General features: G+C 47.1%; 1 protein-coding gene and 1 pseudogene across 2 annotated transcripts; both read left to right on the plus strand.

Moving 5' to 3' along the window:
• Positions 1-3,919: 3,919 nt before the first annotated feature.
• Slc25a37 (solute carrier family 25 member 37) lies at positions 3,920-46,048 on the plus strand. Of its 2 annotated transcripts, XM_057786070.1 has the most exons (4): positions 3,920-4,218; positions 38,353-38,581; positions 40,288-40,344; positions 42,505-46,048. In XM_057786070.1, exons 1-4 carry the CDS (start codon positions 4,009-4,011, stop codon positions 43,023-43,025), a joined length of 1,017 nt encoding a protein of 338 aa, XP_057642053.1. In that variant the 5' UTR covers positions 3,920-4,008; the 3' UTR covers positions 43,026-46,048. The 2 variants fall into 2 exon arrangements, with proteins under 2 accessions (XP_057642053.1, XP_057642054.1); XM_057786071.1 differs by lacking the exons at positions 3,920-4,218; positions 38,353-38,581 and adding an exon at positions 38,610-39,117.
• Positions 27,613-28,069, plus strand: LOC130885192 (40S ribosomal protein S23-like; annotated as a pseudogene).
• Positions 46,049-71,082: the final 25,034 nt, after the last annotated feature.

The raw sequence follows: 71,082 nt of genomic DNA on the forward strand, positions 1-71,082 counted from the left end.
TATTCTGCCTTGCCATGGGCCCAAGCAGCTTTCTTCATCAACCAATAAAAGCAACACATATACAGAAGGACACCCACATCATGCATCCTTCTCAGGGAGCAGGAAACAGCAAGCAGCAGAAGATGGCTCTGGCTGCACCTCTGCCTTCCAGATCTCTCCAGTTCATCTAGTGGTGGACCAGCTCATCTAGACCCCTGGCTGCAAGGGCATTTTAGAAATGTGGCTGCTGCAATGCAGTGAGTGTGAGATACACAAGGGTACACAGTCCATCACACAGAGAAGTAGAAAAAAAAATGAGCACTTACAGTAAATCCTTCACAGATTTGCGCTCTTTTCATATTTTGATTTTTAACATTTGTTTGTGTAAATTTGATATATAAGTACTATATACAATTTCCCCTCCAACTCCTCCAACTTTTCTCATGCCCCCACACCCCTTCTCAAATTCATGGCCTCTTATTCTTTTTTTAAAAAAGATTTAAGACTGGGTGGTGGTGGCACATGCCTTTAAACCCAGCACTCAGGAGGCAGAGGCAGGTGGATCTCTGTGAGTTCGAGGCCAGCCTGGTCTACAAGAGCTAGTTCTAGGACAGGCTCCAAAGCTACAGAGAAACCCTGTCTCGAAAAACCAAAAAAACCAAAAGTATGTATATGGGTGCTTTGTCTTCATGCACATCCACACACTGGAAGAGGGTTTCATATCCCATTATAGGCAGTTGTGAGCTGCCATATGAGTACTGGGAATTGAATTCAGAGTCTCTGGAAGAACAACCAGTGTCCCTAATAGTTGAGCCATCGCTCCAGCCCCAGCTTCTTATTCTTTATTATTGTTACCTATATACATATACATTTATAAATACAACCTGCTGAGTTCATTTAGTGTGGCTCATATGTATTTAGGGCTAACCTCTTTGGGACTGAATAGCCTGTCCGGGGCTCATCCCTGGAGAAGCCTGTGTCTCCCTCTCTTAGCAACCATTAATTGCTTGAAGTTCTTCATCTGGGGGTGGAGTCTTGGGAGAATTCCCACACCTATGTTGTCATGTCAATAGGTGGTGTCATTTTTCAGGTCTTGTTTAAGCAAACATATTGTTACAGTTTCCTTGGTGTTGCTTCCCTGTCTTATAGAAGACACTGTTGAAGGGAGGTGGTGGTGCACACCTTTACTCCCAGAATTTGGGAGGCAGAGGAAGAGGCAGGAACTCCGAGTTCAAGGTCAGCCTGGTCTACAGAGTAAATTCCAGGACAGCCAGAGTTACACAAAAGAAATCCTGTCTTGAAAAACCAAAACCAACCAACCAACCCAACCAAACCAAACCAAAACAAAAAAGAAAACTGTAGTGCCCATGCCACTACAGAACAGCATGTGAGCCAGGAAGTAGGCTGGAGACTTAAAAGTACAAGCACACAGAGACAGACAAAGAGACACGGACACGGGTCATCCTTGATACTAGAATGCCAACTTTATTGTGCTTAGGGGCAGCTAGGACTCTGGCCATGCCCCAGCTCTTGTGAATTTTCAGTTGCAGGCCCACCAGAGACCATTCTCCTACCATCAAAGTCTCATGCTCAGAGCAGGGGAAAACAAGTTATTTACAAGAAATTCAGGGTTTGGGGGTCCACAATCCCCAACAGAAAACCACTCTTCCCAGCAGATGTCCTGGTTTCCTGGTTCTTAGAATCTTTCTGTCTGCTCCACCTTCATGTTCTGTGGAGCATGATCTACCTCCATGTTTTGTGAGTCTTACATATAGGGGATGTGTTGTATATGTATTAGTTGGGGTTGGGCACTTCATGATCAGTTATTCTTTGAAATTTGGCAAACTCTAGCTTTTTGTAATGGTATCTACCTGGTTCAAAGAAAAACTTCTTTGATGAGAGGTGGGAATGAATTTTTTAAAAAAAATTTAAAAATCTTCTGACTCTGAAGATTATAGTCACATCCACATTTGCAGGAATCTCTTTTAATTAAAAAAAAAAGTCCCCAAGAATATTCTTAGTCACTGGTAAGTTGAATTCCTTCCACCCAGGCTACCATTGCAAATTTCAGTTTCTCATTTCTCATCCATTAGGAGGTGGTATTTTTAAATCACAGAAATAATATATTAACTGAAATCTGAAAAACAGCAGTCACGAGTCAATTCATTTTTATGTCTATGCACAGACATTTTGTGAGTGTAATGGTCACAGAATTGTGCTTTGCCTTTTTTTTTTTTCCCAACAGTACATGAATCATTTCCTTTGTGATTGCCCAACAGAACCACCGTTTTTAGGGGCTGTGTAATATTTCACTAATACACGTCATCAGTTCTTCATGTCTGCTCTTACTGAATATTTAGATAGCTTCTCCAAATAGCACTTTCAAAAGCTTTCTATGCATGTCAGGCCTTCAGAAGTCGTGTGGGGGTTCAAATGTGTTGGCTGAAGAAACCATTTTTGTGTGTGACAGGCTCTAACACTGAACTCAGGCTGGTCTGGGACTCACCATATCAGACAAAGTGACCTCAAACTAGTGGCAATCCCCTTGCCTCACCCTCTTGATTGCTGGGCTACATTCTGTGAGTGTCAACAACTCCTGATCAACAGTTCTTAAACACTACTCTTGTCAAAAGTTGAGCCATGTTTTCCTTCACTTTTGTTAAACAACAATCTGGTATCTACTTTCATAATTTTAGGACTCACGTGGAAGCCACTAGGACAGCTACCCAAGACTAGAAAATGGTTCCCTCGGCTTTGACGCCTTTATTGTTCTCGTTTGATGTGCCCATCACTGAATCTCAGATCCCTGAGAGCTGCTTGCAATGTGCTGACCTGCAGCTTGGCAGGCACAGTATCTACAGGGTCCCCCCAACCCTTGCATATCTCATTGCCCAGGCTTGCTGCTCTTGATAAGTGAGAGAGGCCCAGGTTCTGAAGATCAGCCCTCCGCCTTGGAATATGTCCTAAGGCATGTAAGGAAGGAGCCTTCTATAAGCAGACAGGCCTCTGCTTTTTGATTTCTATGCTTAACCTCAGGCAATATTAAGTTAAAATAAAGCAACCTGGGCTCCAATTCATTGAAGGAACCAGCAGGGATGACTTTAAAAGAACATCTTAAAAGACAGGCAGACTTTGTTGTAAAGTTTTATTCAGTTACTTGCTATAACAGCAGCTAAGGACTTTACAAACCCAAAGCAAATGCCCGGGAAGTTGTTTAGCGAAGGGTTCTGTTCCTGCTACTATTGCCTTGGTCAATCCAGGACAGGGTGGACTTGGATCCTTAAGAGAACAAGGGGAACACACTTAGCCCTTTGTTATTTTCAGAAGAGAAACACTTCCCAATCAATGAGGCTGTCTCCAAGCAAAGCTTACTAGAAGGCGGACCATGAGTGATAACTGTTCACTCCCTGGAATGTGCCCTAGTGAAACACAAAAAGGTACACCTGTTGATATCCGGTGTGCCCTTGATTCTAGAACACACCTCTCCCTCGACTCCAATGTCTGTCCACCCACCATGCTTCCTAATTCACATTCCCAGTAACTGTCTTCCTTTCCCACCCGATCCCCAGTCTTAGGAATGCTAAAGCTGGGTGACCACTGTCTGCAAAACCACCGGTTCTAGGGACAGCTCCTGCTCCTTATTTTGCAGCTCCGCGAGTATCTCTTCTGCGGACTCTCCCCAGGGACCTGAGTCCCTAGCAGATGGTCACCACCCCCTAGGTAGCACAACTTCCCGGGACACCCCAACGTCGGTTCTCGCCCCCATCCGGTTGCTTGGAAATGTGCAGTGGGCTGCGACGTCACACAGGGAGGCGGGTGCCCGCTGCCCGGCGCACCAATAGCGCTGCCGCGGCCAGCCTCTTCTTCTCCAGCCATTGGTGCTTCAGGCCGCTCGGCTCCACCCCAGCTCGCCATGGCGTCAGCCGCCGCAACCCGGGGGAGGAGGTTCCCACTTTAAGAAGTGAAGTTTTCCTCCCCCTCCCCCTTCTGCCCACCTCCTGCCGCCTCCCGCGCCCCGCGGGGCTGCGGATGGAGCTCCACCGCGGTGGCGTGGGGAGCCAGGCTGTGGGCCGGAGGATGGATGGGGACTGCCGAGATGGCGGCTGCGGCAGCAGGGACGCCGGGTCGGAGGACTATGAGAACCTACCGACCAGCGCCTCGGTGTCCACCCACATGACAGCGGGAGCAATGGCCGGGATTCTGGAGCACTCCCTCATGTACCCGTTGGACTCCGTGAAGGTGAGGCGCGCGTAGGACTGTGAGGGAAAGGAGCCGGGGGAGCAGCAGTAGCAGTGCGCGTTTTTTGCATCCCGTGCAGCGCTAGCCCTAGGGCAGCGCCGAGAAGCCACGCTGCTGGTCCCTCGGGGGCGCGGCGACATGCCAGGGGTCTCTCCCGGACTGGGTGTGTGCAGCTCAGCCTCTGGGAAGCGAGCCGAGTTGCTCAGCTCCTTCCAGGATGCCCTGGGGGGAGTGTTCCCAGATCCTGCTTGGGAGCCCCGCACTTTGGTCCCCGCCTCGGTCGCAGGGGATAAAGTGGGGAGCACTCTGCATAGCTGAGGCTGTGGCTTTGAGCCGTCTGACTGTGGCGCAGGTGTAGCACGTGTGCGGCTTCCGAGGGAGCTGGCAGCCGGGAAGCGCTAGCTCGCTGCTCTGCTCGCTGCGCTCTGTGGAGAAACCTAACAGCCCCCCCCCCCCCCCCCCCCCCCCCCCCGGCTGTGCGCCCGCTGGCTCTGGCTTGCCTGCTGCTCTGGCGTGGGTTAGGGGCTGGGGACGAGTCATGAATGCCAGATCCCCAGGCTCGGAATAGCTCCTGGGGGGGGGGGGGTACTGGATCGGTGACATACCCGTGACGCCTCCCTTCCCACTCAATTCTGCTGGGAGGCAGTGGGACCTACTGGGTCATTTGCTGTTTTTCGTTTGTTGTGAGGAGAACCTGCAAACTTGTATACGGGTTGTCTATGGGTTGTGTAATAGGCTTCCAGTTTGACCTGGTCACTTCCCTCCGGGTAGTTTCGCTTGTGCTTCTGTCAAGGGGCGATTTGAACAGGTGAGCTGCCTGTGCTGGACCTGGAGAGGCTCTGCGAGAGTTCCAGGAAGTAATACCTGTACTGACTTTTAGGGGTGGAACTCATCTAACAGGAGTTGGGTGGGGATTAACATATGAATAAACCGAGGTGCCAGGGAGGGGAACACAGGAGCTTGCTCGGAGTCTTAGCCACTTAATTCTGGGCTCACCCTTTACTATGGTTTGGGGAATTTAGTGGCCTCGCTAAGTGGCAATTGTTTTGTAAGTCAGGGGGCCAGGTCTGTACACAACATAACAGTACTTTATTGCTGATGCGGGGTCCACCTGAGCAGTTGTGAATATTGGGGTTTTCTCAGAGCTGGCAGTCAGTGACTGGACAGGCCTAGTCCAGGGAGAACAGACTCTGGGCATACGGCAAGGCCTGTCTTCCAGCTCGCTGCCAGACCTGAGTCATCTTTTCTCTCCCTCCACTGTCCCAGTGGGGAGTCTTGTAGTGCTCCTTGCCTGCCGCTGTTGAGGAATGAGTTGGGGGAAACATCTTAGATTTTTTAATTTACCCCAGAAAGACCTGGGGCATATACTAGATGGCATTAGTATAGAACAGATAAAATCTAATGGCATTTTTACAGTCTAATGTATCTTGGGTTAGAGCCGGGGGAAAGTTAGGAGCTGTTCATTTGAATAGACTTGGGAGATGACACTCCAGCAAAGGAACCTGTGAGGCCTGGTGCCTTTTGTCATGAATTCTGGGTCAGGGATTTAGCTTACTTTGAAGGTTAGTAGCAGTTATTACTATTTCATTTATTTGACAGTCAAGGCGTTTGTCTCCTCTGTGTAAGTCATGTGCTGTGTCTTTCATTCCCCCATACTGTTCCCTGGCGGTTTTGATTCAGACTTCATCTGTGTGCTTGATCTTTTCCAAAAAGTTCCCATCTGTGGAACTTTTTGTGGTGTGTGTGTGTGTGAGTGAGAGAGAGAGAGAGAGAGAGAGAGAGAGAGAGAGAGAGTGTTTGTGAGTTGTGAGCATGTGTGTGCTGTGTGAGTGAACGTGTGTGTGTGTGTAAGAGAGACCATGTGAATGTATATGAGCTGTATGTGTGAGAGAATGTGTTTTGAGTGTGAGTTGTGAGCGTGTGTGTGTGTGTGTGTCTATCTTCACTGTGGCCAGTATTCACCTTAGGGGGCTTGGTTACAAAATGATGTTTTTCTTTGCCAGTCAGCAAGTTCTCCTAGGTCTAGGTCTGCCATTTTGATCCTGGCTGCGGGTAGTGACCCTTGGGATCTACAGTTCTCAGCCTGGGTGTGAAGTTCCTTTTGTTCCCCTGCAACTTTCTTTGGGTAGCAAGGACTATTTTTCCTTTTTCTTTCTTTCTTTCTTTCTTTCTTTCTTTCTTTCTTTCTTTCTTTCTTTCCTTCTTCCTAGTTTTCAGCAAAGACAAAAAAGCACAGAGAAAGGTACGTAACACAGGCTTATGAGCCAGTGTCTACCCACATCTGCACGGTTGTCTGTGCCTAGCCTGAGGGGGCAGGGACACAGCTACAGCCCAGTCCTGAAAATGTTCCACGTGGGGAAGACCACAGCTGCGTCCCTCTTAAATATTTTTGGATGATGAAGACTGAGTAACTGAGTCAGGAGGCGTGGGTTGGGCTGGCAGTGCCCTTGCTCTCTGCCTCAGGCACTGATGTGTGCCTTTGTTTTGCTGTGGGGAAAATGGGTACTCGGTTCACCTTTAACCCACCCCCTTTCTCTGGCACACGTATTGTCCTTTTGTGTTAATTATTACAACAGAAACCAAATGTATGTAAATCATGTCTTGGAAAGAAAAAAATGTTTTGATTTTTTTTGAAAAGACATTTATGATCTGTGTAGTGTTCCCCCCCCCCCCCCCGCGCCCACTTTGAGCTTGTTGTTGTTAAATGTGAGTGTTGAGTCAGTCTGCTTTTTTTTCAGATTTGCTGTCCTAGGATGTGTGAGCTGTGGAACCCAGGGCAGGTTCTTTACCGCTCTGAGCCTGTGGAGCTCCTGGTTTTGTATAGTAAGAGGACTTATGGATGTTTACTGTTCTAATACTGAAGCTGTTTTTTCATGAGGCTCTGTCACCTTCCAATGCCACGTTCATGCCCAGTGTTTTTCAAACTGTGGGTTTTGACCCACTAGTGGGCTGAGCATTGAAAGTCAGGTTGGTGACAGCATGGTATATGAGCAGTTATGGCTTTAGAAGCAAGAGACACTGTCGAAGTTTTGTTTGGGTCATGTTTCCCAGAGACTGAAAAAAACACTTCTGGCCAGGCCAGATAGTGCACACATTGAATCCTAGCACTTGGCAGCTGGGACGGGACAGTGGAGAATTTGAGGTCAGCCTGAAGTCATTAGTGAGTTCAAGGCCAGCCTGAGCTACCACCTAGCAAGACTCCATTTCCAAAGTATGGGCATCTTAGATGGTCCATAATTTCTGATTCCACAGCAGCAATAGCCTTAGGTTGTTTAAGTTCCTATTAGGAAGACTTGCATCAATTTTTCTAACCTCTTTCTTTTCCCCTTAGTCTTCACAGCCTGTGGTAGATACAAATACTTCATTTAAAGAGAGCCTGATTGGTGAGACCTCTGAGTGCCCTTGGTTGTAGCAACCAACAGAGGGAAACCAAGTCAGGGATCTAGGATGCCTGGGTGTCTGCAGGCTCTTGTCCAGCCTTAGTGTCTCTCTAAACTGGGCTTGGCAGGATTTTCCCAGGCGCCTTTAACTGGTGGGCAAGTGATATGGTGGCTTAGACTGGCCTGTGAGGTGGATGCAAGAGCCCATGGTCAGAAGTGCTTAAGACTGTAGGGCGCATGCCAGGTGGGTGGAGGAGGAAATTCCATCCAGATTAGGCAGAGACCAGGCAAGTCAGCGTGGTAAGCACAGGGAAGAAAAGAGACAGGAAAGATTTGAAGTGGGGAACTTCCGCTGATCCTTTCACAGCCCTTCTTGAGTGGCTTTTCAAGAAAGCACTGCTCAGACTCTTCCTGGGTGAGCCCTCTGTCTTCCATGCCCAGAACGGCTCCTCAGGCGGTCCTCATGGGGATGGCCTAGGCATGGTCACAATCCAGCCTGCCTCTGGGACACCCCACAGCCCTTGAGTTTTTCTGGTTGACTGACAGAGAGTGCTAGCAGCTGCCCGAGCGCCCCCCTCACCAGCACTTCCTCATGCTTTAGAACAAAGTGTAGGACAGGTGATACCAGTGCAGCTTAAAGGCCATGGAGTCCCGATTTCCTGGAGCAAAATGATGGTGCTTTCCCTTTCTAACTCTGTGTCTTCTTTTCCCTGCCCTTCACTGAGAAGCATGTTTGGATAGGTGGGTGATAAGCAGAGCACCCCCCTCACCAGCACTTCCTCATGCTTTAGAACAAAGTGTAGGACAGGTGATACCAGTGCAGCTTAAAGGCCATGGAGTCCCGATTTCCTGGAGCAAAATGATGGTGCTTTCCCTTTCTAACTCTGTGTCTTCTTTTCCCTGCCCTTCACTGAGAAGCATGTTTGGATAGGTGGGTGATAAGCAGTCATGGAATCAAAAAAAGGGTTCTTTTCAACCACAGTTCTTTTCCTTCTTTCATGACACCCCAGTGCACGCGGATGACCGTATCTGCTGCCTGCAGCCCACTGCGAAGTTGCTACTTGACCCCTGCTCAGGAATGGAGGGACAGGCTGGGTGGGGCCCAAAGGTTGGAGGATAGTACCCAGAACAATAGTGAGTAGTGGAGGGGACTCAGCATTAGAAAGAAAATAAATTACCTATTTTTAAATTGATTTCTAAAACTGATACGTAAACTTTATTTGTTTATTTATTTAGAGTCTCTATGTAACCCTACCTGGCCTGGGACTCACTGTATAGATCAGGCTGGCCTAAAACCGGCAGAGATCAACCTGACTCTGCCTCCTGAGTGCTGAGATCAAAGGTGTGCATCGGTATGCCCCACCAGGGATGCTGGAAAGATGAGGTGATGGGAATATTTCTCTCGTTAGGGTTACTCTTGCTGTGATTGAACGCCATGACCAAAGAAATCTGGGGAGGAAAGGGTTTATTTGACTTACATTTCCATGGCACTGCTCATCACTGGAGGACGTCAGGACTGGAACTCAAACAGGGTGGGATCCTGGAGGCAGGAGCTGATGCAGAGGCCATGGAGGGGTGCTGCTTACTGGCTTGCTTCCCACGGCTTTCTCAACCTGCTCTCTCATAGAACCTAGGACCACCAGCCCAGGGATGGTACTGCCCACTATGGGCTGGGCCCTCCCCTATCAATCACTAGTTAAGAAAATGCCTTACAGCTGGATCTTAGGAGGCCTTTTCTCAATTGAGGTTTCCTCCCTTCAGATAGCTAGCTTGTGTCAAGCTGACATAAGATTAGCCAGCACACCTGGCCAGCTTTTCAATATGGAGCGGTATTTGAGGTTTAATTATTATTATTATTATTGTGCATGGGTATGATGTGTGATTGGGGGTGTGATCATGATAGGGTGCACATGTGGAGGTCAGGGGACAACTTTGGGAGTCAGTTCTCTCCCTCCACTTTTATGTGGGTTCAGGGAATGGCACTTGCATCATCAAGTACTTTACTGCTGAGTCATCTTGCCTACTGCGTACTTAGAGTTTAATGGTTGTGTGTGTGTGTGTGTGTGTGTGAATTGGCTGTGCTTCTTAAGTTACACAGAGCAAGTGTTCAGGGCTTGGGTGTGTGCTCTCCAAACTTTTTATTGACCAAGTCTTTGCCACATTGATCAACTCCTCTTGGAAGATCCTTTTTGTCTTCTTTTGCAGTGACCTACCTCAGGTCCCTATTTCCACTCACTTTGTTTTGTCTTGGGCTTTAGTATGTGTGTATGTATGTATGTATGTATGTATGTATGTATGTATATAGGTGTTTAAAGATTTTCATAATTATTTGTATATGTGTATTCCTGTGTAGGTATATGCACATGAGTGCAAGAGCCCACTAGGGGTATCAGATCCCCTGGAACTGGAATTACAGGTGGTTGTGGGTCACCTGACATGGGTGCTGGGAACCAAACTCTTGCCCTCTGCAGGTGTCTCCAGACCCCCCCCCCCAGCCTCTTCTTTTGAGGCATGAAACTTACTAGGTAGCCTGGGCTAGTCTCAGACTCATGTCAATCCCACCTTTGAGTGCTGGGATTGCAGGTGGGAGCCAGCAGGCCTACTGGACTTTTGCCTTTTGGTTGCAGATGACTGCCCTTTCCCAATCATTGTCTGAGTTACCTGCTCCAGTCCCTTCCCTCCCCTCCTCGCCCCTCTTTCTCCTTCCCTCTTCTCCCCTCCCTTCACTCTTCTCATTAAGCCACTAGGGGGGCCTCTCTAGAACCCCAGTGTTTCTCTTTTTCCCCATCTCCTTTTGTACTCACTCTTTCTTTTTGGGGGCATTGGTGTTTGTAATCTGGAGCAGTCTGGCCCCATCACTGCTGCCCAGGGACATAGCACTGCAGCCCTGTGGTTTGGCCTTGCTATTTCCTGCTCTATCTTGGTTGAACTCCCAAGGCTTACCTTAAACTGACTTTTTCTGTCCTTGGAGTTCACATCCCAGTGTTTGGCTTACATGATTGAGGCAAAGCCCATAGCTCTCCTGAGTAGTTCCTTATCCCATGTGGGGTTCCCCTCTGTATGCTGTGAATATGTCTTATTACCATTGGTTAATAAAGAAGCTGTTTTGGCCAGTGGCTTAGTAGAATAAAGCCAGGTGGGGAAATTCGAACAGAGATATATAGAGAGAGTAAGCAGAGTCAGGGAGATGCCGTGTAGCTGCCGAAGGAGAAAGACGTCAAAACAACCTTACCCAAAAAACCACAGTCTTGTGGCTATACACAGATTAATAGAAATGGGTTAATTTAAGATGTAAGAGTTAGTTAATAAAGAGCCTGAGCTAATAGACCAAGCAGTGTTGTAATTACTATAGCTTCTGTGTGATTATTTGGGTCTGGGCAGCCAGGAAAGGAAAGAGCAGCCTCAGATTACAGGTGGCGCCCAATGTTGGTTGCCCCAATGTTGCAAATAAGACTTTGGCTGATTGCCCAGGTAGCTAGTTGTCTCTTTCATTTACTGTACAATTTGAAAGTTGCTTCATTGCATATCCTGTTTACTCAAGTCCTATTATTTCCCTTCTCAGGGCCTTGATGGGGTTGAAAACTAGATAGTAATAGTTACTTTCCTCTTATGACTTAGCCAAGCCATTTCTAACATAAGACTTAGACTCCTTAGGATAGGCTTACTATTGAAATATTTAGCATATATTTCTTGCTTGATGTAGTTCATGCCACTTGTAATTCTAACTTTTATACTTGATATTTGTTCTTGTTGTATATAGTTTTGTATTGGGCTTGGAACTCTCTTATTTGGACAAAAGGGAGAGGTGCAGTGGGAATTCCTTCTTTGGGATGCTAGCCCACTTTGGGCGTGGTCTCATGTACTTTATATGCAGATTTAGGGGCATGCGTGAGCCTCTTGGCTGCTGGATTCAATTCCTGTTCCCAGCACATGCAGAGGACTCTGGACCGCTACCAATTCTGTGAATTGATTCCCTTATAAATAAACCTGTATTATACTCCATTCTGGGTTAGTGTGGAAATATTTCTTATTGCAACACTTATGTATAGAGGGAGAACCCTAATTTCCATCTTGCTTTCTCTTTCCTGGCCCCACTTCCCATTGATTGCTTCACCCCTTGTCTTTTCACTGGGCCTATGGAAATGTCTGGTTGACATCTTCCCCTGTCACTGAAAGCTGCTACCTCTTGTTCTCATAGAAGTTCGTCTCTCTTCCTAATGTTGGGGAAGTATGGGGACCTTTTACCTATCTTGCTGGCAGTGGGCCCCGGTTCTCACCTGTGTGATCTTGAAATAGTTTCTTAGCCTCTCTGGGCCTGTTTCCCACTTGTAGAAAGAAGACATTGTTCTCTTGGGTGGTCAGAGAGGGTGAGATCCTTACCATGCTCAGAACAGCAATTGATACGAGGGTGTTCTCCAAGAACGAGCCTGCTTCTTCCTCCTTCCCTCAGGTAAAGTGACTGTAGTCACGGTCCCTCCTCCAAGGATTTGGACCCTTGGCAATCTGCTTCTCTCCAGATCTCTATGGATTGGTGTGGATGAGCCTGACAGTGCAGGCCCCTGGACCTAGTGTGTGTGTGTGTGTGTGTGTGTGTGTGCGTGCCCATGCGCGTGCAGAGTACATGCATGTGCATGCGGTTTTAATTGGCCTGGAACTTGCTGATTCAGCTAGGCCCCAGGGATCTGCCGCCCCTGCCTTTGCAATGCTTGGATTATAAACATACCCCACAGCTAGCTTGTGCTTGTATGTGTTCTCTTTCTTTTCTCTCTCTCTCCTTCTCCTCTATCTGTCTGTCTGTCTGTCTGTCTGTCTGTCTATCTATCTATCTATCTATCATCTATCTATCTATCTATCTATCTATCTATCTATCTATCTATCATCTATCTATCTATCTATCTGTCTGTCTGTCTGTCTAGGCAGGGTCTCAGTATATAGTTCTGGAACTCACATGTAGACCAAGCCAGCCTCTAATTTACAGAGCTCAGCCCACCTCTGCCTCCTGAGTGCGGGATTAAAGGTGTGGGTTCTGGGGATCAAATTCAGGTTTGCAAGGCAAATGCTTTGCCAGCTAAGCTGTCTCCCCATTCCCACTCTCCCATTCTTCACACCCTGGAGATCACTGACGTTCACCTCCATGGGTCCTAGTTCTGACCCAGAACCTCCCTGCCTCATCATCTGTTGCCTTCCTTGGTCCATTACGGCAGCTGCTGCCAGGCCTTCAGTGTCTTCACCTTTGCTTCTTTACACTTAGTTCTGGAACTGAGCCCTTGGATAGTTTGGCACTGCCCCCACTGGCATCCTGTGGGCCCTGAGCTCTGGGTCTGCCCTCCTACACCCCACCAACCCAACTGCCTCTGCTTTCCACACTGCCACAAGATACATCTCTTCCTAGCTTACAGAGAAACCGGGACCCCAGACGGGCCCATCTTCCGGTCCGTGTCCTTCAGGCTCTTTCGTTTTCCAACCCTCACTGTAAGGGAGCAGGTGTCTCCTCTTTCTGCAGGCCAGCAGTTCTCGACCTTCCCAATGCTGCAACCCTTTAATACCGGCCCTCATGTTGTGGTGACCGCCAGCCATAAAATTATTTCGTTACTACTTCATAACTGTAATTTTGCTGGTGTTATGAATCATAATGTAAATATCTGATATGCAGGATATCTGAAATGCGACATTGGGAAAGGGTCTTTCTGTCCCAAAGGGTCGCAGCCCACAGGTTGAGAACCTCTGCTCCAGGGGACATTGACAGTGACAGGGAGGTGTGATGTTCATGATCCACCCAGATACCACAGGACCGAGTCCTGACTTTACACCTAGGGCATGTGACCTAACCTCTATCACCTCAAGTCCCTTCCTTGCAGACTGGGGGACATTACCTTGCAAGGTTACTGAAAGAAAAAAAAATGTGACAATGTCTGCCCCGTCCCCTGTGTGGTGAGGCTCTCAGTAAACGGTGCATGAGATAGTCATCTATTTCGTCTCCCTTGGGTCACCCAGTCCAGGGTCTTCAGCCCCTGCTCCATCCAATGGTTCCTCCAGAGCATTTCTGCAGACCGGGGCCAGCTTTGTTGTCTCAAATAAACAAGTCCATTCTAAACTTTACCGACATTGTGAGAGGACTCTTGTCATGTGATCTCCCCTTCCTCACGTCCCAATTTCCGCACCTGCCTTGTGTTTTGACACAGTGTCTCTTGTCGTCCAGGGTGGCTTTGAACTCACTCTGTAGCTAAGGATGACCGTTGTACTTCTGATTCTCCTGCCTATTCCACCTGAGGGCTGGGATCACCCCTGCATAGCTCCGCAGGCTTCTGCACCCACCACTCTCTGTATTCTGCTAGTGATCTTCTTGGGTTTTGCAGCTGATTCCCTCCTGGTCCTTGGGTACTTGCCCCGCACACTCCCAAGCTCACAGGGAGTGTTCGGGTCTTAGTTTCCATCCGGGCTCATAACTCCGCCATCCCTTTGGATCTCTCCATCTCCAGTCCAGGCGCTCAGGAACAGAAGCACCAGTGGTCTCGAAGACATCGTGTCTCTTTTCGGTGCCCCTCCAGCCACCCCTGGACTCAGCATGTCTGGACAGCATAACCTATTTGTTGGTTTAGGCTTCCCTTTTCCTCACCTCAGTGGTGCCCTTCTGAGAGCGTATTCCCGACTCTTTGGTGTGATGTCTTCAGCTTCTTCCTAATTCCTGCTTGTGTATCTCCGTGTCCAAGGTCTCTTTACCGCGCTTCTCCACCCCGCTGCCATGCTTTAGGGTCTTCGGATTTGCCGATGGGTCTTGGCTTCCGGGACGCCCCCTCTCTCCTCTCTTGATTTTTCTCTACGGTGTCTTTTCCTTCTAACACACATTACCATTTGCTTGTTTATAGTGTTTAGAGTTTATGTGCTGTTACAGCATTCTTTATAATTATTTGTGGGCTTCCTCTCCTCATTAGAATATCCACTTCCGGGAGGCGGGGCTTGTGTTCTGTTAATCTCTGCCTTTCCATGACCTGAAACCGAATAGGTGCCAGGAAGCATTTGGCGAATCAGTTTCTGCTGAGACCATTCTCCATTCTGCAGAGATCGCCCTTCACAGCTGCTCCTGGGCACCTGACCTCAGAGCCCTCTAGGTTGATTCCTCTGAAATCTGAAGTGCGACAGCACCAGTTGCGAGTCACATTTGCTGAGACACCGTGACCAGGATTCTAGGCGCCACAGTTTTCATTAGGGAAGGGCCTGGATTGCCCACAGCATTTATGACAGTCAAACCGAGATCCTGCTGTAAGGGTCATCTAGCTGGCTTGCATGGTGCCAGGCCCTGGGGGAGGGGTTGGGGGGGAGGAACAGCTCTGTCTTCCTGCACTGGACCTCAGGGTCCAGTGACTTGGGCGAGAAGGATGAGGTGGGAGTTGTCGGGGTTCTGGGGTAGCCAGACTGTTGCTTTCTTGAAGGTCTGGAGTTTAGAGCACTGTGGCCTGGCCTCCTTTGGGGACACTGTTGAGTAAAGACAGTGATGGTGGGTCCTGACTGCCCCCACCCTGCCAGGTACCTTTAGTCATTCTACAAGTTGACACTGGCTCACAGAGGCGCCTTTGAAAACATCCCCCTGCTGTGCAGTCTCCCAGACAGCCCAGGATGCTGCAGCTTAGTCACCCAGGGGCCACAGCCTTAAACCCGAGTCTTTTTTTTTCAGAGAAAATAAAATGTGTTGTAATTGGGAGAAATCCCAGCCGGCTTGGGGCAACAGTTGCATAACAGGTTTAGGAAATGTCTGTCCTCTGATAGTCGAGCTTAGCCTGGGTCGCCATGGCACTTCCTGTGTCTGATGAGCTCCTGTGTCCATCAGACATGGCTGGGCAGAGCCTAATTCCAGAACCCGGAGGTTCCGACAGTCCACATAGTAGATAGTGCATTCTGTGGCTGGAGGAAGCCCCTGCTCCTGTATTTCAGTGTGCTGAGAGTTTTTACCCCCCAGGATGGCTGGGAAGGGTACTTCTGAAATGTACCTGTAGGCTGGGGCTCAGAAGAGGTGCACATATGTTCTGTTTATGCTGGCATTGAAGCCATTTTAAGCTAGGGGACAGACAGCCTTCTGTATTTAATTCCTGGTCTTGCCTTTAGGCAGTTTCAGTGTTGAGAAAGTCATCTCTCTGAGCTGTGTTAGAATTCTGTTGTCCACGAGGGCTGTAGGCTTCTCATCTGAAGTTGGAAAGAGTGGCCATGCTTGTCTTGTCTTCCGTTTGCTCCATTTGCATCTTAGAGATGATGCAGCCAGTTTCGTCAGGAGCCCAAAGTGTTTTTTGTTTTTGTTTTGTTTTGTTTTTTGAGGCAGGGTTTTTCTGTAGCTTTGGAGCCTGTCCTGAAAGTAGCTCCTGTAAACCAGGTTGGCCTCGAACTCACAGAGATTCATCTGTCTCTGCCTCCCGAGTGCTGGGATTAAAGGCGTGTACCACCACCCTTCGACCCAAAGTGGCTTTTTTTTTTTTTTTTTTTTTTTTTTTAGTGTTGTTGTTGGTTTGTTTTTTCTTGTTTGAAACGGACTTTTGTTTTGCCATTGTAGCCCATGCTGGCCTCTGACTCCTAATCTTCCAGTTTCAACTTCCCAAAGTGCTGAGATTATGTATTAACCTACATACATAGAACGTAGGTTTTTTTTTTTTTAATTTTGTTTTCTGTTTTTATCTCCCTCCCTCCCTCCCTCCCTCCTCCCTTCTCCCTCCTCCTTCTTTCCATTCCTCCCTCCTCTCCAAGTGTGGGTGTTGGTGTCATGGCATCAGAGGTCAGAGGTCAGCTTTGGGTGCTGACCCTTACCTCTCCTCTTGTTGGGACAGTGTCTCTTGTTCACCACTGCACAGGCCAGGCTAGCTGGCCCGGAAGCTTCCAAAGACTGTCCTGTCTCCACCCCTCATCTTAGGATAGAACAATAAGATTATAGACAGTATTGTGCCTGCATTTATGTAGGATCTGGGGATGAAAACTCCTGTTCTCACTTGTGTGACAAGTGGCTTTTCACTGAGCCACCTCCTGCGCCTGGGATTAAAGCCCTATGCAGGCTGCTCTGCATATTTATTGTTAAACTGGGCTCTTAGGGAAAAGGGTAAATTCATGTAGGATAGTAGGATTCCCTGTGACTGTGGCCTTGGGCTTTGACCTCTTATACCCCGTTGAGCCCTCAGATGCCTGCTGCTGTCTTCACCTGGGACACAAGGGAAGAGGAGGTGACCACTAGAAGGCACAGGGCTGTTGCTTGGGGATCCTCTATGGACTTAGCACTGCACACCTTCATTCTCATTTTGAGGGTCTTGTCCTCTGGAGCACCAGACAAATGGGTCTAGGGATGTCTTGGGGAGGGAGACCCCTGGATCAGCTGGCTCATGAACTGTGTATTGTCCTGGTTTCTGTGCTAGCTGATCTGTGTAGAAACAGGTGTCATTGTCTTGGGGTCCCCTGGCCTCCCTTTCTTCATGGTTTTTTGCTGGTACTTGGCATCAGGAATCAAAGGTAGGGATGAGTGCTGGCTTGTGGGTCACAGGTCTTGCCCTCTGACTCAGCTATGGCCTAAGTGCAGGGTGCTCTCTGTTGGGACATGGCAAAGTGGTTAGGGGTGCCCCCAGGCTCTCTGGTACCTGGATTAAAAGTGCTGGGTAGCTGGTAGGTGATTAGTTTCAAGGAATTGGACCCAAAAGGATGTTTCTGGTGGTGGTGATGGTGGTGGTGATGTGTGTGTGTGTGTGTGTGATCTGCCCTGTGCATGGGTGTGCAAGTGAGCTGCGTGCATCTCAATGAAGAAGTGAGAGGTGGATTTCCATAGTCACCATCTCTGGGTTTGGTTGCTCCTGTAGCCTCCAATCTGTTGCCTCCCTAATTCATGGTAATGTCTGGCTACCCTCAAGCAATGGTACTCATTGTAAGGTGGATGCCTCACCCATGGGGTCTGATACCCAAGAGTGCTTATTACATCAATTCCTTGAAGGGAGATGGACCATTCTCAGGGACTCTGCACATCAGAGGGAAGGAAAGGGTCTATGAGGCCCTGTGCTGGTTCAGTTGTATCTCAGCATGTGTCTAGGCCTGAAGCTATGGGTGTTAGAACAGAGATGAATGCAGCTCATTCTGCTACATCATAGCAGGTCCCCTAGATACCAGCTCATCTTGGGGATCTCCTGATGATCTGCTTTGGACTAGGTCCTGATCCCTGGTGAGAACACTTTGTTGTTTTGGGGTTCCTGAAGCTCAAGCTCAGCATTCTTCCTCAGTTCTCTTTTGGGAACTTCATGGTGGCTTGCAGAGACCAGCCTGTCCTAGGAGTGAGAACATTGACTGTCTGAGCAGGGGAAGGTGGAAGCAAAGGTAGGAAAAGGGAAACACGGCTGGGCCAGAGGTATTGCTTTTCAGAACGGGGCCAGAATTAGTGAAAGCAGGAGTGGCCATGAAGTTTCAGGTTTGCCTAAGTAACCCTTACTGCCCCAGGTAGGGGGAAGGGAGAAACTCTAAAAGTCACAGCAAAGATACAAGGGTGTTTTCCAGAGATGCCAAGGACACCGGAGCTTGTTTTGGAGGTGGAAACTCATAAGTGGTTACTTGTTCCCCGGGAAGGTGAGGGTGTGGCTGGGCATGCTTCCCTTGTTAGCTTTCCTTCGGTTTAGTGCCCATAGCTGCACTGGTGCAGTGCAAGAGGACCCTCTGCTCCTGCTGGCCAGTCCCGGGTGAGAGGGGGCACCTGAAACGTTTCTCCTGGGGGTAAATCCAGCACCACGTGCACGGTCCTCCTGACCATACCACCATGCGACTGTGGTGGTCCCTGGCCCAAGAGGCCTTGGTGACTCAGTTTGTTTTCTGGTCGCTCTGATGGGGGATGGACCCTTTTCTGTGTCTAACCAGTGTTGGGTAGTTACTCAGAAGAAACAATAGAAAAAGAGACTTAGTCTGATTGAAGTCGAGCCCAAGAAAGCACCAAAGTATAAGAAGGGAGTCTCTCTCCCCCTCACCCCTTCTTGTGCATGTATGTGGTATGCATGTGTGCGTACGTACGTATGTATGTGTGTTTTCACCTGTATGGACACATGTGTGGGACAGATCCAAGTGTGTTTTTAGGGAGGCTTGAGCTTGATGCCAGGTGTCTTTCTCCATGTATATGGAGGCAGGGTCTCTCAGTTGACCCCCCCCAGGGGACAGCCGCCTTCACCTCCCATGTGCTGAGGTTATAGGGGAGCCACCGTATCTGTCCAGCATCTACATCAGGTTCTGGGGTCTGCACTCAGGTCCTCGAACTTGTACAGCAAGCAGTTTGCCTGTGGAGCCATTTCCCATGGAGCCTGGAGGGCCCTCCTTAATGAAGTCATACTTCAAACTATTTTTCCCCCTTTAGTCTCATAGCTTTTCCAGAAACATCTGAGTTTCTCAGTACTTGTGCATGCTGGGAAGGGAGAGGGTTCAACGAATTCACTTCCAGAATTATTGAAGATTGACAGGTACGTGTTAGAGGTTTAGGGATGTCACCTCAGAAATGGCCTTTAATTATAAACAGAGCAGCCCTCACAGTCTGCGAGTTGCTTTAGCTCAGCTACTTGTTTACTTCTAACGATTCAAGTTTTGGATTGGAGCTGGAGAAGTTGAAAATGCAATGTGCTGTTATGGGGTGCATAGCGCCATGACTACAGATAGCGGTGGGCTCTGTGAACCCTCAAATGTAGGGTTCCCCTCTCAGGCTTGGGAGCGGGTCCCCATCACTATGGCGACACGTCCCAGACCTTGCTCTTTGTGTTTTATGACAATGACATCCTAAGAAAGTTCCTGAAAGTCCCTTTCAGACCTTGGAAATCCAAAGTGACTGTTGGGCTGTCCCCAGAAGCCTCTGTACAATTGAGAGCAGATGTCTGATCTCAGAGTAGCCAGAGAGAAGGGACCTGGAAGTATAGGGGAGTGATTTTATTTTTTTTTTCATTCCAGAGGTGGGACCTCAAGGAAGAGAGGTTAGGCTCATGTTTACTTGCAGTTCAAGGGGTATATTGACTGCACAGCAAGTGTGACTCAAACTCATGGCCTCTGTTCCTTGGGGCAGTGTGACTTCTAGGTGCTCTATTTAGACTTGGGCATTGATGTAGACTCCCAGCTAGAGCAATTCTGCCTTGAGAAGAACGCTGGGATGGAGGATTGTTTGCAGTGTATTCTGGGAGAAGAGCCAACTGCTCATGTACCATTTTTTTTGTTTTGTTTTGTTTTGACCTGCCTTGTCCCAGAATTCCAAAGTGCCCGTCTCAAAATTATAGTTTATTTTGTTGACTTGAAATCGCCAGCAAGAACACGGGCCCTTCATTCAGGCAGCTCCAGAATGTTGACTGACTCCAGCCCCGCCCTGGAACCTAGGGGAGAACGTCCCAGATGTTTCTGGAGGGCTCTGTTTATAGCACTCTGACTCTTGCCCGCCGGAGACCTTTCCCAAGTTCATCACCAGGAAGCTGAGTCATCCAGGGGTCAGCTGGCATGATCAAAAGTCATCCAGTGCTGCCAGCAGCACAGATAGCGTTGGCTGGGCACTTGGGGGGAGCGGTGTAGGAATGGCTCCTCCTCCCACAGCATCCCCTCTCTCGGGGTGGGGATTGGGGTGGCAGCTGCACATCCTGGGGTAAACAGCAAAGAGCCATCTCCTTCCATTCACTCAGATTCTTTCCTTCTCTGAATCCAAGGCCGAGGTCAGAACCAGACAGAAACACAGTGCAGAGGATAAAATGCCTTCCTTATGTCTCAGGTTTGGGTTCAGCTCCCCGGCTCATCTCCCGACCCTGTCCAGGTTTAGGGGCCAGCAGTCCCCTAAATCACTCATCCACATTCCCGTTCCACAGTCCCACGTGCCCGAGTCCCTTTCTTTTCTTTCCTGTGTGTGTGTGTATGTGTGTGCACGTGTCTGTGTTTATAGAGGCCAAAGGACAATGCTTAGTCATTACTCCTCGGGTACTGTTCACCCTGTGTGTGTGTTTCATACACACCAGCTTCACCTTCTCCAGCCTTGGCATTGTTACTGCTTTGAGTCAGGGTCTCCTATGTAGCCCAGGCTGGCCTAGAACTCACAGAGATCTGCTTGTCTCTACATCACGAGTGCGGGGATTAAAGGCCGGTGCCTAGCATTACCTTGCCTTTGTGAGACAGGCTGTCACTAGGCTAGGCTATTTGGCAAGCTAGCCCCAGGTTTAACCTTTCTTTCCAGGTGCTGGGATTGCAAGAGTGAGCCGATGCGCCTGGCTTTTTTTTAAAATGTGGATTCTGGACGTCTGACTCGTGCTTTTTGCAAGTACTTTACCAATGACTGAGCTATCTCCCAACCACAGGCAACTTTCTCTTTGTCCTACACATCCCCAACTTTCCCATCCTCAGCTTTGGTGTCCACCTTGCCATCACTCCCTAATCTAAATTAGGTCCCCTGCACCTCATTTTATAACACTGCCTATTTAAGACAGAGTTTGGGGTTTCCTATTTCTCCCCTACTAGATCATAAATACCTCAATGGCTGGAACCCCACACCTTGCTGGGCTTTGCCCCCAGGAGCATACTAGTGGGTAGCTCGTGGGAAGATCTGGCAGGACAGCCATTTTTCCTCCTGGGGACTCTGCAGCCTGGGCTCACTCTCACCCTAGTCCCTCATCTTTCTGTCACCCCTGGGAGCCCTTCTCTCAGGCAGCTTTGGTTTAAATCACACACCCTCCTGGTTCCTTCTTCCCAGGGAGATTTTAGTTAGCCTTGGCTCTCACCCGTAATGGAAGCTTTCTGCCTTCTTCGCGTCCAGAGAAAACTTAACTGCAAAGTGTCAGGAATACATTGTGCATGTCACATAACGTCGGTTTCGGTTTAACAAGCGGGGCCCAGAGACTGAAACCTGGATCTTGTGATTGATCTTTTGGGGTGTCCTTTCCCGAGGCCCGTGCATGTGATGCTTAGGGTTTCCTATCTGGTGTCACCTTTTGGAGATGAGGTAGAAGGTCCGTGAAGGAAGGACACTGGTCCAGGTAGTGTGGCTGGCCTGACTGCACATATATTCCCCTGTGCTGTCGAGATAATTTAACAGTAGAGTTTGTGTGAATTATGGCCCCGGGAGCTTATCTCCAAACCTTGGGCCTCTGGGACCCCCTGAACCCTGGGACTCAGCTTTGCTGGTGCTCATGGCCTTGACCATTTCCCTGTGTGTTGTGCCCCGGACTCTGGAGGCACACATGGTAGATAGTCTGGGGAGCACTTCAGACCCTGCTGTGTGCATGTGGGTGAAACCTTGATGGCTCCCCACTCCTTGGCCATTGTTAAAATGTCTCGGTGAGGCACAGTGACCAACAGTGGATGATTCTCACAAGGAGCAGCCGCACAGATGCCTCGCCTGATATAATTATACGCAGAGGAATGAGCAAGCGAAGGCTGGCGACAGGACCGCTCTGAATGCTGCTTTCTTCCTCTGTTTATTGGGCTAATCACTGGACACACCGTAGAAGGTGTGGTGGCTCTGTGAAGGGTGTGAAAGCCGGCCTGTAGAAGCTGGCAGGGCCGCACCCAGTTTGGAGGCATGCACAGGGTGCCCGTCTCCCGATGCGGTGTGGGTTTCTGCTGAGCTGCACCCCCTGAATCCCGGGCCCCCCTCCCTTCCTTGGTATCAATGCCAAGGGCTGTTTCTCAGGGCCACCAGCCTTGTCACCCACCTGGTCTCTCACACAGACACATTGCTGGTTTTCGTCCGTCCCCTTGAGCCTGAACAGCTGGGATGTGTCCTGGGAGGGTGTCTCCTGGGGAGGCAAGTGGCTGGCACAGGCTGGGGAAGAAGTGCTGTGTCATCCAGGCAGATTGGCCTATGGAAGGAGCAGGGCTCGGGTTTTGTGGCCTAAGCATTTTGTCTTTCTTTTCAGATGCTTTCTCCATACAGTTCTGGGCTAGGGACAGTGCTGTGTGGGGCAGGGGTGCGGGGAGGGCTGTCTGCCTGGGCAGACAGATGGACAAAGGCTAGCTCCTGGATGGGCTGGCCTGCAGGAGACCTCAGGGAATTCTGAGTCCAGACTCTTGAGATACATGCTTGGAGCAAACTGTAGGTTAAATCTTTTTGAAATTGAGACTAAATATACATATACATAAAATATGTTGTTTTGCTCTTTTAAAAACTCTGTGTGTGTGTGTGTTCACGTATGGGAAGGCCAGAGTTAACCTGGAATGTTCTTCCTCAGGAGCTGCCCATCTTTTTTTTTTTTGTAAATTTTTAAATTACATTGACACACACACACACAAACGTGTATGTGCTTTGCCTATATGTATGTCTATGTACCACATGTGTGCTTGGTACCCACAGAGTTCAGAAGAGGGCATTGGCTATCCTAGAACTGGAATGACAGATAGATGTAAGCCACGATGCCGATACTGGGAACTGAGCTCAGGTCTTCTATAAGAACAGCAAGCTCTTAACTGCTGAGCCATCTCTCCAGCCCCTGACCATGTCTTTTGAGAGAGGGTCTCTTTTTACCCTAAACTGCTAGGCTGGCAGGCCAGAGATCTCCAGGGATCCTTACCTCTGTCGCCAGTGCCTCTTTCTGTGCCTGGCGTCTGCATAGTTCTCAGGATTGAGTTTGGGTCCTCAGGCTCGTTTGGCAAGCACACATTACTGACAGAGCCATCTCTTGCCTTTTCCACACATACCCGTCACTGATGTTTAATGCTTTTCCTTTGTGATGTGGCCAGACTCAAGACATCTTTTCATCTTGCAAAACTAAACACCAACTCTTAAATAACGAACTCCTATTTCCCCGCCCTCCAGACCCTAGCAGTCTCCATTCTGCTCCTCTTTGAATGCCGTTCCTTTAGTGCCCATGTAACCAGAATCTGCCCTTTTGCAATTGCTTATTTTAGTCAGCATAATGTCTTCCAGGTTCACCCATTATGGAACATGTCAGAATTTTCACCCTTTCTAAGGCTAGACAGTATTTCATTGTATGACTAAGATTACATTTATCTTTGTCTATGATGGATAACTGGACTCTTTCTGCCCATCCGAATACCCCAAGATCCTGCTTTCATTTCTCCTTGGTGTATCCCCACAAGTGGATTGCTGGATCCTTGGAAATTTTGCTTTTAACTTTTAGAAGAACTGCCTGGCTGTCCTTTAAATATTCCTACCAGTGGTAAATAGTGTGCTTGAAGGAGAATGGCTCCCATAGGCTTCTGTATTTGGATGCTAGGGCTCCAGTTGGTGGAACTCTTTGGGAAGGATAAGGATTAGGAGGTGTGATCCTGTTGTGGAAGAGGTGTGTCACTAGGGGGGTTTCAGCTAGTGCTCCAGCTGCATCCTTACCTGTGTGCTGCCCTGCTCCCCACCATGACCATCTACCCTCGGAAGCTGTAAGCAAGCCCCCAGTTAAATGTTTCTTTGTATGAGTTCCTTGGTCATGTTGTCTCTTCACAGCAATGGAACAGTAACTAGGACAAGTGCACGAGGGTTCGGGTTTTCCCTGGTTTTCAGTCTCTCTACACCTTTGGTTCTTTTTCTGACAGCGTCTCCCTGTACAGCCCTGGCTTAGTTTGAACTTAGATGCTTCCTGCCTTCACTTCCCAAGTGCCGGGATTTTAGGTGTGCACCACCGTGCCTGTCTAGGTGTGTTTAAAAACATATTTTTTAAATACAGGTGTTTTAAAGCTGCAAATAGGTCTAATGTATTTTAATTAATGTACATTAATGTTGGAGGCTTACCTCCTTCAACTAAACATTCCTACACACTGATGCACCTTTGTTTATCTGTGCCGCCAGTTACACAGATTCTGAGGTTTGACATTCTGAATGTCTCCTTAGAGACAATGTTGGCCCCATTTCGTCCTTCAGCCTATGTTTGCAGTTGTACAAGATGGTGAACAAAAGCACTAGGAGTCTGCCTGTCAACCTCCGTGCCAGTGGGCTCCCAGAGAGGCGACACGATCGCTCAGTGTCCCTGTGGTGCAAGCTGCACAGGTAGTTGGGTCTCCTAACTTCCAGAACATTTTGGGGGACCATCTGTTTGGCAAAGTGAGTCCCACCACCACGTCAGCATTTGTACCGGGTGTGCATTCCTAGAGAATCTCAGGCCAGAACACCTGCATCCCATCTCTGGGCTGTGGGGAGGCTGAAGTCCTCCAGCACAACGGGGGTGGGGGTCATGGGCAGGGGAGGGAGGCTCTCCTATGTGCAGACCAGCAGCTGATCTCAGACCCTCACTCGTCTGCCATCCTGCGGCAGCCACACTTCCCTGCACTCCAGAAGGCATCCAACGAGGCCAAAGGCTTGCCATTGAGGGGAGCTTGGCCATCACACACCACACAGTGGTCTCAGTATATCTTGTTGCTCAAGGACCCTCTCCAGCCCTGGGCTGGAACTTTAGTACCCAGTAAAGGTGAGCCAGGAGGCCAGGTGAGCAAGCTTCCTGGAGCACTTTTGTTTGCCACTCTTTTAGCTCATGTAAACCGATATTAGCCACAGCTCCCCATCCCCCACACTAGGTAGCTGTCCAAGTTCCCTTTGTTATATAACCAGGATTAATTTAAGCAGCTCTATCCCTTCATTCAGAAATGGCAGGGAAGAGGAATGACTGTGGGAGTCTTGGTGTCCCATCCCCCCCCCCCCCCCCCCCGTGGGACAGCCTGGGCAACTTCCCTTCCTCCTGGGCCTTCACTTTCACTCTGTTGAGTGGGATGGTAGAACGGAAGGGTACCTCAGGTGTGCCAGAGTCTGCAGACAGTGTTTAATGGGTGGTTTCGCTCCCACCCTGGGCAGATAGATCTCAAGATCTCCTTCTCCAAGCAAGGAGTGTTGAAGGAAGAAATTAGCATAAATGACACTTTCTAGTTTTCTGGGTTTTTTTTTCCCCAAAACCAAACCAGGATTAGATAACGGCTTGCCAGATCCAAAGTGAAGGGCTTTCGTCTTCACGCCCTTTCTGGAAGGTGGTAAGGATCCCCACACAAACGAGGAGACACATCATTGCCTGACACCATGGTTGGTGGAGGAAGAAGCCTTCACTTGAGATGCCTCTCCAGAGTCTGCCCTGTGGTCGTCAGGAAGTGGAGGTGGCCTAGCCTCAAGCTCCTTTGGTCAGAGAGGATAGGAAATTAATGCTGTGGCCTTTAGTCCGCACCCAGGGCCCTGTGGCTAGGAACTTCCCCTCAGGAGCCCAGAGCCTGTTGTGTGGTTTATTGTCATCCTGTTTTGTAGTCTAATGGGATTCTGTTTATACCTGTCCTGAAGTCTTGGGTGCCAAACATCTAGTCCTTTAGCAACCAGGCTAGGTGAAGCTAGTCTGCATGGTGGATCTTGGGGAGAGTCCAGGCATCCATATTCATAGAGGTGGTTTCCCTCTCCCGCGTAGGGAACACACTGGTGGCTTCCTCCTCCTAGGTTGGGAACACACTGCAGACTTTCTACAAGTCATCGTAGCAGAGACAAACCCTTATCGATCACTTGGTCCCTGGACTAGCTGACCAACGTGCTTCCGTTTCCTCATTCCTTCATCTTGGGAAGCATACAAGGTAAGAGGTCTCTGCAGGTGAGGCAGCCGAAGGTCAGAGAGGTCAAGTAAGTTGCCAAGCTACAAAGTTGAATCAGGACTTCAGTGACTAGGTGGCTGAGGATTGGGCTATCTTTGTGTCCCGGCTTCAGATCAGCTTTCGCTGTGCACCTGATGGATGAAGGCATGCATTGGTGGAGGATGAACTTGTAACTGTCCCTGCCAGGCACAGAGATATCCTAAGGAACTGTCCCTTCCTTTGACTATCAGACTGTTGAGACAACGCAGCCCAAGGTATTGGGATTTCCCCCAGGAGTCTCCCGCCTAGAGAAAGGAAGAGACTGCAGGCTGGTGGCAGTGTCCCCCGAGGGAGCTTATCTCCAGGGAGGAGTTCACAACAGTTGTCAACATTTCAGATCACCTCGTAGGAGAGATCAGAGCTGAGGCAGTGATTGGCACTTGGCCTAAAACTGCCTAGCTCTACATTCCTCTTCCTTCTGTGTAAGCCAAAACCTCACAGCAGGACCCTGACGATGGAATGGGGGCGCCACTGGGCCTCTGTGTTTCTCTTCCCAGCGTGGGCACCTTGAATAAATCCCCTTTCCTCTGCTTTCTACAATGACTTGTGTATTTAGTTGATCCATTTAAGACAGGTGCCTGAGCCTAGGTTGCTGGGACTGACCCTAACTCGGGTAATGAACTGTCAGTTCTTCTCCATGCCCCACTGTCCCCAGCCTTGTGCCCACTGCCCCCAGAGTGGCCATCCTCTGGCGTGAGGCCTCTCACCTGTCTCTGACCCTCTGACCCCCGTCTCTCTATTCCATCCTGTCCCGTCCCATCCCATCCCTTCCCATCTTTATCTCACTGAGCTATCAATTAGCGTCCCCAGACAGAGACTAGAAGCTGTGTCTCTGTGACGCCTTGTGTGGATGGTTGACGTGGGCTTCCACCAGACCCCGAGACTGGGTTTTTCAGCAAAATATAGTCCCTGACCGGCTAGCTCTGTGTTACTTTTCCTTTGGAGCAGACCAAAGTGGGAGGTCCATGGTGGAGGGGAGAGGGGGTAGCACTTAGAAGGCAAGTGAAAACTTTGAAGGTAGTCCTACTATGCCAGACAACCACTGCTGGTAGAGCCTCAGCCTGACCTTGCTTATCTTCCTGGATCCTTGTTCTCTCCTGCACGCAGAGTGAACCTGCCCGGTACAGGCCAGTAGGCTTCTGTGGTGCCTGCATGGGGACTCTTGTGTTAAATTTGTTCTATTGTGGCCTGCCAAGCTTACTTATGCTTTGTGAAAATAACATGCTGTTTCTCCAGTTTGTCCTGACATCTTGTCCTTACTTGTGAATGGAGTGTTTACAAGCCATTCAAGTCCTCAAGACTGGCTGAGTCAGTGGGAGGCCTCAGAAGTGCGCTTTATTAGCAGGGAGTTGAACTGTGTCTCTTGGACGCATTAGCCTTTGGATACTGGTACGTTTTGAACATCCTGTTTAAAACACAGTGTTGGAATTGAACTGCTGCTGTTTGGATCATGGCACCTGGCAAGATGGACAAGTGTCATGGTCTCTGGACGGCCAGGAAGTTCTGCAGTCCCCAGTGGAGTCCAGAGCGGCATGATAAACAATATAAGAAAGCCCACATGGGCACAGCCCTGAAGGCCAATCTTTTTAGACCTACCTTCTCATGCCAAGGGAATTGTGCTGGCAAAAGCAGGGGTTGAAGTCAAGCGGCTAAATTCTGCGGCCGGGAGGTGTGTCAGGGTGCAGCTCATCTAGAATGGCAGGGAGATTACAGCGTCTGTGCCCAGTGATGGCTGCTTGACCTTCACTGAGGAAAACCGTAAAGTTTTTGTTGCTGGATTTGGTCCAAATGGAAAGGCCATAGGTGATGTTCCCAGAGTCCTTTCTAAGGCTGTTCAAGGAGCCAGTGTGTCTCTTTTGACCCTGTTCAAAGGCAAGAAGGAGAGACCGAGAGCATGCGTTTTGACAGTGGAAACACAATAGTAAATTTACATTTTCTGAAAAATAAAACAAAGAAAATGAACTGCTATTATAGCACAGTTGAGAAACAGGTCTTTCAAGGGGGAGACTGAGACAGGGCTCTGACCTACTGAATGGATTGATGCCCTGATACAGGAAGAGGTCGGTTACCATGGGAGTGGGGGAGGGCCTGATGAGAGTGTTTGCCTGGATTTACTGTGTTGCTTGCGCCTTCCAAAATGCAGGGACCCTCCCCAAATATTGGCATATGCGCTTGGACTTCCCGGGCTGTGATCCCCAAACATGGCTGCTGTTACAGCCAGTTGAAAGTGTTCTGTTATAGCGGAAGATGGCCTGAGACAATTACTGGTTCAGCTCTATGTTTCCATCCCTCTAGATACCCCTCCTGCCTCTGACCTCAGGGGGTATCTGGCCCAAATTCCTTTTCCGGAGACCAAATGGTGATATGTTGATTCAGCACTATATCTAGTTCGACATGAGGTCTTTGGGGGAAGTGGCTCAGGACTTGGCCTGTGAGGACGCTGGTGTAGGCCATGCATAGACAGAGCCCACTAAGAGCTGCCTGGACTTGAACTTGGGGAAACTGGGGGAACTTAGACAAAGGAGATGGTTCTGTGTGGCTTAGTGTGATCATAGAAGCGGTGCATGCTGGGGACAGGCAGGAATTTGGCTTAGAGCATCCCCGGAGTTGCGTCACTTGGTTCCCTACCACGATTTCCTCATTTCTAAAATGAGGGTAGCTTGCCGTTCTTTTCTTGTTTTTATTATAGTATTTTCGGTAAATAGGGATAAGGGCATAGAGTCTGCCAGTCTGTCAATGACAGAAGCAGGACTAGAGGCTCTGTCCTGAGTGGGCAGGAGTGACCCGTGTCTCAGGTTTCCCTTCTGTCTCCCAATGAGGTCACGGTTGCCCCCATGAGATCCCAGGCCTGCTATCTGGTATCCTGGGAATTTGCTCCACCTGAAGGGTAGAGATCAGTTAATCCTTGGGGTGTGTCTCACTTGGGGTGTTCTGAGAGTGTCTCGAGTAAACTGGCCAGGCATGGATTCTTTTGTCCCTCCCTGCTGGCTGTCGGGCCTTCTGGAGAAAGGATTAAACCCAAGTCCAGTTCCTGGGATCGGGAATGGGAGCCGTAGCCTCGTATCCTCCGAGCCGTAGGCATGCTATGAACTGCTGCCCTAGATAGAGGGGACACCCAAGTGGTGTGTGTGACAGTGGCCACAGCTTTGGAGAGAGCAGCCAGCCTGTCTGGGGACCCTGAAGGGAGGGTTTCTGTCTGTCCAGCCAAACGTCTGAGATTTTCTGCTGGCTGTTTTAAGTAGCATATAGCCATGCCCGGGAAGTCAGCTGATTGAATTCCAGATTCACGGGCTCAATTCTGGCCCTCCTTTCCGTTGTCTGGTCCTAACCTGCCTTTCCTAGAGCCATCTTCCGATGCCCATGTAATGTTCCAGCTCTTCTCTGAGTCTTGGTCAGTGCTCCTCCTATCCCCATACCTTCCTGAGGGACATCCCTGCACATCATATCCCAGGCACACGATCTTGTCTGCCAGTTAACTCTGCTTGTCCACATGGTCCTTTTTCCTCAAATACCCAACGCACCCCCATGTCTGTGTGCTCCCTTAGCTGGTTCGTTGTTCCCATACCCTCCGTGAATGGGCTTGCTTTATATTTTTCTCGGAGAGTCTAGAAAATTAAGTAGTCTAGGAAGAGCCAAAGTGACAAGTTCTGACAGCTCGATGCTCTGTCCCTTTTCCTAGCTGAAGCTTGAGTGACCCCTCCCTGGCCACCTTGGAGGTGAGAGTCTTTGTGCCCTGGTGCGCCCCTGTGTGGCCATAGGGGGAGAAGCAGGCTTGGTTCTATGACTCCTTCACACAGCCTGAGGAACTTTGTTATTCTGGCCAAGGTGGAATTCCATTCAACACACCATGCAGTTTGTCCCCCAGAAACAGCAAGTGTGTTGGCTGGGGCCTAGTTTAGTCAGCAGAGTGTTTGCCTGACATGCACAAGAACCTGGTTTAATGGCTAGCACAGCAAACAAAACTAGCATTACCACCGAAAACACACCCTACTGGACCCTGCGGGTTTCAGTGCTGTCCCTACACGGGGAGTGGCAGGTGTGAGGATCCTTCCTTGTCATAGGTAGCCAGGAAGGCAGGACTGCGGGACATGGACATAATGCCATTCAGAGGATGGGGATCCCTGAGGGTCGGGAGTGAAGGGAGGGCAGAACCTTTGCTGTTTGCATCTGAACACACTTTCTCTTGGCCGCCTCCTCACATTGGGGCCACCTGAAGAAATTCCGGAACCTCTGCGTGGTATAGGCTCCTCCAGACCCACTCTCCTCACTGTTCTAACTCCGTCCTCCTAGCTGGTATTGCAGCTGGACCAGCCTTTCTGCTTGCTCCCAATTAGAAGTTCTCAGCAGAGGCCTTCCAACCAGCATGGGAGGTCTCTGATCAGAATACATGTTATGGAGCACCCCCTGTGCGTGCCGCGTAGACTCCTGCTTCGCCACCGGTTCCGAAGACAGCAGCGACCACTCGGGGTGGTCATCCTCTCTTGCTGCTCTCTAAACATCACAGGACACGGATTTCCCCCTGATTAAATAGACACATATGCCTGTCTTTATTTTCATACATCTGCATAAGGAAGTATGTCTTGTGGGTGTGGTTTCTAAATCGGATGGTGTAAATTCAGAGCATGGCGGATGAGTTAGAGCAAAGCGTACTGACTCCTATGAAAGCAGTGTGATAAAATTCTTTACTTTGTATGCTGATTTTAAAGATTAACTTTTTACCAAATCAAAGCCTGAGCTGAATGGAGTTCAGAGCTCATGGGTGAGCTGAGGTGTGTGCAGCGCATCGTTGACGTCATGGTTTCTCCTCCAGGACTTAGCCCACTGCGTCATTCTTGGTTAGTGGATGTGTGGGAATGATGCTGGCTGCTGGCTGTTTATACAGGATTTCAAAGGACCAGGATGGGACCATTGTGAGTCTGTCTTCTGTAGAGCAGAATGAAAAGGGGTGCAGGTTCTAATTGAGCAATGCTGGTGAATTAGGGGTGCTGGTGTGTTTGGGATACTGGTGAATTGGGGGTGCTGGTGGGTTTGGGATACTGGTGAATTAGGGGTGTTGGTATGTTAGGGGTACTGATGAATTAGGGGTGTTGGTATGTTGGGGTACTGGTGAATTAGCAGTGCTTTTGGGTTAGGGGTACTGATGAATTAGGGGTGCTGGTGGGTTAGGGGCATAGGTAAATTGAGTATTGAGGGCTTCACTGCTCATGCTGCTTCTAGTGTTTTGGGATTCCACATTTGTAGTATTTGTAGTATTCCACTATTTGTAGACATCCCAAGGATTCCGGAAGAACTGACATGGCTCTCCAAGGCCTGGGTGAATTTATAGCTTCATTCCAAAAGACATTGCTTCCCACAGAACACTTGGCCAGAGGAGCCTCTTCCTGCTGGCCTTGGGCTGTGATCCGCGGTGGGGTGAGTCATGGGGAGGTCTCTACTTGGGAATGAACTCCTAGGCCCCATACTCTGTGTTGTGGGTGGCTGTTGGTGGAAGATGGCCTTGTGTGTCTGCAAGGCAGCCTCAGTGTGGAGGGAACTCAGTGGAGCGCATGAGCCGAGCATGTGTGTGTGTGTGTGTGCGCGCGCGTGCATGTTCACACCAGGGCCTTGGAACCCATACCCTGGCTGGATCCCCATGGTTCTTGGCTTTCATGTTATCTTCTGACCCTGGAAGTGCACGTGTACTTTGAACCCGGGAAGGTCCACTCTCCACCCTCTTTTGAGAAACGTGAGATGGGAGATTGAAAGTCGCCGGCGGCTCTCGGGCAGAGTGCTTTGGTGATGACACACTGGTGCCTGGGCTGGGCAGCGTCCCAAGCAAGCAGTTTTGGGAGTTCCGTGGTCTCCCTCCCAGGTTTTCTTTTGTTCTTTTGGGCTGGACCCAGCTTCCATACCCCCCTTGTATCAGGTGGTGGGAAAGGTGCTTCTGGAGTCCTCTGTTTTCTACCTAAAGACAGGGCTGAGCTCCACGGGCTCGTTGCCTCTGGTTATATGATCCACGAGCTCACCTGGGACAGCACACACATTTTCCACTCTCCCTCCTCCCCTCTCCCTGCCTCCCCTAGGTAAGAGAACAGGCTACCTATCTTGTCCTGGGGAGGGTATGAGAAAGAGATGACTCCCTCCTAATCTCTCTGGACGCTTATAGGAGGAACCTGGCCTGTGCATGTGTCATTGCCTGAAATCCTTCCTATAACGCAAGTGCCTGGTGCCCAAGGGGGCCTGAACCAGTGCCACACTCATGAGTGACAGAGCTAGGCCAAGCCTCAGAGCACTTTGCTCTTTGCTGCCCCCTTGAGAGTGAGTGGCGGTAGTGCAGAAGAAGGCCAGGGGAAGCTCAGAAGCAGAAGAGGCTGCGCACCTCCTGTTGGCTACTCCTGACCGCTCCCTGCTGATCATCCTGTCCTCTGTCCTTCCTTTAGAGGGGCTGCCCCAGGGTCTCTTGACACATACAGACTCCCTGTATTTCCTGCCTCAGAGGTTTGTCTGTTTGGCTCCAGCTGTGTTTTCACAAGTGTGCTTGGCCAAGTGTGACTGCTTATTAAATGAGAAAAACCGCTTGTGCTGCCAAAGACACATGTTTAGGAAGTGCCTGGTTAAAACGAGCTAAACGGGTTTCTTTCCTGAAGGGTTTCCCAGAGCCTACCGCATGCTGATGTGTGGAATAGATTTCTAAGAGGTAGGAGTTACAGCCCAAACATGGAAACTGAGTTTAAGGAAAGGCACCTAGGTCCAACGCAGGACCTGAAATCCCGATGGGCTGGGGAGCCTTGCTGGAGAAAGGCACTTGCTGCGGAGCCTTGTGGCCTGATTTTGAGCCCCCTTACCCACGTGATAGAAGGACAGAATTCATCCTTAAAGGTTTGCTCTTACCTTCACATGTGCACCATGGCCACATGCGTGCTCACATACGTACACACATACACACAAATGAATGTAAAATGATGAAGATGAAACTCCGTCAGATCCTTTCTCTGGTGCATGTGGATGCGAGCGTGTGTTTTCTGCATCTTTGAGTAGCCACATTTGTTCATTTCCTTCACTTTTCTCATGTCTTTTTATTTAAAAAAATTGTAGTTATATATAATATATAGATCATATTATATATATGCACACATATATGCCATTTTTAAGCTGGGGCCAGGGAGCTACTACTTGCCTTGCAAGCATGTCTAGAATTTGAATCCCAGCATCCACATAGCAAGGCGGTCATCCTGTGCAGGTCTATGACCCCAGCTCCCAGGGAACTGGAGATGACTGGGGCTTGAAGACTTCCAGCCTAACTGAGCAAATATGTCCCAGGTTCAGAAAGAGACCCTGTCTCAGAGGAATAGGTGGAGAACAGTAGGTGACATTTCAGACACACACACACACACACCACACACACTTGCACACACGCGCGCACGCACATACACACGCACACATACACGCACACACACCTTTCATACATGTTGCCATTCTCACCATTGTCAAGTACCTACACAGCTCAGCATCATCTCCCAGATTCATGTTGTGCTGTAGCCATCTCCACTGTCAACCTACAGAACTCTTCCTATTGCAGAGTCAAACTCCTGTGCCCACTAAACATGTCTCCATCATCCATCCTCAGCCTCTGCCCCCGCCCTCCGCCAGCTGCCTGTGTGGATCTGACTGTGATGGGTCCCTCCTGTCAGTGCAGTACTCTGGGAAGTGGATAGCCACATTTTTGCTAAACCCTCATTCTTTTTTTTAATGTTAATATTTTAAATATCGGTATGTCTTATCTTTATCGACAGTGAACAACACATGGATTATTGATGTGGTACGACTTCCGACAAATACTGATTTTGTGATAAACCAACCATGACATAGTATCTTTTCCCCATGTGCCTTCAAACCCAGAAACTCATTTTACTTTTGTCTCATTTCAATGTTGTAGATCTCGACATATTTACCTTTCTGTATGTCACCAGACTTATTATTGGCACTATTGTTTATACATTGTTGGTAAGAGTTATTTTACATCCAGTGCAAAACATAACTTTTCAGTACACCGTTTAATGAATTCTAGTAAAATACATAGTAAAAAAAAGTTTTCTCTTGTTAAAGTGCTTTTTTTTTTAAAAAAAATTGTTTTTATTGAGCTATATATTTTCTCTGCCCCCCTCCCTGCCTCTCCCCTCCCCTTCAACTCTCTCCCATGATCCCCATGCTCCCAATTTACTCAGGAGATCTTGGCTTTTTCTGCTTCCTATGTAGATTAGATTCATGTATATCTTTCTTAGGGTCTTCTTGGTTGTCTAGGTTCTCTGGGATTATGATTTGTAGGCTGATTTTTCTTTGCTTTATTCCTAAAAGCCACTTATGGGTGAGTACATGTGATAATTGTCTTTCTGGGTCTGGGTTACCTCACTCAATATGATGTTTTCTAGTTCCATCTTTTTGCCTGCGAGTTTCAAGATGTTGTTATTTTTCCTGTTGTGTAGTACTCCACGGTGTAAATGTACCACATTTTCCTTATCTATTCTTCAGTCGAGTAAACCCTTGTTCTTTTGGGTTCCTTTTACCCACCTTTCCTCCACTTCTGGCCCATGAGACAGAGACTGTCAGCTCTCTTGTTTACATTTAATAGACAGAGTTACTGAGAATTGAAAAGTAAGCGGTTAAATTGATTACCCTCCATCCATCTCTTGCATCCGTCTGTCTCGCTCCTCACCCACCTGGCTCCAGCCTTTCCTCTGAAGCTATGCCAACTTTCGTGCTACCTGGACGCCTCAGGGGTTACTCTCTTCCCTTCCTGTCACGTGCTTTTTTTTTTCTTTTTTCTTTTCCCTGCTGTCTTCTTTCCATTTCAAGAATGACTTCAGGTGTTCGCTCTTTGGTGAGGGCCTAGCTGGGCCCTGCTCCATGCGTATGGCCACCTGCTCTACTCCAGGTGAGTATCATTGAGCATCCCCATGGACAGAAACACCCACCAGATTGCACAGATGCCCCCTTTGACTTTGCCTTTTTCTTAGGAGGTTGGCACACTTAGCTTCAATAGTGTTTGGCGTAGCCGTCACATCTATATCAGAAAAGGGGATGGAAATGCAAAGTCAATGCCAGGCTTCCTGGGAAGCATTAGCGTTGATGCTGTGCCCAGCGAGCGTCAAGGGTATGTGTGTAAAAGAAAGGCCTGCGAGATAATCTTGCCTTTATAAAAGGGGTGAAGGAGGTATAGGTGTTGTTCCCCAGGAGTTCTCTGGGTGATTATTACAGCTGAGGACAGCCACATGCCAGGGTAAGCCACCTCAGGCTGGTTCTGAAGCCTACACTGTGGACCCCACTGTTTCCCACACTGCCTGGCTCTGTGCCCACTGCCATCCTTCAATCCCCCTCTCTTCCCTCCCCCATAGGACCAGTGATGAATCCCATACTGATGGGAAGGAGTTACTGGAAAGTACCAGGGGCTGGGTGGGGCCTAAAGAGTCCTTTAATGGCCTTCCTACCCTGCAGGGATTAGATCAGCAGAGGAATTTTGGAAATAAAATTGTTTTGAATTCGTACGTGTTGAGGTGGTACCCATAGATCCGGCCACAGTTTCTCCCAGGTGATTCTGCTCATCAGCCCCTGCTTTACTCCCTGCTTTCATTTTCAAATCAAACCTGCTGGGGACCAGAGAGGTAACATGCTAAATCAGAAGCCCCTTGGGCCTGCCAGAGCCAGCCTCTGCTCTAGTCTGAGGTCTTACTGCAGCTACCCCTGCTGTCTCTGTTTTCTCACCTTGTTGCTCCTACTTCTTGCGCTGGGCTCCGTGGTTTCTGCCTGCTTGGATCCAAGGAAGTCCTCAAAAACCCTGGCAGGACCTTGCCCTAGGCCAGGAGCTCAGGAAGAGGTAGTAACCCACCTGTTTGGCCAGTATCCTTCGCTGAGAAGAGGCACAAGACAGAAGACCCTTTAGGCAGCACTGGGGCCTCTGCTCTGGCCAGAGTCACCCTTTTCCGTAAGCTCAGATTTGTCTTCAGGAACCGGTGTGTTCAGTGGGGCACAGTACAGTGTGAGGACCACAGTGGATTGTAGCCTTGACATCAACTAGGGATGGACAGATGATGCTGACAGTGAAGGATAGATTCAGTCCCTGAGAGTGTGGTTCTTGCTGGGGGAGGCGGGCCAGGCGGCGCAGAATCCTTCCAGCCCACTCGGCAAAGTTGCATCGTCAGTTCCTATATCCACTGGGTGCCCAGGATCAGTGCGTCTACCAAGCCTGAGTCCCTGCCATGAATGAGAGCCAGAGCCCAAGCTAGGGGTGGTGGCGTCTCAGCTGTCAGGACGATTATATCCTGGATCCACCTTAGTCCCCTTTATATAACAACCCCCCACCCCCGGATAGCATGATTAATAAAAACTCAGAGAAATTGGGGTTCAACCTGAAGGTCAGAAAAGCAAAACAGCTAGCCCCGACTCTTATCTCTACCTCAGTCCAAAATGGCCATCCTGCCTCCAAGACTCTCAGAATGAGACTGAGACAGAGCAGTCTGGGAGCTGTCTCCTCCTGTTTTATAATCCTCTCTAGGGCTGGGATTAAAGGCCTGCACCACCTGGTTTCTATATCCACTAGTGTGGCTACTGGGACTAAAGGTGTGCGTTTCCCCTGCCTGGTCTATAAGACTGACTAGTGGGACTGTTTTACTCTCTGATCTTCAGGCAGACTTTATTAAAATACAAATGAAATGCCCTTACACCCACGACTCTTTTATCACCTACTACAGAAATGGAATTAGACACAATGCCATTTCACCCCCCACACACACACCCTCCCAGGGAATGAACTCACGCTTAGAGACATGAACTGACTGACCAGGGTTGCAACAAGAGCCATACATAAGATCTGAATCCACTCCAGCCCCACGCTGCCAAGGCCCAGGGCCGCAAACAAGGCATTGCACCATCTGTCGGGCTGAGATTTTGGCGTTCTGACAGCTACAGGAGACACAGCCTGGTGAAAGACAAGACCTCATTTGCTTGAAACTTTGAGTGATTTCAGATCTTTTCAAATAGAGAGAGAATGAGGCTGAGGGATTTGTTTTAAGGAACTGGCTCACATCACCGTCGGGACTGCACCCTGCAGGTCAGCAGGGTGGACAGCTACAAAAGTCACACAAAGTCAGGAACAACTGACTTTGTTAGCCTTATCTAAACAAAGCAAAACAAATCTTAGAGAATTGTTTAGAGCACGCTGATGTTTGATCAGGCAATTTGTGCATCTCAGCCTCGCCGGGTTGAAGTAATGAAATTAACCCCTCTCCTCACGTGCCTTTCATACCTGTGGGAGTGCTGAGGCCAACAGAGCTGGGGAAGCCATGGCCTCTCCTCACGTACACTTTCCTTTCTGTGCCTAGGAAGTGGTAAGAGCGAAGCCTAACTTACTGAGGGTTGCTTCATAAAAACACAGTGTAAAAGATACTTAGAGGTGACAGTGTGAGTGAGGCCCATGGGGTCTGGGGGGATTTCCTGGTAGGGCCTGAGGAAAAATGGACAGGACACAGAGGTTCGGGGGTAGAAGGGTACACAAGACTTGGGAAGCAGAGTAGACCAGAGGATGCTGGGAACCAAAGTAGATGCAGATAACTCAGTTGGTTTTCTCCAGACTAGCATCTGTAGCCACCTGTGCATCCTACATCAGAAAAAGGTGCACCTGTATTAAACACATGCAGACCGTTAGATCATGTCTTTAGTGCCTGAACAGGGCACTCTGATAACTTCCTATAGCACTTCTTTTGGTGGCGGCGGCAACTTTTGTTGGTGGGTTTTTTAGTTGTTGGTTGTTTATTCGGTTTCGTGGAGACAAGTGTAACCGAAGCTGGCCTTGGCCTTGCTGTAGACGAGTATGGCCTTGAACTCCTGATTCTGCTCCTGTATCCTGAGTGCTAAGATGGCAGGCGTGCCCACCGTGCATGGTTTATATATATGGTGCTGGGACTCAACTCATCTGGCCTTGTGCACTATAGGCAAGCGATCTCCCAGTGGAGCCACATCGCACAGCCTTCATATAGCATTTTTATTACATTATCTATCACCTGGGAACAGGAGCATAGGCCGAAAGCACCATAGCATTTTACACAAGGTTAAACATTCATGAATGTTGGTGTCCTTAGTGGGGGACTCTAGGGTCAAGTCCCCCACAGAGACTGAGGGCAAGCGTCTGTCCATATTAACTCCCCTATTCATACCTACTTTCTGTCTCCTGCAGACACGAATGCAGAGTTTGAATCCAGATCCCAGAGCCCAGTATACAAGCATCTATGGCGCCCTCAAGAAGATCATACAAACAGAAGGCTTCTGGAGGCCCCTGCGGGGCCTGAACGTGATGATGACGGGTGCAGGGCCCGCACATGCCATGTATTTTGCCTGCTACGAAAACATGAAAAGGACTTTAAATGACGTTTTCAGCCACCAAGGAAACAGCCACCTCGCTAATGGTATTTTGAAAGCGTTTGTGTGCAGCTAGGAAGCTCTTCTCTTCAGTGTTTGCTCCCTGGGTCTTCTTCCTCCCCAGGACCCAGCAGCCTTCGTCTCTTCGGCAGCTTGCTCAGGAACAGAGAACTCTAGGGTCACGTGATTGTACATGCACACACATACACACACACTCGTACACATGTTTTATTCATTCCCTCTTTCTCTGGGGGAAGCTGATGGTAGAGATGTTTTGGTATTTATTGTTGTGTGGGGTTTTTTTTTTTTTTTCCTTACAAAAACCACTCAAAACAATTAATGATCAGCCATAGTAAAAAAAATCTTGTGAATGCTGGATTGCAAAACAAACAAAACACAGAAAAGGACAGCTTCTTTGAGACTATTTAAAAACTGGTCCAACAGGTCTCTCCAGCCCCAGGATCTAACTAAGTTTGGAAAGGTCAAGACGGTTTATGCCGACGGAGGACTTGTGCCACAGCAGAAGGCCTTCCCCACTTTAAGCTGCAGGAGATTCGGGCCTTTGACCCCCCCAGCCTCCTCCGTGTGTCTGAGTCGCATCTTTCTGCAAGCCAGGGCTGAACTAGTTTCCTGTGGTTGATCTGGGGGGATGTGGGGGTGTGGCTGGGAACTGGGCGTCTGCGGGCAACTCGTATGTGAGTCAGGAGCCATTGGGCCAGGTCGGGTGGTAGCATGGAGCATGGGGTGGGACTTTAATGGGTTTTTCAGTGAGTGAGACAGGACTATGGATAGCAGGCAACATAAGGTATGTTTACTTTGACAACATCCATTTTGAAGCATTGGAGGAATGGATGTGACCATCAGTAAAGCTTGCCAGAACAGAATAGCATCTCTTCCATCAGCCACCCCTAGAAACAAGCATCCTTGGCTACTTTGATGACTTGGCTTTTCAGCCGGTGATCATGACCAAGCGCCACGCCCTCGTGCATCTCTGAGGCGGTACTTACAGGCCCAAACCGCCTTCCGTAATGGCTCAGCTCTTTGAAGGAGACTGTCTGCCCAGTGCTATCCACGTAGCAGTATGCCAAATCTTATGGTCGCTGGCCCCTTTCTGGGGTCTGTGTGTGCAGTTGGCAGGAGCCGCTAGGTGCCTTCCTGAGAGGTGACTTAGTTTGTCCCTCATCCCTCCCACTGCGCGGCAGTGGGAGGCACTAGGAAGCTAGAAGCAGAAATTGTAGGGCCGGTTCAGGCTTTCAAAGCCAGGCCGGGAGAGACCTTAGATGAAAATCACTCACCGGTCCAGTCCTAAGCGTGCTTGGACTTCAGTTAAGGCAGCCAGTCATATGCGTGATGCTATCCCCCATCAGTAGCCTCAGAGATTTCTCTGTACCTAAAGGCAGCCAGTCATATGCGTGATGCTATCCCCCATCAGTAGCCTCAGAGATTTATCTGTACCGAAAGGCTCAAGAGAATCAAAGTCTAGGCAAAGTGTGGTTTCTGGCTCCAACCTTTCCCACGGTTGACTTACAAGGAAAGGAAAAGTCTCCGAGATGTGTAGAACAGACGCCCTGGTCCTTGGTGTAGCTCAGCATTCCTACCTCCGCTTTGGGGTTTTAAAGTTTGCTCACCCCGGGCTGAGCCTCTCGCTAGTCAGTTTTGAGCCTTAGGAAGCTAAGCTCATCCGACCGTAAGTTCAAGGAACTTTCCAGGACACTTGGAGTCAGCGGTTGATTTTCTGGAGTTTGTTTTGCAGGGATAGCTGGGAGTATGGCCACCCTACTCCACGATGCAGTAATGAATCCAGCAGAAGGTAATGTTCCACGGCTCCAGGGAGGGACAGTGGGGGACAGGTGGTGAGGTCGGAGGAGCTGGGGGCAGGGGCTGGCTTTATCAGCCTGCAAGAAGATTGCATTCTTTTTGTTTTTTTGTTTTGTTTTTCAAGACAGGGTTTCTCTGTGGCTTTGGAGCCTGTCCTGGAACTAGCTCTGTAGACCAGGCTGGTCTCGAACTCACAGAGATCCACCTGCCTCTGCCTCCCGAGTGCTGGGATTAAAGGCGTGTGCCACCACCGCCTGGCTGAAGATTGCATTCTTTATACATTACTGGGAGGTCTCAGGAAAGCCAGGGAACCCTGGGGTTCCAAGCGCTTCCTGCCATGGAAACAGCTAAGCAGAGCTGTCTGCCTACTCGGCAGCATCCTAGGAGAAGTTAGAAACTACTCTTCAGGCCCTGCCCCAGGCCCACTGGGGCAGAATCCTTGAGGATCGCTTTGTGTGGTTTTCAGTACAGCACAACCTATGTGTTCAAGGGCGTGCTAACAAACACATATACACGTTGGACACTGTTTATTCTTTCCAATCACAGATGTAGGGGAATTGTTTCTATCTCATTTACTGTGGTTGTATTCCCCGCCCCCTTTAATACAGAATCTCACCGTACAACCCAGGATGCCCTGGAACTCCCCTGAGCCCCAGGCTTGCCCAAAATCCAAACCTTTCTGCCTTAGCCTTTTGAGTACTGGGATTATTGGCATATATACATCACCACACCCTTGATTTGTAATGATTATAGAACATTTCAAGAAAAAGTGAATATATAGAATTATTCCCCCTATGTACCTCTAAAATTAACATGTGGCCATTTTGAGGGGGGCTACCTTTTCTTACTCTTTTATTTGGGGGGGTCCTCTTATAAAATAGGGCAGTATTTACAACCCACTTGTTGTCCTTACACATACTTCAGTCGTCTCTGACTGATTCCTAGGTTTCAGTACTATGTAAGTAGATGCTCTATGTTTGTTTTTGTAACCCAGGCTGGTCTTGAAATCTCTTTCCCCCTATCCCATCCTCCAGATTTCTGAGATTGATTCTAAGTAAATGCTACTACACCTGGACGTTTGTATTTTTTAAAGAAGTAATTATGTCTGTTGGTGTTTTGTTTGCATGTATTTATGTGTGCCTGGTACCCAGAAAAGGGTATGGTAATCCTCTGGAACTGAAGTTACAGACAGTTGGGAGCCTCTTTGTTGGTGCTAGGGATGAAATGTGAGTCCTCTGGAAGAGCAGCAAGTGTTCTTAACTTGAACCATCTCTACACACACACACACACACACACACACACACACACACGAGGTTCATCTCCCTTGCCCACTTGGCTTTACTCTTTACTCAGTCGGGTCTCTGTTTAAAGATGGACCGCATCATGAGGATGCTCTAGACCATGTGTAGTTGCCGTCCAGACTCTAGGGAACGCACTTCATTTTCTCTGGTCCTATGAACCATTTGTTCTTTTTGTCTTAAAGCCAGGATCTGCTCTAGGGGATGCTACTCAGCTTGAACAGATGTAATTCTAGTGTTGTTCCAGGTGAACTGTGATACAGATTAGAATCAGAGAACTCAGGGATACTTTTGTTTTGAGACAAGATCTCACTATGTAGTCCTGGCTGGCCTGGAACGCCCTGTGTAGACCAGGCTGGCCTTGAGCTCATAGAGAGCCACCTGTTTTGTGCCCCCTAAGTGCTGGAATTAAAGGCATGTGCCAGCAGGCTCGGCTCAGGGACACTCTTAATAGATGGGCCAAGGACAGGTCAGGGAGATGGAGATATTCGTGGCCAATGTGTAGGCGGCCAGGACCTAGGGATCAGGTTGTCTGATCGAACCTCAAGTGAATGCCTGATTTAGGGGTGACCTCTCATTCGAACTTCAGACAGGAAATTCTTTAGAAGTACGCACTTTCCTGGCACGAGGTCCCAGAGGTCGAAATGAAATGAAGTTGAGGCAGGTTGCCTGGAGCTGGCCCTCCATGGCTTCTTGGCTGGGGCTGTGTGTGTGCTGTCTTGGTCCCTGTCACCAGTGTGTGTTCTAACATGCTGTTTCTCTTTATTGGTTGGCTCCCCATTCCACTCCCATCTGGGATGGGAGGGCCAAACCAACCACCTGCCTGTCGGTTGCTCCTCCCGGCCCGGACACAGTGGTGAAGCAACGCTTACAGATGTACAACTCGCAGCACCGGTCAGCCCTCAGTTGTATCCGGACGGTGTGGCGGACCGAGGGGTTGGGGGCATTCTACAGGAGTTATACCACCCAGCTGACCATGAACATCCCCTTCCAGTCCATCCACTTCATCACCTACGAGTTCCTGCAGGAGCAGGTCAACCCTCTCCGGAACTACAACCCCCAGTCTCACATCATCTCAGGAGGCCTGGCGGGTGCGCTGGCTGCAGCTGCCACCACCCCGCTGGATGTCTGCAAGACCCTCCTCAACACGCAAGAGAACATGGCGCTCTCCCTGGCCAATGTCAATGGCCGGCTGTCAGGCATGGCCAACGCCTTCAGGATGGTATACCAGCTCAACGGCCTCGCTGGCTATTTCAAAGGTCTCTACGCGCGAGTCATCTACCAGATGCCTTCCACCGCCATCTCCTGGTCCGTCTATGAGTTCTTCAAGTATTTCCTTACGAAGCGGCAGCTGGAGAATCGAACTCTGTACTAAAGGAACGGGCAGTGGGAAGTGGTTCCAGCATCTTTTGTTCCTGCCTCATCCCCTTGTCTTCACACCCAGGCCCTGTCCTACAGGGTGCTTGCGCCGGGCCCTTCATTCCCTGGTGCCCTAGAAAGGGAAGGACCAGCCTCCACTGCTCAGAAGGCTGGCTGTGGGGACACCCCGGGTGGTGGTAGGTGGGGAAAACTTGGGAAGGAGAGTGAGAAGTTGCTTTTTCTCCTCCTTCCTTGAGAGGAACGTAGCCTTTCTGCATCCCTGTGGCCTCCTCCCTAGATCTTTAGATCACTCCGCAGAGGAGAGCAATGACCCAGTAAGAAGAGTTCATATACATAAAAGGACCATTACCCAGTCTAAAATAGGTGGATAATGTTTATCCTTTATTTTTCTACATAGAGATTTTTGAAATTGTGTGTGCTTGTGTGTGTGTCCATAAATAGTATTAGAGTTGGGATGATGTACCTGTTTTTGTTTTTTTAATAAGAGGGTTGAATTCTTCCATCATAAGAAGTAAAACAAAACAAAACAGGAAAAAAAGGCACCAAAGTAATAAACAGCTTGCTGTGGCCTGGAGTTGTGTGTAGCACCCCTCCCAAGGGAGTTTAACTTGAATGTAAAATAATAAATACAAAGTTTATATTTTGAATTTCTCTTTTCATGGGGAAAAAAGGTACGTTGAAAACAAGTCAAAATAATGATCTATCACTTGGAGCTTTTTAAAAAAAAAATTCTTTTTAAACAAACAACAAAAAGTCACCTGTGTGTGCCTTTCTGTCTTTCCTAAAATTTCCAGGACCGAAGCTATGGCCCTGGAGCATTTGCCTCTGTCTGTGGACATAGCCATACAGTACTAAGCATGCTGGTTGTCCACTCTGTAGGGTAGCGGGCCCAGGAGCATAAGAATGTCTGGCCTTCACCTTTCCCGAGAGTGATGTGAGCATGTGCCTCCCTGATCAGCACTTAGCACTGGATTCGCCATCATTTGCCTAGCAAATTAGTGGGACGATTCCCGCCTTGGTCTTAGGACTGATTTCTGTAGCGACCTCAGTCTCAGGCACTTCAGCTAATTTGGTCGTCATGTGTTTTTATCAAAGTCACCTCTTAACCCAGTTCCCCTGCAGTCTAGGGATTTTTGAAAATTCCAGCTGGACTACTTGTGGCACTCATCTGTCCCCTGCCCTGTTGTAGCCCCGGGTCTTGCCCATCACAGCCTCTCACTGCACTGAGGCCGGCCTTCCAGCCTGGACTGCGCTGCTGGAGCCTGCTAGGACCCCCTCTCTCTGCCTCTCCAGAGCCGCTCAGCAGCCTTGGCTCCTCTTGTGTCACTTGAGAACCTATGTCCTCTCTGCTCTGGTCGATCATCTCTGAGAGAACACACAAGCCTGTGTCTTCTAGTCTGTCACTCTCATGGAGAGGACAGAATGGTCTTAATGTCCCTCTTCCAGCTTGTCTATGAACGAGCAGGGGACACACTGGCGTTTTCATTTCCTTGGCCCTGGTCTTGTTTGGAAGCCGTGGCTAGCATGCTCCTCACTGGGGAAGCATGGACCTTAAGTTCCTGTGGCTAGGTGCCACTGCATGGGAAAAATTCAGCTTGAACTTGGAGACTTTTCGTCTTGGGGCCACACATCACCCAGTGCCCTTGGGCACAGGTTTTGATTTTGTCCACTAACCGTGAGAAGTTAGATGATGGTCAGCTGTCTTCTTTTTTTCTGATCAGAAGGAGGAGAGAGCCACCTCGAGTACTTAGAAGTTCTCCATGAGGGCTTGGTGGCTGGCTGCTGAGCTGTCATACCACAGGGTGACAGGTTTCTGTGCTTGCTGGTGTCTGAGGCTAACTGGTGCCCTTTTATCACTGATCGTGTTTCTGCTGTCCCCCTGCTAGTGTTGAGTAGTGTTAAATATAAATGGAAGGGGGAATCAAATCTTAGAGTTTAGAGTAAAATTGAAGTCAAGTCTGAAACATTCCTACCACACCCTGTGGTCCATCTGGTGATGAATCCTGCTGCAAAAACAATATTCCCTGTTGGGTTTTCTTTACAGCTACCTTCTTCTGGAATAGCCACTATGGCCATGGCCATGTAAGATGGAAAAGACTCGGACTTCGCAGCTCTGTGGGCTTAAGGTCCAGGGGTCCAGTCCTCACTGTCGCCTCCCTGTGGCGATGGGCGGATCTACAGGGAGGCAGCTTTTTAACCAGCCCGGCCCACCCAGCCATCACAGGTTGAGCAAGTGAAAGGTGGTTAAAAATTGTGAAGCCCTAAACAAACGTGTTTCTCACTCCTCTAGGGGTCACGTTGTCCCCTCTCACCCTTTGCTCCAGGGTTGGTATTGTCCGCGCGCCAGACGCATTAATGGCCTGTGTATTGTGATTTTTGACATCGCAGAGATCTAAATAGGAAAATGCTTCCCCTGCCCAGTGACCAGGTTAATAGTTATCGGCATCTTTGGAGTGACACCCAAGGATGGACCATGTGACCTGGTTGCGCTGCTAACACTTTAGCTGTGTGTGTGTTCTCATGATCAGGCGCCCCATGACAGTCAACCACTTAATAGATGAGTGTTAATTTATTATAGAGTAAAACATTGATCTTTTAAAATGGGAATTTCTTAATTCATGACTTTTTTTTTAAATTGGAATAACTATAATTACTTTTATGTGTGCTTGTGTGTGCCCCCCCCACGTCTTACAGCCATCCTCCTCCGAATGTCACCCCAAGGCTGTATCTCCCAACACACTGCTATGCCAGTAAGGTTCTATTTAACTTTATTTATGGGTAATTGTGTCTGTAAAGAACAGATGTGCCGCCGCCAGTGGCACACTGTGGGATAAGAGTGGTCCAGTGTTATTCTCTGAATGTCTTTAAAATGCCTGTGGTCAAGATTGTTTTCGCCTTGTGACTTCTGAGCACGGGAAGCTGCAGTGTGTTCCCATGTGGGGGTGTCTGCTGTGCTGCTACCGTTGTAACACTGGAGCTGGAGAAAATAAAGCATTGTTCTGGAAAGCGTCGTGGACTCTTTGTGAACACAGGGGCGGGAGAGTGGTCGTAGAGGAGACTGCTAGACCAGGAACTAGCCCAGTTGACTGCAGATCACCTCTTTGTCAGCAGAGGGCGCCCCTGTACATCACTGTAGCAGAGGGTTCTGTACATACATCACATTTAACTGGAGGTCTGCCTTTTTTTCTTTTTCCTTTTTTAAAAAACATTTATGTGCATTGGTGTTTTGCCGGCACATATATCTGTTTGAGGGTGTTGAATGCCCTGGAACTGGAGTTTTAGACAATTGTGAGTTGCCATGTGGGTGCTGGGAATTGAACCTGGGTCCTCTCGAAGAATAACCAGTACTCCCTCCTAACTGCCCAGCCATCTCTCGAGCCCCTCTTGCTTACATTGAACACCTGGAGGATTGTGACTTTTCTCTGCGTATACCTCCGTGGAGAGTCAGTTGGGAACCTTTTTCAGAAAAAGCCCCCAATTGGCCAGAATCCACACTCCCAAACCACAGCCAAAGCCAGAGAGTAGAACTTTCCCAAGGGGAGCAAGTGAGGAAGCCTGAAAGGAAAATGGTTTGTTTTGAGAACTCTGGACGCTGCCCACAGAGTCAAGGTCAGTACGACTGCTGAGTCCCTACCAAAGGTATAACGTTAGAATGGAGGCTGAGCCTGGGGTCCAGCCATGGACACGGGTGCCAGGTGGGCAAAGGTGCTGGGCAAAATGTGCGGGTAGCAACTTTCTGTCTTGCCCACAGCCAACTCTGAACTCCTCAAAATTACCTCATGGCTTGTAGCTGCTGCGTCTTGGTATGGGGTGTGGTGGAGTGGGTTCAACCCACTCTTCTCCGTGCCTGGATAAACTGAGCCAGCAAATAGAAGGGATAGAGGTGGATGGAGAAATGGGGAGGGGGGAGCACAAAACATTTTTTTCAAAACTATTATAGTGGTACCTAATGTATATTGACTAAAATATATAATTTAGATATATTTTATGTGTATAAATATTTTTGCCAGCATGTATATATTACATCACTTGTGTACCTTGTACCCTAAGAAGTTAGAAGAGAAAGTTGGTATCCCTAGAAATGGAGTTATGAATGTTTGAGTCATCTTTCCAGTCCCATATTCTGATTTTAAAAAATGACCAGAAGTCCTCATTTGACCAGAAGTGCTCATTAAAATAAAATCTACTAATAAAATAATTTATAAAAGGATTCATCACCATATTCTGCTGAATTTGTATAGTGTTCTAAAACTGATTTTTTTTTCATGAAAATGTCCTGAACTGTCCCAAGCTCGGATTATTTCATATAGCCGAGTTGCTGGACGATAGCTATTCCTTTGTCCCTGAGATGTCACACAATAAAATCGTACTGCTCCTAGTTTTCATGGCAATGTCTAGAGTGTTGTCTTCACGGATGACCGTCCCCCAGTGTTTGTCGTGAGTAAATCCACACAAGTGTAAGTGAGGACTCACTCCACAGATATGAGCAGGGAGTTTAGGAGCCTGAGACGTGCGTGCACTAGGAATCATGGAGGTTTTAATGTGGTAACACACTGTTCTCACTGGACTAGTACACGTAGTTTATGGAATGCAATTAAATATTTGATTCCCAGCTCAATCCTGAATTTCTACGTCTGGCCACTAGGTGGCGTCTAGTATTCATTAATGCTGGAGCCAGGCACCTCATTGGTTCTTGGCTCAACCTGGAGACGCGCCCAGACCCACCTCTTCGCCCTTCCTTATACCCTGTTGCACCAGATTTTTTTTTCAAGTGGCAGCATTTCTAAAAAAAAGTTTGGTGACCATGTTTTTTGTCGAGGAGACTTGGTTTTTTGGTCAATCGTATCTTTGGTAAGTTACATATATGTACTTTCAATGTTTTTAGTTTATCCTTGATCATGTATCAGGGTCTCTTTCATAAAGCCTAGAACAGAGGCATGTATGCATTTACAAGTGCCTGTCTTAGGCACTCTCGACTGAGAAATTGCCCCTATCAGACTGGCTCATAGGCTTTTCTGTGGGACGTTTTCTTAACTGCTGATTGATGGAGGAGAACCTAGCTCACTGTTGGTATTGCCACCCTGGGAAAGTGGTCCTCGGTTATGTAGGAAGCAGGTGAGTGAGCTGAAGCAGGTGAGCTGAAGCAGGTGAGCTAAAGCAGGAGGCAAGCCAGTAAGCAGCTTTCCTCCCTGGTCTTGCTTTAACCTCTTGCCTTGGCTTCCCTTGATGAGGGACTGTAAACTGTTACAATAACCCCTTTCCTCCCCAAGTTACTTTTGGCCATAGTATTTACCACAGCAACAGAAAGCAAACTAGAACAGTTGGTGTCCACCTTTTCTTGAGACAAAATCTTCCAATGGCCTCAAACTCACCAAGTAAGCTAGACTGGGCACTGAGGCCCTGGAATCCAGTGGTTTGGGGTGTAAAAGTGTCACACCTTGCCTGGCTTTCTTTTTATACGGTTCTGGGGCTTGAACTTCTGCTTATGTGGATAAACCATCCCCTCATCCCCCCAAATTAGCCAATCTCATTCTAACTAAATGTAAGGAGACAAAGCTGTGACCTTCTGCTACAACTGCAAGAGTTGAGACTTGGTGAAGATTATGGGCTTTTTAGCCATGAGATGGGTCTGAGTGGTCACTTTGTGGTAGAAGAGGCACTAGGCAAGTCATCATGAATTTCTGTGTTTCATTTTCCCTCTGTGCACCCAGGATAATAATTCCCAGCTCAGAAGGCTATAGCAAAGATACTATGAACAATACAAGGGCAACAGGTCGATCACGGGCATTAGAACTCTGTCTTTTGATTCAAAGGTGTGGGGCCACAGTTGGTGGAAGCTCAATGAGCTGCCTGGGCTTTGGAAAGGGTCCATTTCTGGGTTGCTGTGTGCAAAGCGGTTGTTTGCATTGTGCACTAGAGATCTAGCACTTAAGGAGAGCAGCTTTAGAGAGGAAAATAGGAATATCTGAAAACCAAAAAGAAATAGCTTGCTTTCAAGCCATGGAAGCAAAAATCCAAATTCATGAATATTTCATTTTAATGTATCTGAAACATTTTATCAATTTGGTAACTGCTTCTAGTTATTACATAGCCATGCAGAAATTGTATTTCATGTGAGGCATAGATAAATTTTAAAATATTGGTTTGCTGTGAGATGAGGACTCCAAAGTAGGAGACCCATAGGCCTAAGAAATTGTTAAAACGGATCCTATGGCTGGTTCAGGTCAGTAGCTTATTTTGGTCCCCCGACCTAGCCTTTTACTTGGGCCCATGGAAAATTAGGTAGTTTAGGGTGAACCCTGAGCTATTCATACTGCCATCACAAATTTATTTATAAGCAAAAGAAACTTATTTTGCACCATTTGGAGGCTAAGAAGTTCTGTCCTAGACAGGAGTCCAGAAAAAGAATTCCAGTACATGTGTGTACTCTATTCCTCCTGAGTGGGTCAGTTGGCTCAGCTAAGAAGCTGGAGAGATGGCTCCATTAACCAGAACATTTGCAGCTTTTACAGAGGACCCAAGTTCAGTTCCCAGCATGCATATGGTGGCTCCAGCTCCATGGGATCAAACGCCCTCCTCTGGCTTCCTTGTGCATTGCACACCCATGGTGCACATACATCCACACAGGTGAACCACTCCAACACATAGAATAAAAACAAAGACATCATCTAAAATTTTAAATTTAAAGTTTAGTTGTCACTGATCCCACCCAAAAGAGAAAAAGGAAGAGAGAAAATAACCCTTAATAGTGTCTGTTGTTTTATATCCTAACAATCTAGCATTTCCTTTTTACTTACTACATATAATCTTCAAGGGTATTATTTCCACTGGAGTTAGGGTACCATTTTCCCTTTTTAGGAACGTGTATTCTGTAGGTGGGATCCTGGTGTATCTGTAGGGGCTGATGAGTAGGAGAGGCAGAAAGAGGAATAGAATTGAGAGACATACCTTTCAGACTAAGGCTCCTAGAGGTGGTTCTGACATCCAGCGATAACTTGCCCTCAAGATACTTGGTGCTAATATGGACTTAGTAGCTAGAGAGATTGGCAAGCCTGTGTGTGCGAGCTTGTTTGTGGTTGGGAGGGGTCTGAGTTGTTCCTCTACAAAAAGAGACTTCAGATGGTGGAAGGAACCATCCAGGCTTGCTTTCTAAGATGCCCCCTGCACATTTGTTATGCTGTGTGATTGGTAACAATGAGATTTGCCTCCATTGTTTTTTCAGGAAGTTACTGAGAAAGGCAAGGAACACCTTCCTAGGAGGGGCCAAGGCACAGGTGTCTTACAGTGTTTGAAGAATCACTGAACCTGAAACAGAGCTTGGGGAAGCAGGGCCTGAGGAAATGTGTCCAGGATGTACGGACTGGCCAGATGGAGCACCTGAGCTAACTACAGGGCCTGAAAGAAGCCAAGAACAGGAGTGGAGAGTTTACCTGCTGTATTGAACAGGTGTCATCTCCAGCAAACATAGCTAAGCACAGTCCTGAGACAAAGGCGACTTCCTCCTTCTGGTCGACCTCATGTTTGCATTTGACATCTGGGCAGTTCTAACACTGGCAGGCTAATAGGAAGGATGTGGCTCCCTGGGGCTCAGGCCTAGTGATTTTAAACTGTGAACAGAGTTTGAAAGAAACGATGCGGCCCTTGTGCTCTCATGGCCCACCTCCCAATAGCCTTGCTGCTGACTCCATCCGTGTTGGGTTTCTCCAGTGAGAGATACTGGGTAGAAGAACTGTTGAAGAGGGCTCCAGTTCCTTCCTGGCACAGATCTCACATGGAACAGACAAGGAAATCCCAAATCTCTGTTTATGTAGATAACAGAAGAATTGAATGTGCTGATCAGGTTTACTTTGCACGAGTTTCCACCAAGCCCACACTGGAAGTCACGTTCTGTGGATGACTTTTTATATTGTTAAATTTAGGAGAATTCAGTGAACATTTGGCTTCTAGATATTGTATCTATTGTTTTAAAAGATGAACACATGGAGTAGAAAGTTTAGCATACTTTTAAATATTTATATTTGCTTAATAATAAGTTATAAATAAACTATATAATAAACAATATAAAATATTATAAACAATATAAATATATAAAATAAGTATAAATAAAATAATATAAAATATATAAACTAAGTGTTTTGGTATTGGCTCTGAATTTTGAGAATTAGGCCAGGTGTTGGTGGTATATGCCTTTAATCCCAGCACTTGGGAGGCAGAGGCAGGTGAATCTCAGTGAGTTCAAGGCCAACCTGGTCTGCAAAGCAAGTTCCAGGACAGCCAGGACTGTTACATGGGAAAAACCTGTCTCAAAAAGCAAAACCAAAACAAAAAGCAAAAAACAAAACAAAACAACAACAAAAAAAAAAGGGAGGGAAAGAGAATAGATCTAATTACCACAATATCCCAAGGCACAAAATTGCTGCTGCCTCTCAAATTTCTCTTGTGCTGCCTTGGTGATACCAATTGCTTCTTCTGCCTTCAACTCTTAGCAAATCTGTCTTCATTCTGTACAGACTTGTCTTTTTCAGAATACCATAAAGGCCATGATGGATTTATAAGATATGCCAATTTATTAATCCATTCTCTAATAAAATCTTATTTATAGTGCCCATGGTTTGGAATGATGTTGAATAAAGCTGATCTAATCATGCATAAGTAAAATTTTGTGTTAATGTAAGGTTTCTTTTTTATTTATTTTTAATGTGTATTTCTCTGTTCCTGCTTGTCTATGTGTATGCAGTGCCTGTGTCGGCCAGAAGAGGGCGTTGGATTCCCTGGAACAGAAGCTACAGGAGGTTGTGAGCCACCACCAGGTGGGTTCTAGTGGGTTCCTTGGCAAGAGCAGCAAGTGCTCTTAACTGCTGTGCAATCTCTCCAGCCTCCATGTTTCTTCTTTCCTCTTTTTATATGTATTCACTGTACATGGCTGTGTTGCCTAAGAACATTTTCATACATGTACATGTCGTTACATTTACCATGTTCCCTCCCCTCTCCCCATTCCCACTGGGTCCCACTGCCCAATCCTCCCTCTAGCAGTTTAGCTTCTACGTCCATGTCATGCAGACTCTCATGATTTTACATATTTTTTTTTTTTTTTTTTTTTTTTGGTTTTTTGAGGCAAGGATTCTCTGCAGCTTTGGAGCCTGTCCTGGAACTAGCTCTTGTAGATCAGGCTGGCCTCGAACTCATAGAGATCCGCCTGCCTCTGCCTTCTGAGTGCTGGGATTAAAGGTGTGCGCCACCACCGCCTGGCTATATTTGTCTTTCTGAGACTCGCTTAATTCCTTTGAGCTCCATGTCGGTCTTTGCATCAGTACCATGCTTTTAGTCTAATTAAAAAAAAAAAAAACAGTTATAGTGATACTTCCCATGTTTTTCTTGCTTAGAATTGCTTTGGCAACCTGGGATCGTCTGTACTTCCATTTGAATTTTAATAGTTTTGCTGTTTCTTTAAAGAATGAAGCTGGAATTTTGATGAGGATTGGATCGGATCTGATTTTGGTAGTATAGTCATTTTCATAAAGTTAATTCTTCCGATCCATCTTCTCATTCTCACAAACATCCTGTCCTTCCGCACTAGAGAAGTGTTTCCCATTGTCAGGATACCTCCTGAGAAACTGGCAGTCACTTGAATTGATGGCTCCCATCTATCATTTGCTGTTTGGGTGATTGTTTTAAATACTATTTTCTTCATATTTGGTTTTCATCCATTTGATTACAGTTTGTTGGTCTTCATTGAGTTTGTGTCATCAACCTTCAATAAGATTTTTAAATTTATAAAATGCTGCCTTTCACAAAATTTAGGAAGTTTTTACCCTTATTTCTTGAAATTTTAGTTGTGTCCAGGTCCCTCATCTTTTATTCTGTGACAGTAAAGGCTTGAATATTAGAACTGTTTTGAGGTGTGGGTGGGTGGGCAGAAAGAACCTCAGATGTCATTCTCAGGAGTACCATCCACCTCCTTAGAGACAGGATCTCTCCTTGGCCTGGAGTTTACCAATTGTGCCGGATTAGCTTGACCCGTGAGTCTCAGCGATGATCTTGTCTCGGCCACCCTGTGCTGGACTTACAAATGCACGCTGCCAGGATCATCATCTTTGTGTGGGTGCTGGGCTTCAAACATGAGTCTTTGATGGCTGACCACCCTGTCCACTTAATGTCTGCACTTTTGATGTCATCTCACAACTTTTTAAGACATGATTTCTTTCTTTCGTATCTTTTTTCTTTCTCAGAGTAGGAATTACTATTGATCTATATATAGTCTTATTTTCCTTCCCTTTTATTTTGGCTTTTGGATTCTGGTATCAGGCATGGTGGCACACCCCTGTAGCCCTAGCCCTTGAGAAGTGGTGGCAGGGGATGCTGCAAGCCCAGGTCACCCAGTCCTACATAGTCCAGACAGGGAGGAGAAAGGGAAAGAATGGGGGAGAGAACTAATTTTACGTTCTTGTCAAAGGTGTTTATCTAATTTCAGAGGTCATTATTCCAGCAGCGAAGGCATAAGCAGCTAAGAGTTGGCATCTTTTAGTTGTTTCTTAAAAATTGATAATTTCATCGTTGACATTTGGGTAATAGTAGGTAGCATCTTGAGTTCTTGGAATGCTAGTTTGTGAGAGTCTGAGTGAAATCAAAACCCTCTGGTGGTTTTGTTTGTTTTAGTAGATAACCAACCTCATCATATTCCTAGTCCAAGTTCTGTTTTCCTCCTGTGGAGGAAGGGGATGCCCACTGAGATTTCAAAGCCTTTTTTAATTCACCCTTAACCTTCACTCATGTGCACGTACCCTGACCGTTCAGTCTTGGCTATGGTCGGCGGAGGTTTTAACCACAGTTCTGTTCTCCAAGTCTTTACTGTACTTCATTCTGAGCTCTGTTATACACCTGTGAGATTCTTAGCTCTGTTACACACCTATGAAATTCAATAATAATGTTGGGGTTATTAGTGGTTCATACAGAATTATGGTATTTAATTCTGCACTCCTCTTTTCTACAAAATTTTCCCATCCTCTGATGCTATGAATTTTTTTACCTGGTTCTTCTGGCCAGAAGTATGAGTTATCAAAGAATCTTAGCCTCTATCCCCTGCTATGACGTCACACAGTTGTATGCAGATAAGCTGCCGTGGATACAGAACAATCCAAAGAAACAGGATTGGGAGTTGCCCCATCCTCTGTAAGTCAGGAACTTCTCCTTTGTGAGTCCATGTTATAGGTGCCACTCTAGTGGCTGTCGAGCTTTGTGGCTGAGGCCGAGGTCAGATCAAAACCTAGGGAGAAATAAAAGTCCCCCCAAAAAGAGAGATATGATGATTTCTTTCCTATATTTCTGGTAGCCCTTTTGTTCTTGCATTCCCTAATCTACTCTGACAGGTTTCTTGTTATTTGTGCTAGCTGGAGTCAATGTGCTTGGTCCACTCTCAGGTCAAAGCCAGATTAAAGTGACAGATCCAAAGAACAACTACAAAACTACCCTTGCCTCCGTCAATCTCGTCCCCTCTCCAGGAGGTGAGAATTGAACCCAGGGTCTTATTGCTTGCTGAGCAAGTGCTCTACCACTGAGCTAAATCCCCAACCTGCACTGATCCATCTTTAAAGTTGTTGTTCTTATCTACCTGCTCTTGTGGACTTTCCGGAGACCACAGGTAGCTGTGTTTTGTATCTTGTAGAATTGTGCTCAGCGGAAGAAATAGGATGTAGTGAGTCTACCCCAATTTACCCAGCACTGGAATCCTTAGGCTGCTGATGTTTGACGCGTGGCGCATCGTCTGTCTGTGCCCCAGGATTAGGGCTTCTTTAGCAAGGTATGAAACTCCCACTGTGGCTGATTCTTTCCAGCTCCACACTTACCTGAGCACCGGTAAACTCTAGACACTGCTTTTTCTGGAAATGTTGCATCAACCAATGTGCCCATGCCTTCCAGTTCTGTCCGCCTTGGCCAGGTCCCAGGAGGAAGCGTCTCTGATTTCTGTGCTCTCCAGTGGTCTTTGTGTTCACGTGCTTGGCGCCATCTCTCCATCATCTCAACCTCTACTTCCTTTAAGTTCCATCACACCCTCTAAACACAGTAACACCTTAGTTGCCTCCCACAATATCTCGTTTACCTTCTCAACTAAAGCCACGTTTTTAATGCAGGGACACTTATTTCGTTTAAGTCCTCCCAAGAAGAGGTTACTATTTGTGGTTCTCCGTCTTCCTCAGGATCGTGGCCACTAGACCTTGAGGAGGATGGGAGCAGAAGCAAGTGAGCAGGGTGTCAGACGGCTTGTGGGTAGCTCTCCGGTAGACAGCTTCAGTGCGTCAGCTCAGCTTTATTCCAGAGTATAGGGAATATATAGGACTGGGGACCACAGCTGGGGAATCCCCTAACTTACATTAAACAGCATCCTCCTATCATAAAGCTCCAAATACAAGTCTTAGTTATCATCTGTAGAAGCGTGGCCTTATTGAAAGTTCCTAGTACAATGACGTCTCTCTGGGGAGGGAGTCCTCCATGCTGCCAAGCTCTGAGAGAGCAGCCAGGCCATGGTAGAGGGCAACCTCTGACCAGCAGGGTCTCTGACAGCTATTTCTCTATGGCTTCTCCACACGTCACTATTTACATTCTTCCACAGAGGTGCAAAACGCCAGAAGGGAAGGCGTGGATGTTTTTTTTTCTTTCTATTAATTTTTTCAAGTTGGCATGAAAAGTGATGAACCTCATTATGGCGTGTACAGACAGTCTTTGTTCTTCCTCATCCCCGTCCCCAGCTGCCATGTCTATACACACATACTCCTTCTTTGGTTCCTTCCTTTCCTCAAATGGTCCCCCCTCTGTCTTCATGTGGCATAAGCTCCACCACCCTCTCTTCACCCTTCTCCTTTAAGGTTTTCAATCCCTCTCCTCTCATGGTCCTACTTTCATGACTTAAAACTAATTTAGATTTTTTTTTCGTATAAAAATGTGATGTTTTCCTTCTGACTTTGACTTATCTTGCTTAACATAGTCATCACTAACTCTATGCATTTTCATACAGATGTTTGATTTTTGATTACAGCTGGAAAGAGAAATCGTGTGCACATACTACATTTTCTTTTTCCACTCATCTGTTAAGGGTCACAGTCGGTTCCAGCTCTTAGCTATGACGAACAGTGTGGCAATAGGTTGGATATGTGGCTTTGGTAACTTAGAGTCTTCATGTTATACACCCAGAAGTCTTGTAGGAGAGATGTATGGTAGTTCTATTTTCAGTGTTGTGAAGAAGCCTCACACAGACTTCCCCCAGTGGAAGCTTACATTACCACCAGCAGTGATTATTCTTTGTACACATCTTTATCAGTATATCTATTTTTTTCTTGATGATAGCCGTTCTGACTCAGAGGAATTCCAAAGCAGTTATCCGTATATGACGATGCCAAAATGAAACCATTGATTGTACCTAATTAACTGTTTTTGTTCATGTTGCCCTGATGTTTAAGGATGTTGCACATGTTTTCAAATATTTATTTGTAGTTTGTTTTTCTTCTTTTGAGAACTCTCTATTCAGTTCAATGGCCCATTTGTTGATTCATTGGTGTGATTTTTTTTGTTTAATTTTTGCAGTTCTTTATACATTCTGGGAACAATTCTCTCATTCCCTCTATAACTGGCAAAGTTTGGTTTCCAAATCTGTAGGCTGTCACTTAATTTTGGCAATTAACTCTCTTCCTGTGCGGATGGTTTTTAATTTCGTGAAATGGCATTTATTGTTCATTCCTATGCTATTGGAGTCCTTTTTAGAAAGCCTGTTCCAATGTATGCATTTTGAAGTGTTTTAACTTAATTTTCAGATTGTTAAAAAGAAACCTTCTTGTGCTAAAGGGCATCAGATGCTTTTTTTAACATATGAAAATCAAATACAAAACACGTGAAAAACAAAACTTTGAGAAGTAATTTCATGTGTTGAGTTGCAGTTCCTCTCTGATGGTTGTTTAGACTCTGCTGTAAATCCAGCTGGCCCTGAGGAGTTTGCAGTTGGCAGACTTTTTATTACAGTTTTATTCCCCTTGTTTGAGCCGTTGATCTCCTCTTAGTTTAACCTTGGTTTGTCAGATAAATCTAGAAATTCATTCATTTCTTTGAGGTTTTCTAACTTAATGACACATAGGTTTTTTTTTTTTTCTAAATTATTCGCTTACAATGTTCTGAATGTCTGTGGTGTCTGTTGTGATGTTTCCCTGGTCATCTCTGATTCTGTTAGCTAGGGTCTCCTCCTTCCTCCTCTCCCCCCCCCTTTTTTTTCTATACTAAAAGTCTGTTATCTTGTTTATCCTTTCAAAGAACCAGCTCTCGGATTTATTGAGCCTATCTATTACATTGTCACCTTTGATCAAGGGGAGGGGAGTGAGAGTCTACCTTTACACTGCTAATGCATATAGAAGAGAGACGCTAGAAGGACGCACTGAGTACTGGGAAGAACCTAGAGGAGAGTTCTAAGTGGGTGGCAAATGGGAGGTGACGGCCCAGAGTGGCAGGGAGGCTTCATGGATGTGATTAAACTAAATGATAGGTCAGCTTTACACATTAAAATGTTGCTTTTGTTGTTGGAAAGCAGCCAATGAAACATTCCGTTGGAAGAGTTTGAATCTTTAAAGCCATAATTGTTCATAGGAAATTGTAAAAAAAAAAAAAAAAATAGCAGTAATTACAAAGAATGTCCTACCAGCACACTAAAGCTATCTCATCTGACTGAGTCCTGGGGCTGTGCGCATAGAAGAGCAGAGGCAGCGAGATGCTGATGCTAAACCCACTCTGTGAAAGATTTACATTAAGGCAGGCCAGAGAGAAGAGCAAGCTTGTGCAGAGAGCAAGAACATCAGGAGACCAGAATAGGATGGAGGTTTGGGAGTTTGGCATCTGCCTTTCACAGAACTTGCGAGAAGCCATCAAAGCTTTTCAGGATAATCACAGAAATCTTTGGAGGTTTGTGGGGCTCTGATGATTAATTATATACAGAGAAAGATTCTGTCCTAGTTTGACTTGATACAGTCTAAGAGTCACCTGAGAGTCTGCACTGAAAAATTGCCTGATGAAATTGGCTTCTGTGGGGAATATCACGACTATTAACCGATATTTGAGGGCCCAGTCCATGGTGGGAGGTGGCCCAATGTTGGGATTAATGAGTCCTGGCCTTCAGCTGCTCTTCTCTGATAGAACCTTCTAATTAAAGTTACTAGAAGCTGTGCCTAGCTTAGAGGATCAGAGGATGGGATTTTCACCTGTTGGCCATTGACTGCAGTGTATTCAAGCCTACATGGTGGTAATAAAGAGGGGCTTTTGGTATCAGTGTTAAAAGGTCTGCATGTCGGTCTGTCTCTGCGTCTGTGTTCTCAACCTCCAGCCGAAGCTCATGAACTGGGGTCTAGCACATAGAGGCATAGAGCACAGACTGCACCACGGCAGCCCAAGGCTATATAAGGAAGCAAGCCAGAATTCCTTCAAAGTTTCCTAATTTTGTTTTGTTTATTTCATTTTGTTCTGTTTGAGACAAGATTTCTCTGTGTAGCTTTGGTTGTCCTTGAACTCACTCTGTAGTCCAAGCTGGCCTCAAATTCACAGAGATCCACCTATCTCTGTCGCCAGGTGGCTGGAATTAGAGGCATGCACCACCACTGCCCGGCTCATCCACAGTTTTTGCTTTAAGATCCTGTTTGATTTCCTGCCCTGACTTCCCTGTATGATGGACTGAGACCCAAAAGTGTAAGCTAAATAAATCCCTCCTCCATTAACTGGAGCAGAGTGTTCTGTCACAGCAAGAGAACCAAACCAGAAAGGCCTCCTAAATGGTCGGAGGAAATGATGGCCGCCCCAACATCTACCGCAGCTTAGAAGAGGGTGTGGGCCCCAGCTTCAGCAGTTACTCAATTGTGTCTTGAACTGCATCATACTCTATGGAGTGCATGTGTCCTAGCCCCTTTCCTTTGCCTGAACTGCTCACGTGTGTTCTGGTTTCATCCTATGGCTGACGATCATTGTATGGGCTTTACAGAGAAGTACCTGACTTGGCGTTCTGCTCCAGAAACTTCAGTACAATTAACACAGCATTTACACACAAGAAACAGAGCTAAATACGATGTGCTTCAAACAAAACAAAATAAAAAAGTAAAACCAGCTTTCTGGAGTTGTCAAAGACCTGATGATCTAGAGTTGTGTGTCCTGGGTGTATGAGAGATTGTTTTTTCAAACACATGGCAACTTCTGTGAAGACTTGTGTTGGAAGTTAGCTCCAACACGGTAGCTCCCTAAGGACCTAGCGAAATTTGTGCAGAGGACAATTTGTTTCTGGCATCAGAACCATATTTGCTTTATTGTGCCTGTATTTTATGGCTCTTCTACCTCTTCCTTTGTAATTGGTTTATCACTGTACCTTTTAATTTGCTGATAATTATCTAGTGTGGGTTGGAGAACAAACAAACCGTTTTTACGAGGCTGCCATGTCAACAGGCCAACAAGTTAACCCTGAGGAAGTCTATGAGCTTTGTAATCTGGAAAATGTTCAAAAGTGGCAAACGGGCTGTCCATAGCTCCCTCCCTCCTCATTCTCAACTTATTTCCTGATCCTTGATTCTGTTACAGAGAATTCAGATGTCAAGTGGTTGGGGCCATGGCTCAGTCAGTTAAGCGCTTGCTTCACAAGCACAAGGACATGAGATCAATTCCCTCAGACCCCACGAAAGGAAAAGCATGATATGGCAACCTGCTCGTGCAGTCCCAAGGCTAGGAAACAGAGGCTGGTGCGTCTCTGGGGCTCATTGGCAGGTCAACCTCACCTACCTGGTGAGGTCCAGGCGAGTGTGCCGGAAACCTCATAGATTGATAGTATTGAAAGGTGGGGCCTTTAGGGAGTTATCAGGGTTACACATTCGGGACATTAGAATCAGGATTTCATGGTGGCACCGGTGGCTTTATAAAAAGCCGAGAAGCCGAGCTGTCTGTGATGCCCTCTGCAGCATGAGGCCTTCATCATTTTCTTGACTTCTCAGCCTCCATAAACATGAGTTAAGTAAACCTCAGTTCTTTGCAAATGACCCACCCAGATGATCGTATTTAGTTACAGCCACAGGAAACAGACTAAATGAGTTTTAAAATCCCTTTCTTTTGGCAAGCTACTAACTGCATAATGAGGGAAGTGTAGCAAAGAGTGTTGCTGGCCTTCAGGAAAGCCCCAGATGGAATCTTCTCATAGCCATTTGGTAGTGTTTATCAGAGGCCCTCTTTGGACCAGCAGCTGTGCTATGGAGGTACAAAGGTGTTCTTTGGCTCCTGCAGTTTAGATTCAGCCCTAGATCTATGGACAGATCACATCGACACATGGCCAGTGAGAGAATGTGACAGGGCAGATGTGCATTAGGGACTCAGCAAATGGAAAGAACTGTGGGAAGCTCTCCAGAGGCTGTGACCCCCAAACTCCAGCTTGAACAGTAACAACATTGACCGTAGCCTCACTTCTTCTGTTGGACTCCCCACATTGTGACTTGAACTTTGGCACTTGCATTTTAAGTTCCTTTTTATCCAGGGTAGGTCCCCCCCCCCATTTCAACCCCACCCACATCACCATGTAATTCTGGGATGCGATTTGTAATTGTCATTCAGTTTGCTTCCATATTTTCCAGCATCCCATTGGATGTCATAATGGGAAGTTGAAGGAGCCAGAACTAGGAATGGTATCCAATTCACTTGGTTATTGTCATTAGATTGCTATCTTAGGCGTCTCAGACCCTCTAAATGTTCCCTTTATGGTTTCAAACGGTGCCGGCCCAGGGTAAACCAGATAGTCTTAAAAGAAGAAAGCAAGCCGAGCATGCCAACAGTTTCACCGCCAGTGACTCGTTCTGTTTCTTCCTCCCGTGCACAAACTGGATTTAAGACATCAAATTATCTCATGTATTAAAGGCTGGCCTCAGACTTACTACAGAGCTGCGGATGACCTTGAACTTCTCACCCTGCTGCTTCTACCTCCTAGGTAATGGAAGTATGAATGTGTGTCACCATGCCCACTGCTATGTACTACAGAGCAAACTCCGGGCTCTGTGCTTGCCACACAAGCACTCTACTAATTGAGTTATAACCCCAGCCCACAGCCCAACAGATACTTTAAGTAACTTTAAATAATTAGCAATAATTAATTTTGGGCATGACATTGCCAAATAGAATTTCATGAAATACCTTATTTGGAATTCACCCAATTTAGCTAAAAGAAAAAGAGTCTTAGCCAGTATGTATTAGAACTGACTATATGCCAGATACTGCCCTAAATGCCTTACCTGTATCCCACTTGGTGAAGAATCCCAAAGGATGCTGGGACATGATCAGATATAATCATGATACATTCATGACTAACACATAGAAATGGACCAGTGCTCCTTGCTGTGCTTGCAACCAACCAAACTTCATTCTCACAGGCTGTATCTGGGTCTGGAGTGACAGCCTCGTCAGTTAAGAGCTTGCCTTGCAATCTTGAGGTCCCGAGCTCAATCTCCTGTACCTATAGAAAAAAAAGATTCTGGGCATGGCAGCACCTGCTTGGAACCTTAGTTCTGGGGAGGCAGAGACAGGCAGGCCCATGGGACTTGCTGGCCAGTCCTATCCTACTCCGTGAGTTCCAGGCTAACCAGGGCGGACTATATCTGAGAAGTAATATTGAGGTTGCCTTCTGGCCTTCACATGCACTAGTACATACGTATGTGCTTGCACACACACACACACACACACACACACACACACACACACACACACACACACAGCCCTATTGGAAAAGAGAAACATTCCTGCCTGTGATCCTGCAAATATGTATTCAGGACTTCTGCGGTGGCTTTGTTTACCTAACTCTCTCTAACGCTCTCTCTTGGACCTCAGACAGTGGGACATGTAAACCCTGTTCTTCAAGCTTTCTCAGGATAGGTTTCTGGCCCAGTGGACCATAACCACTGCTTCAAAGAACAGGATTTCCTTGAAGCAAAGCTTGCTGAGCAACAGGCAGGGCACACGGTGCTTCGGGAGCTGCTCACAAAGCTGATTCAAACGGCTTACGTCAGAGCTCCCAGCCAGGAAATCCAGGTACTGCTCAGATCTGAAGATCCACAAACATGAAAGCCGAGCATCCCCTAAAACAAATGAGAACAGGATCAGTATGGTTCTTCACGGACAGTAAATAGATAATGGGTAAGGAAAAGTCAGTGTAAAAGAATTTGTACAGCCAAACCAAACAGACAAGGCGGCAGAGTCATGGCGACACTGATGACAATCGGGTGTAGCATGAGTGTCTGATCATGTGTAGAGCCAAGCCTCACCAAAAGTACTGACCCAGAGTGGTTCACCTTGGATTGTGCTGTAATGTTTTACAAAGAGTCACCTCTTTTAGAATTGTCTTATGGATATGTGACACTGTGCCAGGAAAGCCCACTGTAGCACATGTGGCTCTCTCCCGTGGTTGTTACCACGAAGAACCACACCCAGCATAACTTAAAACCCAGGGGCACATTCTCCCGCTCCCTCTCCCCTCCCCCACTCTGGAGGCCAGCAGCCTGATATTAGCATGTGTTTACTGCCAAGTTCCCATCCAGAACTTCCCTGGCTTCTTGCTAGCTTCTCCTGTTTGCTAGGGGTGCTTGACCATCTTGAAATCTGTTCATGTTGTCCCATGGCATCTGTATGTCCTTTCCTCTGGGTGGATCTGTCTTCGTGTGGCATTATCTCACCATGGCTTTCCCAAATCCTCCTTAAAAAGGACGCCAGTTATATTGAATCAGCCACCTACCCCGTTGAGGTGTAGTATTATCTTACCTAATTACATGTGCAAGGATCCTGTGCCCCAAAATGTCACAAGCCTGAGGAACTGGGAGACAGGAAGTAGGTCACCAACGTATCTCTTGAGACACAATCCAACCCACCACAGGTCTTGTCTCTTCAACAGGTCCTTACCATCAGGTGTAAAGGTGCACATCTATACTCTCAATGGTGAGAAGGCTGAGGCAGGAGGATCATGGGTTCAAGACCAATCTGAGCTACATTATAAGACCATGTCTCGAATAACAAAAACAAAGACACGAGCCATAACCAGCCAATGACCTTTCTAGCCAACACAGCTCTGTATTGGCAAAGCTCTTAGTTCTCCATCCCTGAGCAGAGCTTGCTCCTCCCCACATCCCATGTGCCGCTCAGCAATTTGTTATATGTTATTGTGTATTGTATGTCTTGTCTCTCATTTTTGTCTTTTGTTTTCTCAGTGCTGGGGGCTTGAACCCAGGCCCTTGGACCTGATAGGCAAACACACCTTACCACTCTACTTTTTCCTTTGTGTTGTTTGGTTTTGTTCCTGGTGCTGGAGATTGAAGCCTGAGCCTTGAGCATGCTCAGCAAGTGCTAGACTCTCCTGCTGGTTTGATTGCAAACTCTTCGGTAGGTAAAGGAGACTTATTGGAAATTCCTTCTGCTGGCTCTTGAGACAGCGATTTCATAGTGGCAGGAGCAGTTCTCTTTAGGTAGCTTGATACTTTCCAAGCTTCTCACATGTATTATTCAGTCCGGTTCTTTCCACTGTCCTGTGTGGTTGTGTGGATTGCCTGCTTTTACATCAAAGAGAACGAAGTGACTGGACAAGGTGATGAGCTAGGTGGCTGGGATGGTTTGCCAGGCCTCCTTTTATTGAAAAATTTCTCGTTGTTCCTTTTATTCCTACTGACTAGATTATTAATGAGCCAAGAATCCTCTGGGAAAACAAAACAAAACTCCCCTTCTTATCAAGGTAAGAAGAGAGAGAGGAAAGAGGGAAACTCACAGGAACCCAGAGCCGTCTTCCCCACTAGTACAGACAGGCTGGAAGAAAGTCACAGGACCACTCAGAGCCCCATCTGCCCTTCACCAACACCCGGTCTCTCATTTTCTTTTTCCTGGTTTTGAGACTGGATCACATGTAGCCCAGGCTACCCTCTCTCTGTCACCGGAGAATGACCTTGAACTCCTCATCCTCCTTTCTTCCTTCTGGGAGTCACTGGGAAAGCTGGAGAAGTTATAATTTGCCTGTGGGAAAGAAAGGGAGAGGGAGAATTCAGCAAGGGGGACAGGGGCAGCAGAGAGAAAGAATGAGAGAGAGATACTGATGCCAAAAAAACCACTAAGCAGCTTTTCTCTAAGAAGCAGACAGCACACACTGTGACTACTGCTGCCTGCTACTTCTAAGGGGTGTATGGTAGTCAGGCTTTGTGACCTTGACATTTCTCCTCGGTAACTTTGCCTTCGAACTCCTCTCTTTTCCTATGGACTAATCAATGACTGATAAGGTAATTAAAGATTTAATTAGGTAGATGGAAGACGAGACATAGAGGGAGGGAGAAAGAGGAAAATGTAGGGAGGAGAGGAAAAAAGTACACAAAACAATTTAAACTGCCTAGAAATATATATATATATATATATATATATATATATATATATATATATATGAACACGGTGGTTTGAATAAGAATGGCACTCACTGGCTCATATATTTGAACATCAGTTTAGGAAGGATTAGGAGGTGTGGCCTTGCAGTGGGTGTGGCCTTGTTGGAGGAGGCATGTCACTGGGGGTGGGCTTTGAAGTTTCAAAAGCCTTCACAAGTTGCCCAGTCTCTCACTCTGCCTCCATCTTGTAGCTCAGATGTAAACTCTCAGCAATTGCTCCAGCACCTGCCTGCCTGCTGCCGTGCTTCCTGCCATGATGATCATGGACTAACCCTCTGAAATTATAAGGGACCCTACAGTTAAATGCTTTCTTTTTAAGGCTGCTTTGGTTATAGTGTCTCTCCCCAGCAATATAACAGTAACCAAGAATCCTTTCTTTGTGTGTGTGTGTGTTTGTATGTGTGTGTACATATAGACATACAGACATCTAAATGTTTTCGAGACAGGGTCTCTGGTCCTGGCTGACCTGGAAACTCATTCTGTATCACAGATTGGCTTCAGACTCACAGTGTTCCTCTTACCTAAGCTTCCAAAGTGCTGGGATGACCAGCAAGAGCCACCTTTCTCTTCGGTAGCATGCAGAGTACTTTCCAGCACCATGAGCTATAATCAGTGGCGTGAACTGTCTAGCTGGACACCAGTGTGAATCTTTCGTGCCTGTTGATGTAAGTAAGTGCTGGCTTGAACAATGTGGACTTACAATCAGGCTGTAGGGAGAAATCAATAGCTTTGGCCACAGCCTGTGATGTTGGGGTGGGGGAATCCATGGGAACCTTTTTGGCCAATGATTCAACAAGGATGTAACCAACCTATCCTGGCACTGGAGGTTTTACTTGGTGGTGTGGCATGTCTAGTTGGGGCATTGTCTTCCTCATTATACGGCAATCATCAATATCACCCAGTTACAAACCCTGTAGCCTACAAGGTTACTGGAAGATACAGCAGTACAAGAGTGGCATAAATATTATAAAAATAACCACATTTTGACTGAATTTAAGGCCCACTCTATGAGAGGGACTCTATACCTGATGCTGCTAAAGTGGCCAAGAACCTAAAACTGGATAAGTTACAGGCCTAGGGAAAAAATACCACTATTCTGTTAAAGGAATATAACAATATAATGACCCCTCATGACATTTAACCGCACATGTAGATCAACCCTCAGAAGAGGAGTTTCTTGTAGTAAATGGGAACTAAGCTAGAGGCCACAACTGGACAATGTGCAGGAAGTGACAGACACTGCAGAACTCAATCCTGAGTGGAATGTCTTCCTTCAACCTCTCCCTTCAAGGCTCAGGAATCTATGAGGAAGAGAAGGTGGGAAGATTGTAGGAACCAGATGGGACTGAGGCACATATGAACTCACGGAGGCTGTGGCTGCACTCACAAGACCTGCACAGGTTCAAGACAGACGGTGTCCCAGAACTGAGAGGGAGAAGTGGACGTAGGCTTCCGCTGATACCTGCTGGCAAAGGAAAAGATCAGTTTTCTACAATGGAGTGTCAATGGATCTATCAACTATACTCCCAGGCCAGGTCCTATGCCCAGCAGTAGTTGACCAAGAGAAAACAAACTCTATTTTTTTAGGGTGGGGGTTGCTTTGTTTTGTTTGTGGACTTTTTGCTTCATTTGGGCACACTTTGTTTTACTGAATTTTGTTTGTTTTTGACTTTCATTTTTGTAGGATGTTCTTTTTCAAAGAGAGAAAGAACATAAAGTTGATTGGATAAGGAGGTAGGGAGGATCTGAGAGAAGTTGGGAGAGGGGGAAAATGTGGTCAAATATATTATATGAAAAAAATGAATAAAAGACCCAAATATGAGCCACCACACCTAGCCTAGAAGTGTCACCTGTGAAAAATGAGCAGTGCGAGGAAAATTTGGAGACACATCTTTGAGACTGTATGACCTGCTGAGCTGGTTGTATAGTCCGTCAGAGGTGTCGTCGGGGAGTAGGCTTGGAAAGTTTCCGTGTACAGTAAGATTCCAGCTGCTTGGCACCCACGTGCTCCCTCTGCCTGCATTAGACACACGGGGCTCCTCTCAGATAGAAGCAGCCTGCAACCGTCTTTGTCAAGACAACCCCCTGGCTACACAGTCTAGCTTAGGAGGGCTCCCAGCCCTTGCTAGCATTCAGTGTCTTTGGGAAGCAGATGGGCTGTCTCATGGTATAGCTCAGTCCTGACTCCAGGCAGAGAGCTCTCCTACTACTCAAAGCCACCGCACACTAGTCAAGCCTATCGGGCTATTCTTTCCTTTCTCTTTTTTAGTAGGAATATCATTTTCGGACTGTCAGAGTGGCGTGTAGGAACGAGCTAATTCCCTCTCCTGGTTCCGTGGTTTCCAGAGCACCCTTAAGAAGCTTGGAGATCTGTGTGGAGTCACTGTTCCTTTTTCTGCTTATGCTGGAGTCTTTGGACCTCGTATCAGTTACTAATCTGCACTTTAAATGATTAAGCTTTGGTATTCAATCTCAGGATGGGGTTATAATGTGATTTGCTCTGGTCTCTTGTTTCCCATCAAATATTATTCCCCCTTCACAAGAGACTAACTAGAAGTACAAGTTAGTAGGCAAGCGCCTGAGACTTCACAGTTGTGTGGTAACCTTGGTTACTGAGTTTCAATCCAACACAGGACTGGAAGCTTTTTCTAGACTGCCCCTGCCAAGGCTGCCTCTGGAATCATTGGGGAGTTATTCCAAAATGCTTGCCTGCCCAGCGTTCCTGAATAGTTCCTTTCTAGCGGCTTTAGGTCAAGGATGGAGAACAATGGCCCCAGTTAGAAGCACTGTAAACAAAGTTTTGAGGTCAGCTGTCCTGGGCTTCTGTGGGTGGGCTTGGTGTTAGCCTGTCTCTATCTCCTGGGAAGAGGGCTTCCATCAAGGACAGTCAATTCTGTCTTTTCCAAGTAGCAGATTAAGAGGAGCAACAGAGTAGCCTTCGGCGATGACTGGACTAGGTGTTATGTGGACAGCTGCCACGACAACGGTGAAGTTATCATTTCAAAGATGCTCCTAGTTTTAAAAATCTAAGACTGTGAAATAACAATGCATTTTTCTTTTACGTTGAACCAAATTCAAGGATTTGTTTTTTAATTTGAGGAGTTTTTTGCAGGTAGGTAAAAGAGAAGGGCCATTTTGGAAAACAATCTGTCACCACGAAATGGCATTGGATCATCAAAGAGCCGCTGACTCAGCAATTATGCTTCTTGGTGCCCAGCCTAAGAAATTCACATGTTCTCATGGGCAGGAATAGTCTTCCTTAATTACATTCTACCTTAGCTCCTGTGTCAATCTTTTACTGAACCTGGCCCTTGGCTGATCAGGGAGTCCCAGGAATCTCCTGTCCCTGCTTCCCTGGCATGAAAACTACAGCCATGTGTCAATGTGTCTGGCATCTTTCTTTCTTTCTTTCTTTCTTTCTTTCTTTCTTTCTTTCTTTCTTTCTTTCTTTCTTCCTTCCTTCCTTCCTTCCTTCCTTCCTTCCTTCCTTCTTTCCTTCCTTCCTTCCTTCCTTTTTTCCTTCCTTTCTCTCTCCATCTTTCTTCTTCTTGTTGTTCTTCCTCTTCCTCTTCCCCTTCTCCTCCTCCTCCTCCTCCTCCTCCTCCTCCTCCTCCTCCTCCTCCCTCTTCCCTTCCCTCTTCCCCTCCCCCCCTCCTCCTCAAATCTACTTCCCCATCACACCTCTGAGGGACTATTCGACCAGCTCAGCGGGTCATACAGTCTCAAAGATGTGTCTCCAAATTTTCCTCACACTGCTCATTTTTCACAAGTGACACTTCTAGGCTAGGTGTGGTGGCTCATATTTGGGTCTTTTATTCATTTTTTTCATATAATATATTTGACCACATTTTCCCCCTCTCCCAACTTCTCTCAGATCCCACCTCCTTATCCAATCAACCCTATGTTCTTTCTCTCTTTGAAAAAGAAAATCCCACAAAAATGAAAGTGAAAAACAAACAAAATCCAGTAAAACAAAATATTTCATTGTACCATGCTGATTATTATGGTCCATAGATATCGTTGCTACAGCTTGCACGGTACAGTCCTTAGATGGGAGTTATTGAGGTCATTTCCAGATCAGGGACCTTTGGGCCTTGTGTCTGAAGTACACAGTTTTTTTTGTTTGTTTGTTTCTTTTGTTTGCTTGTTTTAACATGAGTACTGAGAATCAAACTCAAATCCTCTCTTGAGTTCTACAGCCTCTACAGTCCTCTTTAGACACGTCTTAATGTTGAATGAGGAACAGTGGTTACAAAAGCGGTTACTCATATGTGTTACCCATATGATGAATAGATTGGTTTCAGTAGAACTCAAGTGGGCTGGATGGACCATGTTGGGTAGTTAGGGGCTGCAGTCTGTCTGAACTGGAGGCTCACAGTGAGATGATTGTCTCTGCTACACCGAGTGTCATCCCCTAGCAGCATCCTCACAAAGTAGTCTTTCCCCGGGTAGCTTCCAAAGGATGGGAAGAGAAACTGGAGGGTCTCTGGAGGTTTAAGCTTGAAGGCTACATAGTGTGACCTCTACCACCTTCTGTTGGTCAAAGTAAGTCACAGGGATCTTCCAAGTTTGAGGGATGGAGAATCAGCCTTTACTTCTTGAGAAATGAGCTTTCTTGATGAGTTACATTGCAAAAAAGTGCAGATGTAGGGCTGAGAAAAGAAGCTATTTTTGAATTTGCATCCCCCCTCAACAAGCAAACGTGACCTCTAATCTCCTTAAGCATTTGCTCAGTTCATCCATGGTCTTTCCTCTCCAAACCAATGAGATGAGAATTTGAGCTTTCTGGTGGCTCACATGAAAACCTTACATTTGTTCTTGATTTTTTTTTTCTCTCACATGCCACATTCTAGATATTAAGAGGCAACTTTGTTACCGGAGAAAGATGCACCCAGTATTCCTAGTATTCTCCTCTTCTTCTCCTTCTCCTCCTCCTCCTCTTCTTCTTCTTCTTCTTCTTCTTCTTCTTCTTCTTCTTCTTCTTCTTCTTCTTCTTCTTCTTCTTCTTCTTCTTCTTCTTCTCCTCCTCCTCCTCCTCCTCCTCCTCCTCCTCCTCCTCCTCCTCCTTCTTCTTCTTCTTCTTCTTCTTCTTCTTCTTCTTCTTCTCTTCCTCTTCTTCTTCTCCTTCCCCACCCACCCATCCACCCTGTTGCTTCTGGCCTGATGTGAGCCACCCTCAGTTCTCAAGTGGATGTGTGGAATGACTCCTAATTGTTCTTTTTATTTCTACCTTTGCAAAAACCCCCTCAAAAAACACAATTATGCCTCTTATGATAGGCTGAATAATGGTCCTTTAAATTGAATACCCCATAAAGATGCCTATATCCTAACATTTGCAATCATTAAAGGTATGACTTATACGACAAAGGGAATATATATATATATATATATATATATATATATATATATTCAAGATAGAACCATTATCCTTATAGAACACAAGCCAAGGAAGGAGGCTTTAGATGGAAGAGAAGGCTAGGAAATAGACTTGTTTACTTTAGAAGATTCATCCTTGAGACCTTGACATTAGCCCAGAGAGACGACAAATAATCCTCTCAGCTACCGAACGACATCTTGGCTCTTCCTGTGTTCTGCCGATTATAAATAAAGCTGCTATGAACACACTCATGTCTGGGGTTTTGTGAGGATTGTGCAATTATGATTTTTTTGGTGTGTGTGTGTTGTGTGTGTGCATGCATAAGCACAGAGGCCAGAGGAGACCTCCAGGTGTCCTGCTCTGTCACTCTCTGCTGTATTCAGGCGAGACAGAGTCTTTCTTACTAAACCTGTCTCCATTTTCCACAATGTTGGGATCACTGGTACCCTGAATGACCACACCCAGCTTTTTATTTCTTTTCTTGAGACAAGGTCTCAATTTGTAGCCTTTGCTGTCCTGATTCTTGCTATATGGACTAGGGTGACTTCAAACCCACAGAGATCTGCTTGCCTCTGCCTCCCAGTGTTGGGATTAAAAGCATGTGTTACAATGTGCAGCCACGCCTAGCTTTTTATGAGGGCGCTGGGGATCTGAACTCAGGCACCCATGGTTGGGTAGCAAGTGTTCTTCCGCCTGACCCATTTCTATAGTCTGTGACTGGTTCTTAAACATTGACTCAGTATCTCTTCAGCAACATTGTAAAATTCTCAATAATTCGAATGGTTTATTTGCACAACAGCGTTCTCTGCACAAATGAGCATGCCATCTATGGGTACTCATCTTTTTAAAAAGATTTATTTATTTCATGTATATGGTGCTGTCTACACATAGAGCCTACATGCCAGATGAGGAGAGCATCAGATCTCAATATAGACGATTGTAAGCCACCATGCTTGCTGAAAATTAAGCTCAGGACCTCTGGAAGAGCTGCCAGTGCTCTTAACCATTGAGCAATCTCTCCAGCCTCAGTACTGGTCTCTGTTGAATTTTTATGTCTTTTTCCTTCTTGCTTTCCTGTGCAGAGGAGACTCCCAAAATCTGGGTTGCAGATTTCATGTTCGAATTTGATGTTTAAGTATTTCAAGATATTTTATTTGGGGAAGGACATCACTCATCTCATTAGCTTGCTGGGTAGTTTTGCAGAAAGACAAACAAGTAGGTGCAAG

This window comes from Chionomys nivalis, chromosome 12 (genome assembly GCF_950005125.1).
Source record: "Chionomys nivalis chromosome 12, mChiNiv1.1, whole genome shotgun sequence".
Classification (NCBI taxonomy): Eukaryota; Metazoa; Chordata; class Mammalia; order Rodentia; family Cricetidae; genus Chionomys; species Chionomys nivalis.

Excerpts from the sequence above, each read along its gene's own strand:
- Slc25a37 (XM_057786070.1), top strand. The coding sequence starts at position 4,009 with ATGGAGCTCCACCGCGGTGGCGTGGGGAGCCAGGCTGTGGGCCGGAGG. Across the intron at positions 4,219-38,352 it reads ACCCGTTGGACTCCGTGAAG|ACACGAATGCAGAGTTTGAA; the intron begins GTGAGGCGCGCG and ends TGTCTCCTGCAG. Across the intron at positions 38,582-40,287 it reads AAACAGCCACCTCGCTAATG|GGATAGCTGGGAGTATGGCC; the intron begins GTATTTTGAAAG and ends TTTGTTTTGCAG.